The 72,089-nt window shown below is 40.6% G+C and overlaps 3 protein-coding genes and 1 long non-coding RNA gene across 4 annotated transcripts in view; 3 read left to right on the top strand and 1 right to left on the bottom strand.

Moving 5' to 3' along the window:
• The first annotated feature begins 16,417 nt into the window (after positions 1 to 16,417).
• On the top strand, positions 16,418 to 40,630 carry LOC136835167 (5-hydroxyisourate hydrolase). Its single transcript, XM_067098377.1, has 5 exons — positions 16,418 to 16,579; positions 19,962 to 20,110; positions 23,757 to 23,892; positions 25,787 to 27,648; positions 33,617 to 40,630. Exons 1-4 carry the CDS (start codon positions 16,484 to 16,486, stop codon positions 25,874 to 25,876), a joined length of 471 nt encoding a protein of 156 aa, XP_066954478.1. The 5' UTR covers positions 16,418 to 16,483; the 3' UTR covers positions 25,877 to 27,648; positions 33,617 to 40,630.
• LOC136835168 (uncharacterized) lies at positions 20,830 to 52,295 on the bottom strand. The gene is made up of 4 exons (XR_010852007.1): positions 52,189 to 52,295; positions 50,563 to 50,664; positions 50,200 to 50,335; positions 20,830 to 20,905 (listed from the first exon to the last, which is right to left on the bottom strand). It is a non-coding gene; the product is annotated as an uncharacterized lncRNA (long non-coding RNA).
• Positions 52,296 to 62,487: 10,192 nt separating this feature from the next.
• Positions 62,488 to 62,997, top strand: LOC136835794 (putative nuclease HARBI1). Its single transcript, XM_067099649.1, has one exon. The coding sequence runs from the start codon at positions 62,488 to 62,490 to the stop codon at positions 62,995 to 62,997; it is 510 nt and encodes a 169-aa protein (XP_066955750.1).
• Positions 62,998 to 71,276: 8,279 nt separating this feature from the next.
• LOC136835158 (sodium-dependent proline transporter-like) overlaps positions 71,277 to 72,089 on the top strand; it is an 18,898-nt gene continuing 18,085 nt past the window's right edge. Inside the window, exon 1 of the mRNA XM_067098368.1 lies at positions 71,277 to 71,377. The gene's annotated coding sequence lies outside the window, so the exon portion shown is untranslated. The remainder of the gene's footprint in view (positions 71,378 to 72,089) is intronic.

Here is a 72,089-nt window from a genome sequence, read left to right as displayed (position 1 = left end):
TTCGTAATATGTTTTACTGTATTGTGGACGCACCCTTAAGAATTTCAAATCTCTCTCTCTCTCTCTCTCCCTCCTAAAAGTTAAGCCAACATCTCATATCCATGAAAATGACCTAACAATAATTTTTGAAATCCACAGTAATTAAAAAACTGCTCCCTAACCTGACAACACATTATCCTGCCAACTTTCGTTTCTTTCCTAGATACTGACGTCACGGGAACTATGGTCACAGACCCCGCCAGCCCTTGAAATAAACTGTTAATTACAAAGCAACCTGAGGGTGTTCAGACTTTCAAAAGTTCCTTCGACACCGTCTCGACATTTTTATAATCAAATCGCAAAGGTCACGTGACAATTCCAGCTCCGGAACAATGGGATTAAGAAGCTGAATCTATCATCAAGGTTGAACGTTGCCAGTAATTTGGTTTGAAAATTATACAAAACATTGATTCATGCAGTAAACACATTCGCTCGCTCTCTCTCTCTCACGTTTGAAGGTAGTACTTTGTTTACCACGCATATCCACTCTCTCTATTTCAAAAGTAACACAATTAACTGTCCATTGTTTTATAGAAAAAATGAGGTAAAACCAAAACAATAACTGATCATAATGAAAATGGACATAGGATTCGTAAGTGATGAATAGTCTGAAAAGATTATTATGCAACAATGAATCAATAAATATATTGAGATCAAAAACTGATTGTAGTGTTTGTTCATTCCTTGTCAATTATTCAGTGCTTAATTAATTTCTTACCTTCAAATTAACTTCTTAAAAAGCAAATACCCCCTGGTACCAACAACAAGATTTATTCTTATTTACTTATCTATTTGTCTATTATTTACAACCCTATGTCGCTTTACTCCTAATTTTTAGTTTTCTGTAAAAGAAAACTACTGTGTCCGTCTTCAGATCTTAAAAATTACTGAGGCTAGCGGGCTACAAATTGGTACGTTCATCAGCCACAATCCAATCAACAAACGTACCAAATTCCAGCCCTCTAGCCACGGTAGTTTTTATTTTATTTAAGTTATAAAGTTTGCCATAATCGTGCTTCTGGCAACGATATAGGACAGGCCACCACCGGGCCGTGGTTAAAGTTTCATGGGCCGCGGCTCTTACAGCATTATACCGAGACCACCGAAAAATAGATAATAGCTATTCTCGGTGGCCTTCATTATACACTCTAAAGAAAACTCGATTGCGCCGAGGAAAGTTCGGTGCATTTTTTACTTGTTTTTATTAAACTTTCACATGGCCGCCATACAAAATGGAAACTTTTAATCAGTGATCATATCAACATCAACTAATAGGAATTCATGAACTCTTGTCTGTTCTTCACTGACTGTCTTCGGTTCTCACTGTCGTTGAAGTTTCCAGCACAGCCTTTGGACTGATCCATGACTGCCTTGATCTCGTCCAAAAACCTCGAAGAAGAAGAAGAAGAAGAAGAAGAAGAAGAAGAAGAAGAAGAAGAAGAAGAAGAAGAAGAAGAAGAAGAAGAAGAAGAAAAAACAAGCTAAAGGTTTCGGAGTAAACAATGCAGGGGCGGACACAATAGGTGCCAAATCTGGGACGGTTGGTTCCTTGGTCTTTAGGTCAGACGTGACGACGTATGTGCGGGGACAGGAGAGAGAGAGAGAGAGAGAGAGAGAGAGAGAGAGAGAGAGAGAGAGAGAGAGAGAGAGTAAAATCTAAGTTTACTTGCCCGCAGTTTGCAGTAAAATCTTATCACTTAACTGCATGCTTTATAAAATCATTCATCATTCTGATCATCCTTTATAGTCAGATCTTCCTAAACAACGCGATCCACCAGGTAGTATCAGACAAGCAGTGAACTCTCACGATGGACTGAGCTTCTTAATTTCGTGGTGAAATCATTGCAACTTAAAAAAAACATTAATACTAGGTGCAAATACACTTTTATGAAGTAGGCTTACGCGAGTTTAATTTTAGAGTTTTTATTGGTTAATTACATTTGGTTTTATTTGTTATTTATTTAATAATCAGTAGTTTATTCACTATTTCTGTTCTGCTTATTCACTATATATATATATATATATATATATATATATATATATATATATATATATATATATATATATATATATATATATATATATATATATATACATAAATTATATATATATAAAATATATATATTATATATATACACACATATAAATACATGAGAGAGAGAGAGAGAGAGAGAGAGAGAGAGAGAGAGAGAGAGAGAGAGAGAGACACGTGACTCAAATTTAGAAAGTTAATGAATCCATTTCTTAAAATAAAATCCACTTTGTAATATGACACATTTAATAAATTAAAGGTGAATTTCAGGGAAAGTTCGTTATCATGAAAGTGCCAATATCTACCAAATTGACCAGAACGTTGAAAAAAAAAAAAACATTAAAACCGACTGATGAATGATTTTTGATCTTCACCTGAAAATCTGAGTTTTGATTTTTTTATTTTCCATGCATAACTGGCATTGCTGAAACCTTAACTAATGACTCTCTAACGCAATAATAATATGCAGTAAATAACAATGAAATTCAACAAGCACAACTCGAAACGCTGTCTGGGCATTTGTCCTTAGAAAAAGCAAGAATATAGAATGTAAAATTTAGGCCAAATGCCAAGCATTGGGGACCTATGAGGTCATTCAGCACTGAGTCTGAAATTGACAGGAAAAAGGGTTTGAAAGGTGTAACAGGAGGAAAACTTCGCAGTTGTACTATGAATCAATAGCTAACGGAGGCTGGAAAGTCGGATGGAAGGAAGAGATTATGAACAGAGGTACAGTAAAGAACTTTAGGTGATGCCTACAGAGGTGCACTGACGGCACTACCACCTACGGAGAAGAAAAAAATCAAGAGAACATAATGCGGAAATAATAGCAGGGCGTCTCACAAGTGGAAAAACCCGTTTGGCATATGGATGCCTCCATACGCCATATGATCCAGTCCTTGAACGAGGGGATATGCAATCGACTGTAATGGATACGACACAATTCAGAAAGAATGCGAAGACTGCAGTGAAATCATAATATTATGGTCTACTCGCTTTACATAAAAATTATGGTGAAATTGTACGGGTTACATCATTATTCAGAAAGGATTTGAGGACTGCAGTGAAATCATAATACTATAATCTTTCACTTTATATGAAAATGATAATAAAATTGTAGAGGTTACATCACTATTCAGAAAGGATGTGAGGACTGCAGTGAAATCATAATACTATAATCTTTCACTTTATAGAAATATGATAATAAAATTGTAGAGGTTACATCACTATTCAGAAAGGATGTGAGGACTGCAGTGAAATTATAATGCTATAATCTTTCACTTTATATGAAAATGATAATAAAATTGTAGAGGTTACATCACTATTCAGAAAGGATGTGAAGGCTACAGTGAAATCATAATACTATAATCTTTCATTTTATATAAAAATGATAGTGGAATTTTAAAGGTTACATCACTATTCAAAAAGGATGTGAATACTACAGTGAAACCATAATACTATAATCTATTCACTTTATATAAAAATGATAGTGAAGGGATGTGAATACTACAATGAAATCACAATATAATCTATTCACTTTATATAAAAATGATAGTGAAATTGTAAAGGTTACATCACTATTCAGAAAGGATGTGAATACTACAGTGAAATCATAATACTATAATCTATTCACTTTAAATAAAAATGATAGTAAAATTGTAAAGGATACATCACTATTCAGAGGGGGATGTGAAGACTGCAATGAAACCATATTATAGTCTGTTAACTATATATATAGAAATGACAGTGAAATGTAAGTAGTATGACCTATTTCTCGAGTATGCACACTGAAATTCAAGGATCAAACCGGGGACCAGTTTCTGATTATTTACATTGTAAATACACGTTGACATTGGAGCTACAGTATTTACTGAATAGGAACATTGCAATAAGTTAACAGTTCGATACAATTTATGAGTCTGAAAATAACACAAGTTCTAGCCATATAAGAATTCTGAATATATGAATGAAAATAATTTTGATATAACTTAGCTTCAGAATTTAAAACATGCAGACAAGTTATTTCTTTGTGACCCAGTTTCCGGTTATCAAACTATAACGGGAAGTAACACGAGACAGTGTCTGTGTATAACAATGGCCACATGATGAAGTTGGAATAAAACGCAAGATATATTTAAGTTTTTGAATGATGCAAATGTTGCACATGTGTGTGTGCGTAATTAAAAATATACAAGCATACACTACATAAAAATACATACATCGTATTACCAGTAAAAGCAATGTAATTACCTTCTTTGTGTGTGTGTGTGTGTACGAGAGAGAGAGAGAGAGAGAGAGAGAGAGAGAGAGAGAGAGAGAGAGAGAGAGGAGAACATGATTGTCAAATTAACTCACATGCATTGCCATAAATAAATTAAAATCAAATTGAGAAAGTGCCTAATAAAAAAAAAACAAACACACATACTACACCGGGCACATATCTCCGCCAATGGCAAATAAAAAAAAAATCCTGTACAACATCCGGATCCATCTAAATCCATTAAACAGTCCCTATCCCATGGCCTAAAACCGCACCAAATTTCATTGAAGCCACCAACGACTTTTTCAGGTATCGTACAGACAGACGAAGAAACCCCCAACACACTCGGGTGAATGACTTCGATGGAGCAGGTAATAAACATTGTGTAGTTTTACGAATGACAGATAAATCTTGGATTTAATTTGCATAAACAAACAACAGTCGAAATAACCGTACCAAGAATGTTAGCAGTATTTAAAAATAACGAAAGCATGTGACTGGAAGATAAATCAATGGGAAGTTACCATATCAAAATATAAAATCCAGTAGTTTGGGTCGCACATATTTCAAATAAAAAGGGAAAGAGCAGGCCAGTTTCATATGCATTATCATCTCAGGACTTACAGAGGAAAGCCTCAACAGTTTTGTGCCATTTGAAATAGAAGAACGCACCAATGATACCTTGTGCAATTTCATGAAATTCAAATTCAAAGGACTTATCAAGAAAGCATGGCCAGTCTGATGTTCATTATAATTTACGGACTTTCCGGCAAAGCCTGGACAATGTGTCATTTTGAATCAAGGGACTTGACCAGAAAACGTGAGCAATTTAATGCCATTTAGACTCAAAGGCCTCTCCGTCTCCGATAAAAGACCCTTGAGCAATTTGAAGTCCATTATGGTTTAAGGACTTGCCAAGGAAACCTCGGGCAATTTAATCCTAATTATAGTATAAGAGCTTGCATTGAAAAGTCGGACAACTTCATGCCATTTCAAACATTAGAACATGCCAAGGAGAGTCAGGGCAGCTTAATTTCATTTATAATCAAAGAACTTGTCAAGAGAAGCCTAGGAATTTAATGTCATGCAGATCAAAAGGTTTGCCATGAAATGCTGGACAATACGAAGCCATTTCACATCTAAGAACTTGCCACGAGGAGTTCAGACAATTTAATGTCGTTTAGAACTTTAAAAAAAAAAAATGTCGAGAAACCACTGGAAAATTTACCAGTTGCCACTGCACAGTACTTTCCGGATAGGTTGAGGCCTTCATGAGGTAATTACCATCAGTGAGTCACCTCTTTGTAGTTCTGTACACGCTTTATCATTTTTTGTCTGAAATGTCTTTTTCGCTGGGTGTGTTTGTGGTGCCTTTTTTTTTTGGGGGGGGGAAGGGAACAACGCCTGTTGTGGAAGAAGTATTTGGTAAAACTGTTTACAAATCCGTAACTTTTAAGCGCCAAAGCACCAAGAACATACGTTTGGTAACAGTGTTTACTCCCATTTTAGATTATGGGTTTATGCATCTGTGAATGTCCACCTATTCCTCACAAAGAATGTTTACAAAGACTGTTCCACGATACCTGAATCTACTACAAGAGAGAGAGAGAGAGAGAGAGAGAGAGAGAGAGAGAGAGAGAGAGAGAGAGAGAGAGAGAGAATATCTTACACCCGATAGATATTTGTCGTGATGCCTAGAGCTAAAAAAATAAAAGGGTTCGAGATAAGGATTGGATAACATCTACAATACGTTAGCGGGTAACGACCCACGATTTAAAATATGCGGGTCAGCCGTTACGATGTGGTTTCAGACTTTTTTTTGTTTTTGTTTTAGCAGGCCTACATTGAATGGGAAGCGTTAGTATAGTTTTCTCTTATGGAACTTTTCCATTTCTTTCATTCTTTCTGGTTTCCACCTCCACTTCTTTACTCTTCATTATCGTTTATTTTATTCGACTTTAATATTCTTAAATGTGTAAAAAAAATATGAACTTTTTAAAATTCTCAACGGTCACTGAGACAATGACGTAAAGAAAAGGTACACTTTCTCCAACTATCTACCTATCTATCTATGTAACAGTCGCAAGTTACATAATGCAATACAAAGGAAGTTAGATACTGCACACACACACACACACTGAGAGAGAGAGAGAGAGAGAGAGAGAGAGAGAGAGAGAGAGAGAGACCTCCCACGTTCTCTATAAATAACGTCAGGGTTGGGAGGTCCCCCAAGGTGGAAGGCGGAGTATGGGAATTTCGTCCGACGCAGAGAGGTTCCCAAGGGAGAGTCGCTGGAAAAGAAAAACTTTTGTAGAAAACGATGGACAAATTTGAATTGAATGTGTTCACGGAAGTAAATCATTTTTCATCTAATTCTTTTTCTCTTTCCAGTGTTCATCTGGGTCATCCTTGATTTAGCTATTACAGACAGTAATTGCTGCCTTTTATTTTTGACATTGTAACTGAAGTAAATGTCAGAAAATACACACGTAAATTTCTGAAGGACTTTTATATACGAAGTTTGTGTATCTACAATACTTGTGTACATGCTCCATTCTGTAACTGAATACCAACCGTATAGAATTATTATTATTATTATGGACTCAATCTCCTTTACATGATAAGGAGTTAGCAATTAATGTTGTCTGCCTCCCCTTATTCGAAAATCGCTTAAGGTATGAGGTTGTTAATATACTGTATGTATGAACGTATATATATATATATATATATATATATATATATATATATATATATATATATATATATATATATATATATATATATATATATATATATATATATATATATATATATATATATGTATATATATATATATATATGTGGGAATGAGTGAGTGTGCGTGCATGTCCCTACCCAAGCCCACATCAACAAAGACTTCAAGACCTGCGACCAAGTAATGAAGGAAGCTATTGCAACAATATCGTGCTAACATCTCTTCCCCCACCCCCAGCTCTAACTATCTAAATTGTTATTTTTCTCAAAAAAAGGTTACCTTTAACCTCTTGAACAATGACCTCATCCCCTACTCTCTCTCACTCTCTCTCTCTTGTCAATAACCAAGGTGTTGTGGCTCCAGTTTTAATAGTCACATATCCTCTCTCTCTCTCTCTATTGTCAATAACCAAGATGTTGTGGCTCCAGTTTTAATAGCCACAAATCCTCTCTCTCTCTCTCTCTCTCTTCTCTCTCTCTCTCTCTCTTCTCTCTCTCTCTCTGTTTTCCCTATGGGCTGCTCAAATGGACAAGAGGCTGTGCTGTTACAAAGCCAATTTAATCTAAAAATAATAATCTCTATTTCTCTTCTACAGGGTGTTCAAAATGCAAAAATTCGTACTGCCATATGGCCAGGTTAATCTGACAACAGCAAATCCCTTTTTCCTTTCTCTTTGAACGCAAATGTGTGATAGTTTACATACCCTGTTACAACACACTCATCTACTGGCAATAATATACTGCAGCGAACTTTCCCTGTGCGTTGTAACTCATGAATATCTTCAAAGTATGAGAAGGAAATAAAAGAGTAACTACAAAAAATGTGCAACGTACATTCTTCAATTTTGCCTTTTTCCTTGGCATAGGAAGGCGATAAGTGATATGCAAACTGCTTAAATAAATTAATCGATAAATAAGTGAGAATACATAACAGGATGTATAAATGAAAAAATGCATAAGAGGATTACCAAATGATACTATAAAACCACAATGCCTTAAACAGAACTATCTGATAATCAAAGCGTGACCACAGTATCAACTAACAAACAAATTACATGCAAGATTTTATCGAATGATATTTCATGGACAGTTTCTAAACCATCGTTAGTCTTTTTAAGACATTTCTCATAATATTTATATTTCGTCATTTCAAACCCCACTCCTCCCCCCGCCACTATCTCCCCCTTTCCTTTGTCCATCCTTGTCTGCCCTTTGCATCCCACATGCCAACACTCGCTTGACCAATTTCAACGAGAATTCACTCATGAAAGATAACTTCTTGCGGCGTTGAAATCTCTTCGCGTACCAAGGCAACGCTACCAATCTCTTCAGTCCTTTTCTCCTCTTTTACCTTTTAAAGGAACCAGCCAATACGTGGTAGATATTCTTACACATTTTCATCCTGTCAGCTAAAATGACCTCGAATCCCAAGTCATTCATACTAAGAGTATGCGTTCCCAAACACCAGCATGTCTCACCCTGATACTGCATTCACTTGAATCCATATGTTTCAACAAACATCATACACACTACACGCTTCGTGGCTATCCTTACCTTTGTTAAGGGTTCCTATTATGCGAAGGAAATGGTCTTTCCCTTTTTCTTATTTTTTTTCTTGACCAGAACAGGGAAAGAGAGAGAAGGAGAGAGAAGAAAAAAAATGACAGGCGACTTCCTTTGGGGTGGAACTTTGTGCTTCAATGAAGTCGAGGTTAAATATCATAAACTTCTAATTCTTCTTCTGGCGTTACACGACGCACTGCGCGGTGGCATATCAGCTCTTTTCGATATCACATCACTCATAAGAAAAGCACGGGTACATCACTATCCTTGTAAGAATCATTAGCAAGTCGTAACCAATTTAAATGCAAGAGCAACACACACCCTCACGCCACCCGTCAGCCAAAACTGAAATTTACCTCTCGCCTCACTCTTTCTTATAGTTTACCTGTTGGTTGGATCATCGTACGAGATGCCAGTTACCAATTTTCTGAACCTTTATTTACAAATATTTACATACGCACTGTACTATTTTCCCGGATTCTAAAGTTCTTTACATTTTTAAAGAGCAACAAAATCGCTAAACAAAACTGGAAGTTACGATAACACACGGAGATAGACAATCATGAGTCACCTAAACGGACACAAAATTAGAACTCTCCCCGTAATGAGTTCTCTGCGTTGCCACATCTACTTTCGAAGTCACCTGCGGTGGTGCCAGACATTCTTGGAAACGTGCTTTTGATTTGGCCAGCGAAGACAATTTCTTTGGAAATCATGAAATTATAGTAAAGCAAGGTAAGAATTCCATGTACGGGTGAGTAAAAGGCTAGTTATCTAAAATCCACACACACACACACACGCACACACGATAACATAAAAAATAAATTTCTAAATGTATACATATTAGGGCAATTCACTTAAGAGCTAATGTATTATCAAAATACTTGCATATATAACCATTTCAGCAGGCATTAGTGAGCTACCGTGAAATCCTTGCTTATATTATGTCCAACAAAGTTTACACACACATATATATATATATATTATATATATTATATATATATATATATATATATATATATATATATATATATATATATATATAAATTTCTGACTCACGTCAGAACGAACCCAGGTCTTTCAGTTGAGGCAAGGGCGCTGCCCACTTAGGGCCATACAAGTCTAAAAGAAGTTGGAACCTGAGCAACTGCACCCAAGGAATTACCTGGGCAAGCTAACTGCTTGCATACCAGCTGAGTTTTCCCCAACTTTCCGACTCAGCAACGACCCAATTGACAGCATTTCATTCGGAAATTATCCCTTCTGAGTGAATAAGATAGAATATCAACACATCGTCACGTGTGGAACAGAATAAATTTTTTGACTCACGTCAGATCGAACCCAGGTCTTTCAGTTGAAAGGCAAGGGCGCTGCCCACAGGCCACACAAGTCTAAAAGAAGTTGGAACCTGAGAGCAATTGCACCTGGGATTACCTGGGCAAGCTAACTGCTTGCATACCAGCGACTTTTCTCCAACTTCCCGACTCAGCACGACCCAATTGACAGCATTTCATTCGTATTATCCTTCTGGAGTGAATAAGATAGAAATAATCGCCCTTGCCTTTCAACTGAACTGAAAGACTGGGGTTCAACCTGACGTAAGTCAGAAATTTATTTCTGTTCCAATACGTGATTGTGTGTTGGTTATTTCTATATATATATATATATATATATATATATATATATATATATATATATATATATATATATATATATATATATATATATATATATATATAGAGGAAAAGGATGGAAAACAGCCATCGAAGCATCACAAGTTTAATGGCCAAATTTTCGAGACTCTAAGTCTCATCATCAGGGCTGTAAATATGTGGGAGACACCAAAAGATTGCTCAAAGTCCGAATAGATTCCCATCTCGGAGTCAGCCACCGTACGGGATGCACTTTGAAAACCAAAGAATTCTCTAGTATAAGAGAACATACTAATAAATGTAGAACTTTATTTACAAATGATGATTTCCGTATCGTGGCCCAAGCACCCAATGACTATTCTCTCTATAGTTTGGAATCTTTTAACAATTAAGCATCTGGTGCCCTCGTTAAATAGTCAGGCCTCCTCCACTGTTTTGTTTATAGCCTAGTTGACGTCCGGCCTTCCAAGAGGAGAATGTCACTCAGTTCTTTTGCTTTCTAGGGATAGGTACTAGTCTTAGAATTCTCTTTACCTTTTATTTTTTATTTAACTTTTTTACCTTCTTTTAATACAGATTCTTTAGCGTTTTGTTAATTTTAACCTTTGTAATTGTCATTTTACTGAGTCTGTTTTTAATTTGTAAACTTTGTATATTTTACAGCCCTGATGATGAGACTTAAAGTCTCGAAAATTTGGCCATTAAACTTGTGATGCTTTGATGGCTGTTTTTCATCCTTTTCCTCATACATCATACACACACATATATATATATATATATATATATATATATATATATATATACATACATATATATATAATATATACAGTATATACGTACATAAATATATATATATATATATATATATATATATATATATATATATATATATATATATATATATATATATATATATATATATATATACTGTGTATATATATATATATATATATATATATATATATATATACTGTGTATATATATATATATATATATATATATATATATATATACTGTATATATATATATATATATATATATATATATATATATATATATATATATATATATAAAGCCATTTCCCAAACAAGGGGTAACTGCCAGAAAAAGAAAAAATCATCAACGCCACAGTCACACTTAAAACAGCGAAATCGTGGATGACACCCCTGCAGAAAACTTCCACAGCAAGCAATGAATCACCCTATACACACAGCGCCACTCATCTTTATCTTGCACACACTCTCTTGTTTCTCCATCTATAACATTTCAGGGTCTTCCTATTCTTCTTCCTTCCAGAGCTTTCGAACTGTCAACCCTCTCCACCAACCTAATACTAAGTACTACCCCATCTTCTTCATGGCCTGTTACGGGCTACTGAACAGCAAGAGCCCGTGCCAGCACAAAACTGGCTAAATCTAGATATATAGATAGAATCTGCATGACTGAACCATCTCAAAGCACACCAATCAACTCTTCCCCAAGTGCTAATCCTTTTACCAGTCCTGAGGATGTTGTGTAATTAGAACCTCAAAAGTTCAAGTGAAGATGCAATGCATTACTAGCCTAAAACAATTCAACCTGTATTTTGCTAAGTCAGTGATACTTTTAACTATTATTTTCATTTATTTACTTATTTCTTTTTTCTTTTCTAACAACTCATATCTTCTTTCTATATTTCCTGTAATCTTCCGTAAATTCTTTCAAATGAACGCCATATTCTTTGGAAGCTTGTTTCAAGTCAATGGCCCTTGTAGGCTTGTTCCATATGAATAGGAGTTTATCTTTTGAATAATAATAATAATAATAATAATAATAATAATAATAATAATAATAATAATAATAATAATAATAATAATAATAATCCTGTTCATCTCCACATTTCCCTTCAGTTCTTCTCACACCACAAATATGACATAAACATTACGTCTCTATACAGATTCCACTCTACTTTTTTCACATTCATCATTCACACTTCATGTCCATAAAGGAGAGTTGGCTCTCAAATCTTGGCTTCCATTGATATTTCATTCTTCCTCCCAATTGTATGCACGCATCCAGTTACCTTTCTTGGCTAAACCTGCTCTGTGACTTGCCTCTCTTCTCATCAAACCATAATGTAAAGGGAACCAGGATGTGTGTGTATATATATATATATATATATATATATATATATATATATATATATATATATATATATATATATATATATATATATATATATATATATATAAGGGTTACAGCTCCATATCCTGTGGTTAACTGTAAAAAAAATAAGTTCAAAAACAGAGATGAGATATCTAAAAATATATATATATATATATATATATATATATATATATATATATATATATATATATATATATATATATGCTTACAATCACTCTTACACCTGATTTTATATATCAAAGACTACCGGGGAAAATTGAAAACGGTTGCAAATCTTGACCCCTGTCGGCTTTATTGCCAACTAAGCCATCTTCAGGTGCTTTAATTAGTAATAAAACTGACAACAGTCAAGATTTAGAACCGTTTTCATTTTTTCACAATGGTGTTTGATATATATATATATATATATATATATATATATATATATATAATTAAAAGTGCTCTGTTTTAGTATTGCATTTGTATGAAGTATGTGTAAGAAGTTTACCTTGTATACACACACACACAAGTGTGTATATATATATATATATATATATATATATATATATATATATATATATATATATATATATATATATATATATATATATATATATATGCATGTGTACACAAGATAGCTTCTACACGTACTTCATACAAATGCATGACTGAAAACAGAGCACTTTTAATAAGCCCCTAAATTACTTCTTTCAGTCACATCTTCGGCAACTTTAGGACGTTTGATGTTGTTTTGATATCAACCGCAACTTCAATGAAGTCCTCGAAATGTCTTATATAATGTCCTAAATATCTTACACCATCGACTTTTGTTGGGGACGCGTCTTGTATTGAAAACCCCACCTAACTGATGATATCTCATTTACAACTGGGCGAGCTGTTGGTAAGGAATGCTAAGTCACCCCTCTGCCACTAAGCCACGGTACACCCTATTAATATGCCATTTTATATAACCATCTTGATCTCATGACTACGGTAGGTGCTACATACAGTGTGTTACGGGCTGCTCTATTAGCAAGAGACCGTGCTGGCATAAAGCCAGTTCAGTCAACAACAGCATACTTACAGTTCTTTGCCTAGAGCACTGTACAGTATGTTCCAATGATTATAGTTAGTATTAAAGTGCAACCGTGGGTGGGAAGCAGAATCCCACCAGCCCAAGAGATCTGACAGGGAAAGCAGCCCAGCACGGAAAAAGAAACTGGGAAGTAGGGAATATCTTACAAAATAAAAATAATATAAAAACTCGATATATAACAAATTAAAGCAAATAAGATACATAAAAGACAAACTTATATAAGCAAATAAGATACATAAAAGAAACTTATATAAGATTCGTGTTACACTGATAAAAAAATACCATGCTTTAACTGATTCTGCCGTTTTCTTTGTATTGACATATTTCTTTTTGGGTCTCTTTCCCTTTACCTGTCCAATTTTAATTTTATCATCCTTATTTTTCTACCTTTATTTAAGAGCTTATCGTTCGGACCAGCCTTACAGGGCAAAGAACTGTAACGTGATGTCTGGTTAAATCTGTTGAGTAGCAGTGGCCGAGTCTGCTTTCATTCCTACTGACTTCACGCAACCAAGGTGGGCACGCCAACTGATGCATCTGGATTTTGTTTACAAACATTCTTCTTCTTTTGATGCTGCTAGTGATAAGCACTGGCTGCCCCATCCCAATTTTGTGTTCAAAGATTAGGCTAGCCATGTGCTGGCATGGGCTCTTGCCTCTGCAGCTGTTCGAGAGAAACCATGTGAGTCGCTTGGTATAGGCCTAGAGGAGTAACGTTCTATGTTGAAGACTTATGCAGCAAGAGCAAACGTGGGAAATACAGCCGTATATTCACAGTTGCATATACTAATTTATGTTATTTTCCTTCTGTCAAAAGCTTGTTATATTACGGCAGCTGGTGAATTAGAAATATTGCATACAGCAAGTGACAGTTTACCAATAAGATCACAGGCCAAAAGCAGGTTCGTATTATGTAAGCCGTCTACTCGTTACGATAAATAAAAACGTTTATTTAACACAAGAGCATTTTATACTGCAAGCTTTTTTTCCAGATTTCTCGGGTTGAAACTTCATGCCGAAGAGCTGTAATAAATGTGCTCCGATATCTATTTATTCTCCGTGCCACTATTTGCAAATCCGATATTTTATTTTATTTTATGACTATTATTAAACAGATTGATTTATTAATTCCTTATCTGTCACTTCCGTTCCATTTTTGTTTTGAAGACTTTCAGGTATTGTTCCTGAGCAGAGAACTATTGAACCTTCTGCAAAGAACCAAGGCCCCGCTTAACTTGGTGTTCAAGGTAAGAGTTTGGATGTATTTTTAATGAAACTTCAAACTTTCCACATTATTACTACGTGAACTATTTAATAAGTTCACATTATAAACTGGGGATGTTAGTTTTAAGCAAAAATCTCGAGGTCAAAATCCTTTTTTATTTGTCATTTGATATTTGTCTATGTTAAACCGGATTCTCCTTCGTCCACAGTTGCAAATCAATCACCGAATTAATTACTGTCAGTAGATGCACGCGATCGTAACAGAACGACTGCTTCATGCCTTAAGTAGGCTAGGAAATCAAAACAAATGATGACCTAGCAAAATCATAGACTAATATATTAGGGCGTTCTTTGGGAGCTGGGGTGGGAGGCACTTGCCCTCTCAAGACACTCATGGCCCCCTCTGAGACTTGGTTTGCCCCCAGCCTTTGAAATAATAATATAATAATAATAATAATAATAATAATAATAATATGGGTGGGTGTGGCACACCTGTTTGCTGCTTTATTAACTCATATGGCTTCAAAATGCTCCAAAATGCGCACAAAATTTCCAAAAATTTCTCGGGGGGGGGTTACAGCGGCCCCCCTACCCCCAGCTCACAGGGCTTGCTTCGCTCGCCACCACACCCATATCATAAGTTTTAAACCTTTGCCACACCCACCCCCACCAAGGAAAAATCTGAAATGACGCCACTGCTAATATAATGCACAAAATGTTGAGTTCTTCTTTGAACACAACTTTTCCTGTCATGTTATTGTCCGGCCCATTTTCGAGTCATAAGCAAAACAGTATACATCTCAGTGGTCAAATATCGTTTTGTGAGAGATTTTAATGTGTATTTCTTTGTTCTTATACTCCACGTATAAACAAACATGAATAAGAATACAGCAAAAATTATTCGACATTTTCCTTCTACTCCAATGTTCAAAGGAAGCCACTGTTGTCTCACTAGCTGCATCATACAATTATTGTATTTGTTTCTGTTACAGTCTGGATACCAATAATCAGGTTACATAATAATTATGTAACCTGATTATTGGTATCCAGAGTAACAGAAACAAAGTTGCATTACGTCAAAGAACCACTTTAAATGACATTTATCAACTGAAATGAATCCAGTGTGTTCCTCTTGTCAAGTGGTTGACTTGGATATGACCCTTTGTTTTATTCTACTTTATTATCATATCAAGAAATACTAGAACCAGTTTCATGGACTGGCATCCATCCACCTGACACTGGGCACGTAAACCCAAAACTCCGTTAAATTAAACTGACTAATTTTCATTGATACAAGTAATCAATTTTGGAATATAATAAAATGAATGACTAAGAATTAACCCATGCACACAAAACTACAATTTAAACATTTCTGTATCATGCATAAAAAGCGGATTGATATATTTACGTTTTTATGTATCCTACATGCCATAGGATGGATGCCGATTGTGGAGATGTAAACCGCTAAGAATTAATATCTTAAACTTAAAGATGCTGATGAAAGAATGGTCTACTTGACTATATTTCAACCTCAATTATTTGCTATAGGCGCTGTTAAAAAAGCATTACTTTTCATTCCAAAGTATCAAACAAATACAAAATATATTTACATTTTGGTATGCGATGCTACGGTCATAGCGACTTGTTTACGTCTGAACTAACGTCACAGCCTCACAGGTAGCTAAGGGTATCTGGGTATTTAGGTAAGCTGCACCATCTTCACATTTCAGACAGGTAAAATGGCTTTTCACAACGACCGCTTAAGTGTCTTGACCCGTCACTTGCACTGCAACAAGGCAATGAAAAATGGAAAGGATTCATTTATACAGTTTGAGGTACAGGACTTGACCAAGGTCGTAAGTAGGCTTATGTAAAAGTAGTTTCAAGTTTGGCTTTTTCGATAGGCCTACTCGTGGGGTAGGTTGTCAATCGTGCCAATCATTTCGTGTCGATGTGGAAAATGTATTTAATTTATGGTTAATAGAGGGTTAAGTCAAATTATTGAATTGAACCTAATATGACGTAAAACTGAAGGGTGGGATACTGCAAGTACGCTTGCTGAGACCTAGGTTAAAGTGGTTTTTGAGTGAAATATAAGTGTAGGCCCAACACACGTGAAGATGCTGTGGTAAAATGACGTAGATTATGTGCAAATACGAATGTGTTGATTCAAGTAGATTGGGTGAGGGCCCGAACTATTCAAGTTATTGGAGTGTAACCCTAGAAAGTTTTTGGGTTTACATTTTTGCTTGCTGCTCATGAAATTTTGATTAATTGGGAAGGCTATACAACAAAATTGAGGTAATGCTGTGTTAAAATCGAGGCTCTTACTGATGACTGTGCTGTTATTTAACGATAAAATCCAATCTTTCTCACTAGGCATAATGAGTCTCAACATTTGGTAATTCAGTCTGAACTTACAGGAAAGTAAAGTACATTGAAAATATTTGATTTTATCAGTGAATCTAGATATGGCTTACTTTATCCATTAATTATAGAAACAATATATTCTTTGGTTATAACATTAAATTTCAATCAAACATTAGGCCTACATATATGTCAGATTATGCTGATGGAACCTGACTTGCGGGATCAGGTGTTAGCCTATGTCCCATAGTGTCTGAATATGCAACAGATAATGTGAGATGCATAGTGTCGCTGGTGGCATGACATTTTGCCTATAATTATTGCATGTTAAACTTTTTTTCTGTATGTTTACGCATTATTTGAAGTAGAATATCAAACCATGTGATTGTGCAAGCATTGACCACTGCATCGTTTTAACATGCCTTAGCCTTGACGTCCACATTAGAATTACCTCTGTGACCTTAACCTAACCTAGCGTTCTGTAATTGAACCCAATGCTACAGGTGTTCCTAAGCGTATAGCCATCATCTACTGTGTAGGAAACAAAGTAAAACAATACAAGAACAGAAAATATCAATCCTTACCTTACTCAAAGTCTGTAAGTAATGCCATTTTATGTAAATGGCATGATAGCTCTTTACTGTCTTCTGTAATATTAAATGTGCCTATGTATCAGAAAAGTGAGAGGCAAATTACTTGGGCGACTTACAAGTCATAGGATAGGTATATCTGTGTTGGCTGAGTAATTTGAAATGATGAACAATAGACAGTGAGGTCTTGAGTGGTTAATCAAAACACTGCTATTGTTTAATTTAAAAAATGATGCATAAACTGGAGCAGGGTTCATATGACCAGTGCATTTGTGACTCTTTAAATCTGAAGATTCCATGATCCAGTTTGGTGACTCGAGATTCTTTTTTACTTTGGAGACGGAGAGGCAGTTTACTATTTAGCAAGATACATAACATTTAATGTATGAAGCAAATGTAAATTTTTCAGAACTACAGCATTCATTCACTGTCACACTCCCCTAAACCTGGGAGAAGACATACCGAGAATCCAATGGAGGCCGAGGGGGTTGGCCCATGGGTAGTTGCCCCTCAGTCAAACCTGTTGCGCATTCCCAGGTATCAGCAGACCGCCACTGGAAAGGTGTCTTGACAGAAGAAAAGTGTTATGCAAGTGAAGGAGGTGGCTGTTCGTCCTGCCGATTCTCCTAGACAATGGTCCCTGTCATACTCCCCTAAACCTGGGAGAAGACATACCAGTCCAAGGGAGCCTGGAGGGGTTTTGCCCATGGGTAGTTGCCCCCCAAAAGTAGAGCCTGTTGACAGTTCCCAGGCTTTGACTGAGAGCCATTGGAAAGGCGTCTCAGTGGATGTGTCAGTTGTCGTCTGACTCTCAAGACTCCAGCCCGGACTTGGAAGCACTGCAATCGCTTTCAAGATTCGTCTCGTCCATTGAAGAGGCATCCAGGCGATACTGGCCGCTCTTCTCCGATGCCCGATTAGTGGTTTAAGGAGCCAGGCGGAGTCCTCAACCTTCCTGCAGCACATGGGACAGTCCGGAGTATTACTCTCCTGAGCCTGCTTCTGAGCACCCAGCACCAGCTCCCGAATGCCCAGTGCCAACTCTTCAGTATCAATCTCCTGCTTAGAGTGCCAAACGCCCGTTTCCAACCATGGGTCTCATAGCTTATGCAGCTCTCCTTCAATATTTGCGGGAGAGCTTTCCTACCCCTTTTTTGGCTCCAGCTAGCCCTGGTTTCGCCTACCTCAACCTTCCTGATGAGGAGCCATCCAGATGATAGACTTAGGCTCCCCACAATGGTGCTTTCCTTGCCTTCTAGGAAGGCACTCGAGATTGAAGTCTGGTTTTCAGCTAAGAAGGAGCAAGGTAAGGCTTCCTTCGTCTTTCCTCCCTTGCGCTTAATCCGTAGGAGGTTTTTTTCTTATGCAACCAGGGAAGCTCCTTCTTCCCAACACTCACCGTTTTCGTCAGTGAAAATTGTTTTTCGTCGGCAGAACTTGACCTTGTCAAAGACCTCTTGAGTTGTTTGACGCTTTCAGTTTCTTGGACTGGGTGGTGAGAGCGCTAGCCAAGAAGACTGAAGATTGCAATGATTTAGTTGGAGACTTCACCTCAGACTGGCTAGGAGTCCTTTCTCGTGCAGACAAGATCATCAGGGATGGCTCTCTTGAACTTGCGGCTCTTTTCTCTTTGGGGATTTTTAAGAAAAGAGCTTTTTGGTACTCCTATTCCACTAAAGGAGTCACTCAGGTCCAGAAGTCGACTTAGGATCTTCTGGCACATTCTTCCAAACGCCCCAAGGATTCGTCTGCGTTTGTTCCTAAGACGGTCTCTCCTCTCCAGCAACATCCCTTTTGTGGGAGTAAGCCCAAGTCCAGTCTAGGACCTGCTACAATGTCCTCTTCTTGGCCAGAACTATCAAGAGGAGCTCAAGTCCTTGCCCGAGAATGCAACAAAGCTGCAGAGAAAAAAAAAAAAAGATTTATTGGGATGGCAGAGTGTGGTCTGGATATGCACAATCGATCCTTTGTCTTTTGGATTAGCAAGTTGGTGGGGCTGGAAAGCTGCTGCACTCAACTGGTCTGTTTATGATTAATAGGTTTTAATCAACAAATGCATATGTAGGGCAAAAGTTTGTATCTTAGAGTTAAAGATTATTCAAAACTTTCATGATCAGTTTTTAAGAGTATATTTTACTGTTGAAGAAAAATTGTATAGTTTACAGGCTTGCAATGTTGTTTATGCTTAGCACTCTGCTGTGACAAATGTTTCATGCTTATCTTGACAATAAAGTTAGTTTTCAAATATTTTACCTTACAGGAAGTGTTCAAGAGAAGATCACAGGTAGATATGGCAGGTAATCCAATCACATGTCACGTGCTAGACACAGCAACAGGGAAGCCAGCATCATCCATGAAGCTTTCACTGCATAAGCAGACTGATGCTGGATGGGAAGAATTGGTTAGTAAGTAAGTAAAATACATTGATTTGCACTTTATTCACTGCCAACTTTTCCCAACTAGTAAATGGTGTATGTATTGTATTATTCAATGCACTGTGGATATTTCAGTGGAGGAGGTGCTGTATAGGCTAGGTATTTTGTCTTGGTAAATTACTTGGATGCATGATGGGTGCGTGTTAATATAGCAAGGTAAATAAGGTATTGTAGCTGTATTATCTTGAGAAGTATAAAAAATAATACTACTATACTACATTTCATCACAAATTTTAAAGCAGATCAAAACCTAAGATTATGGTGCACATTTACTGGTGATTACAAAATTTTTGTATGAAGTCTGCTAGTTTAGGGTGGAAAGTATTAAAAATTTTATCAGTGGATGAGTGGCGTGTACACATGGTTGCTGTTTTGCAGGAAGTGAATGAGTTTACTGGCAATGCCTTCATTTTACTTCTACCTTCAGTGATGCATCATTTTTTTTATTTATTAAGCACAGTACTAATCATTCAGCAGTGCTGGTATAAGTTTGCATGTGGATTTGGAGTCTCATTTTTTCTATATTTAGATGGCTTGATGGATTAGATTTTGAATGAAGGACAAAAACAAGAGCTGATAAAGTCAAGATTGTTCAGTCAGGTGGTAGAGGACAATTTAAAGAAGACGAAATTGAAAAGCAGGAAATAGTGCAGCAGGGATTGCAATAATTCTGTGAAGAATCATTCTACTTACCACTAAACGTGTCCTTGCATTGTCATCATTATTGAGAATAGAGTAAGTCCCTTTTTGTGGATTAAATCTTGGTATACTGTTAAAAATACATAAGAAAATAGTTGTATTCTCATCTTCAAAGAAGGTGAATATTTTTCTTTCTTATTTTTATCAAAATCTGCATATGTTCAGGGTGGAAAAAACTGTAAGCTTGCTAAACAAACATTTGCAGGGTAAACTGCCTTTCATTGAATATTACCCCCAAGTGAAGAGATGTTTGGTGAAGTGAAGAAAAGTAGAAATATAGCAAAAAAATATTTATAATTACTTTCCATTGATAAATTCAGTGTTTTGCAGCCATTTAAAATTTTTTATACTTAAAGGTGTACTACTTCCATAGCCTTGCTACTTCATTGTGCCATTTACTTCATCCAGTCATTTTCTAGGATAACTCAAGTGCAAATACTGTAAATACAAATTCATGTCTAGTCGCCTGAAATCTTACAGCTAGTACCACAGATATTTTAATGTTGAATATTGGGGCTGGGCATGTTGCATAATGACTTTATCCTAGGCTTCTGCCCCTCAGTAGTTTTAGTCATCACCACTACATCATCATAAAATTCTTATGTCAGCTTTCCTCTTTGGGGAGTTAGAAGTGAAATGAGCTCTCTCCACCCTCCTTTGTATGAACACTACATCATTTGATATAATATATAGTTGTACTGTATATGGTTTAATTTCCTGCTGTAAAGATTTAATTTTTTTACATTTACCCGAGTCGTTTGACATTTGGAGAAGTAATTTTGAAGATACTATATCTTTGTTGCCTCATAAATGGATTTGGTTGAGCATCACTGTAAAGTCACTGCTTTCTGCTTAGCCTGTTTGTATTGCTTTAAGCATTTCTTTCAAGAGCATGTCACTGCTGTTTTCCCTTATGGGAATGTCATTGTTTATAATAACTATATACATAGTGTGTGGAAATTAAATTCCAAATTTCATTCCTATGATGAATCTTTCATACTAATCACTTCTAAAATAAGGAGCTTTTCTCTGTTTCTAGAACCATTTAATCAGTTTCCCATAAACAGAAGCCAGTTGATGCAGTTCATATACTTTGTTTAAAATGGCCAAGTTGTGTTATGAGTCTATCAATAATTCTGTCTCATCATAAAAGCTTAGTATTTTAGAACTAATTTTAATGATTCATTATATCCAAACCATTGATTTACATTGCTTAACCAGGAGTAGTAAGTTAATTATGCCCTCAACTTATGTTCACTTATATAATCTATTATATTAATTTCCTTGGCTCCCTTTCTGTCACTGTCTGTCTGTGTGTCCCAAGGCTTCTGGGGCTAAAGAAGGCTTCACATGATCCTGGAGTCTTTAAGACTTCAAGAATACGTTATAATCCAATGCGCATTTCTCCAAAAATGCTTCAGGAGCTGAAGACGGCTTCAAAGCATCTTGGAGTCATGAAGACGTCTTCAAGAAGACATTATAATCCAATGGGCGTTTCTCCAGGAGTCCTTCAGGAGGTGGAAGAACTCTAGGCGGAATGATTCCAAAGACAGATTCTAGATTTCTCCATAAAACATTTGTCTGAATGTACACTTCAAGATTTGCCAGGCTGCAGCAGAAGGAGACGAAGACAGCAGGATTCTTGAAGATTTCTTCAGGAAGCCGTGATAATCTAGTGGGTGTATATCCAGGAGTTCTTCAGGATCTGAAGATGGCTTCACAGGATCCTGGAGTCATGAAGACATCTTCAAGAAGACGTTATAATCCAATGGACGGTTCTCAAACTGAAGAAGGCTTCACATGATCCTAGTGTCTTTAAGACTTCAAGAATACGCTATAATACAATGGGCATTTCTCGGGGAATGCTTCAGGAGCTGAAGATGGCTTCTAAGGATCCAGGAGCTGTGAAGATGTCTTCAAGAAGACGTTATAATCCAACGGGTGTTTCTACAGAAGTCCTTCAGGAGGTGGAAGAATTTCGGCAGAATGATTCCGAAGTCATATTCTGGATTTCTCCATGAAACGTTTGTTTGAATGCACACTTCAAGATTTGCCAGGCTGCAGCAGAGGGAGATGAAGACAGCAGGACTCTTGAAGAGGACCTCAGGAAGCTGTAAGTCGTGATAATCCAGTGGGTGTTTATCCAGTTCCTCAGGATCTGAAGACAGCTTCACAAGATCCTGGAGTCGTTAAGATGTCTTCAAGAAGACATTATAATCCAATGGGTGGTTCTCCAACTGAAGAAGACTTCACATGATCCTGGAGTCTTTAATCAGGAGCTGAAGACAACTTCAAAGGATCCTGGAGTAGTGAAGACGTCTTATATCTAGTACATTAATTTCCTTGGCTGCCTTTGTCTCTGTCTGTCTGGTATGGATATGGAGATGGGTATGGGTATGTGTATGGAATGGATATGGGTGCAAGTATGGATATGGGTAAGGGCATCGGTATCGATTTGGGTATGAGTATGGTACGGATATGGGTATGGTATGAAACAGGCACGTGTATCGGGATGTGTATGGTTATACATATGGGTATGGATATGGGTATGGTATAGAAATGTTTATGGGTAAGGATATGTTACAGATATGGGTATGGTATTGGTATGGGTATGGGTATAGGTATGAGAATGGGTATCGTATGGATATGGGTATCGGTATGGATATGGGTACGGGCATGGTACAGATATCAGAACTAGTAAATGCAAGCGGTAGTGAGCATCTGCTAGTCTATTGTATTAAATTCCTTGGCTGCCTTTCTGTGTGTGTGTGTGTGTGTGTGTGTGTGTGTGTGTGTGTGTGTGTGTGTGTGTGTGTGTGTGTGTGTGTGTGTGTGTGTGTGTGTGTGTAGAAAGTAATGAAAATATAGTATCATAATCAGGTGTATGATCCAACAAGACCTCATAGTTCTGTATCTTTCAGGGTTACAAACGGTGATGGGCGTGCTGGTCAGTTCCTGAGCCAGGAGGCTTTTACCAAAGGAATATACAAGATGCACTTTGATACTGCAGATTACTTTAAACAGCAGAATACAAAGGGTTTCTACCCATATGTAGAGGTGATTTTAGTATTTTATGTTGTGGGTGGTAGGTCATGTGATCCCTTGGTTTTACAGACTGAATCAGGCAAAGACAGGCAAAATCTGGAAGATGGGCAATAAATAGTCCGTAAAACCTAACTTAATTATGTTTTGCCAATCATTTTCGGCTTTACTTCATAATCACCCTAGCGAAGTAACACAGCATCTTAAGCCAATGTCAAATGAAAGAGGAATACATAACTTATCAACATCAGTTTTATGTCCAGGTACCAGTTTCTTGATCCAGTATGTCTCCAAGATATAAAAAATTTGCCATCTTCAAGGTCTCCCCCTCTGCCATAACATATCTTATCCCTTCCTCTTTTTTCCCTCTTTTCTCTTATTGTTTTTGTAGTTTCTGCCATTATTTTGATAATAAAAGACTCTTGCAGATACTTCATTTTTTTGTAGCCTCTGCCTTTGTTGTGAAAACAATATTGGTCTCTTGTTGATACTTTTTATTTGTTGTAGCCTTTGCCATTATTGTGACAACAATACAGGAATTGTTCTGATCCTTGACAGACACCTGGAGTCTTTACTTTTTGTAACCTTTGCCATTATCATTATCATGACAACAATACAGGATTTTTCCTGATCCTTGATAGGCACCTATAGTCCTTACATGAACCTGTCATTCTATTCTGTCATCTTGTTTACTATAATAGAATAACTTGCTAATGATTTATTTATCTACCTTCTGCTTTTCAAAATTCCCAAGAATTACTTCTTGGTACTCATGTCAAATACCTTCTCAAGATCTAGTTATAGAGTATTCTCTTTTTTCATGTGATATTTTTCCTGTAGTTGCCTCATTATAAAAAGAGCACCTCTTGTTGATTTCCACAGCAAGAACCCAAACCATCAATTGTTAGATTAAACTATTTTTCCTCAAACTTTCTTTCAGCACCTCACACTAGCACAAGCATGCACCAGCAGTTTTCCTGTTCTGTATGTTTCATGGTTTAGTGTATCCCCTTTTCCTTTGTATATAGTGTTGTAATACAGCAATCTCTTCCTTAATATCTCATCCTGTCTCTTCCTGTGCTATTCATTATACAGTATATTCTGGTCAGCTCTTCAATGAATGGTTCTTTACTTGCCTTGAACAAAACACATTTTGCCTGATAAAATTTCATGAAGCACACTACTGCAGCTTTCATTTCATTCTTTCTCTTTTTAAACTTCAATTTTGCCATTTTCATCATTTGTTTACTTGCTACATTTTATATTTTTCTGCTTTCTAGTCCTTCATATTCTAAAGATCTTTCATCTTTGCACTCCTTTGCTCAAATGAGACTGCCCTCCACAAATGGTTTATGGCCCTTCTCTTTTCCCAAGTTTTCTTCTAGAAAACTTGGGATTTCATCTCTCTTTCTTGCTGATGTCAAAGCACCAACTTCTGGGCTTTATATGCCTTCCAGTGGTTTCCTTTGTTCACATATACTGTAATTCTAATTTTGCTAGCATTACTATTCATAACCATCTCAGATTTGATTTCTCAATTCCCATTTCCTCTCTCTTTCACTGTTAACTTAGCCCTTTGCAACCTTACTAATGCAGGAATAACTGTCTAGTTATAAAGCCCTAGATTATAGGAACCTTGAAATTCATGGGCTTCACGTTCTTAGGTTTGACCAGAGTGAAATTTTCGTAAAGTCAATGGAATATTTTTTGGAGCTTTGTGGCCATTTACATAAACTGAGAGATGACTTGCATAGATTAGAAATTTAGAAAAATCAGTAGGCCATAATTACATAAACTAAATACACATAACAGTCTTGTTTTACCATGAAAATACAGTACTGTATACAAAAATTAATTATAAGTGATAACTATTAAAAATAACTTTTCTGTTGTGCTTTTGATTTTGCAGATTGTCTTTGAAATCGAGCAGCCAGCTGAGCATTACCATATACCCCTTCTCTTAAGTCCCTATGGCTACAGTACCTACAGGGGTAGCTGAAGAGTTGGTTATATTTTTGAAATAGTTGTCAATGTTTCCTTTTAGGTAAAAACTGTTTTGCTTTGAGGAAACATAACTTGTATGTTCTGTTGAATAATTCTGCTTCAAAGTTAAATGTTTTTTATTTTCATAATAACTGCTTTGAGGTGATATGATGATCCCTTTTTTTTACTGTTAAAAGATGACTAGTTGATGACATGATTGTAATCCAGTTTTATTTTTATAATTATATACTGTATTTTTATAATGTACAGTATGATGTATTTTGCATGTACTCTACTGAATTAACATTTGCATCTGAAATAATCTTGTGAAGAGAATTCAGGCTGCTTGGTTGAACATTTCAAATATGATTTTTCTTTAGCATTTGGGAAAGCATTTAATGTGCATGTTTGTAATACAAAAAAGTGTTGTAGGGTTAGTTAAATATTATAGAAAATATGTTTGTATCTCTAATCTGCTGTGATGTATATGTGGTCTTCATACGATAACTCATGATCTCTAGAATCTCATCGGGAATCTCAACAGGTAAACTTTATACAGTATTATAGATGGTATATTATTCATACAGTATTTCAAAACAATTCCATTAGGAGAAAATATTGGTATGTATTAGAAAACATAACCAGAGTACACTGAATTATTAACTGAAAGAAATAAGGATAAAAGGTTGTTCTATTTTTTCAGTGAAATATAAACATAAGATTTTTATAATAAAATAAAGTTTTATATATACTTACCAAGTAACTACATGGCTATTACTTTCTAACTATCATGGCAGCTTAAAATTTGAAATTCGCGGTAACGTTCTATTGTTTTGGTGTAGGTAACTCGACCCTGCCCACTTTCAAGGAAGAATAGGTACAACAAAGCTGAAGAGCTCAATTCGTTTGTGCCCTATGTCCATGAGAGGGAGGAGGGAGGGCTCCGATCATGTAGTTACTTGATAAATATTTTATAAATATTTCGCTGTTAAGCCCTCGAACATTTAGGGATAGTAGTATCAGCCTGATCAAGACAGGAAATTGCTTTGTCCCGCTAGGGCGTCGTCAGTTCAAACCCCAACATCCGTTGGAGAAAAGGAATAGGTAGCATTTAGCCATTTTCCCCTATAGGAGAAATTTCCATATTCAACTTTAGAATAGGTGGTCTAAAGTCCTTTTCCTTTCTACCTGTCTCTTCGTAGGCGAATGTTTTTAACAGAGCATAGGGCCTAAAGGCATGACTGTAGGCCTGTTTGACCCAGGCGGTTGGGGAACTACAGAGAGAAACTGGCGCCGTCTCGAGCAGGCGTCTGGAAGGTGGCCCTGTCCCGCCTTTGTCTATTATTTTATTAGTGAATGGTGGAGCAAAACACACATCCGAACTTCAGCACGTCCGTTGTAAATCGCGCCCAGCGCTTCGTCATTAGGTATAGTCCGTGTGCTGTTCGAACCCGTCCATTCTTTTAACCTCTTTTCTGTATGTTCACATTTTTCTTTGTTTCTTCCTTCAGCCACACTTAGGGTATATGTGTTTCTGAAGTCTAGATTAAGCCTAATTATTTATTGTGAGCTTCAACCCCGTTATTCCAGTAAAATACACAAGTTTAGGGGTAAGCAAAATCAGGTTAAATCTCGATGCTTTTTTGTATGCCTGGCGTCCGATGTTGGAAGAACCGTTGCGTTTAAAATCAAATTCATCTCAAATATTCTTTGTTAAGGTTAATAGCCCTTAACTGGCGACCTTTGGCTAATTAACGGCTGTCTTTGAGGCTAACTTTTGGCTTCAGAGTGGCGGTTGCGTGTAATCTTGGTTTTGCAGGGCCGTGAAAACTACGTAAAATTGAATAATACATGCATGACCTCTGCGTAACAACTTACAGAATCTAAAAGTACGAAAGAATCTGGAAAAATTCGTTATTAATTCCAAATAAAAGTCAGATATCGAACTCCATTTCATTCTTCAAACAAGGAACCAGGGCATAATAATAAGCAGTAAAAGAATAGTTATAGCCAACAAGTGTAGTGAAATTAGCTGTAGGTAAGAGAGTGGACTCGAGGCAGGCGTCATAATTTATAACGTTTAAAAGACAAGGACATTCCGTGTTAGGATGCGTGAATCAATCCGTTCAAATAACGAATTCAAAGGCGAATGTGAGCCGGTTTCATGTACACAAAGTAATTTAGAAATCGGCGATGGTATTTCCGATCGTTGTTGTTTGCATATAGCGGGAATCATTCAAAAAAAAAAAAAAAACGTGTCAGTGAAGTAGCAAGCGAACTGAAATAGTAATAATTTTACAATAAAGTACCGTTCAACAACGTAAATTTCGCCCAGAGCAGGCTAGCATTTCTCTTTTCATTCTTTTGTTTAATGTCGAATTTGAAATCCGGTAACAAAAGACAAAGTTGTTTGGTAATTTAGTTTTCCATCCGTACGTAAACTATGCATGATTGGTATATTTAAGTAAAATCTGGATACCTGCATTTGTTCGTTGTTTTTGAATTTTGTTTGAAAAAGAAAATACCATATCTTAGTTCCTCCGCCCGTGTTCGTATGGTTGTTTTGAAATTATTCGAACTGTTTGTGGCTTGCACCCATTTGGTGTTCACGCGCTTGAGGTTGTTTTTTGAAATTGAGCCCTACTTGGGACCTTGACATGCATCTCAAAGACGTTGTGTGACCAGACTCTGCCGAGCCACTCTTGGGTCATATATTTTTTCCTTTAAATGGTGACCCACCTCCTAATATCTTAGCTAGGAAAAAACCAAAGATAATTTAGGCAGGGAAAGATGGAGGCCTTAGTTAGGAGTACCATAACAAGTTCCCTACAGAATACCTGCTATAAAAATCATATAAAGAGGAATTTAAAATTTTACGATAAACTTTTTGTAGCGTCGGCTCCCAGGAAAATTAAGATAATAAAGTAATCCTAAGGAAGCAAGGCAATAGCACATCTATATCATTATTAAGATCCATGCCATTGTGCATGTATAAAATCTTTGTTTACATGTTCTCCAAGCAGCAAAGAAATTCGCTGATTGAAATCTCTCTCTCTCTCTCTCTCTCTCTCTCTCTCTCTCTCTCTCTCTCTCTCTCTCTCCTCTCTCTCTCTCTCTAAATCGTTCAAGTAAGCATTCTAACCTAAGTGTACATGACCCTCTTCAAAGAAAGAACGGCCAACACTAGGCTAATTAATTCGAATACAATAAGCCAAATAAAAAACACCTCTGTCCCCACAATAGATGAGACAAGTTAAGAGTAATTCTGATACAGTGATAAACTGGGGTCACAGTGAGGCCTGCTATCAGGCCCGAAACAAACAGTAGTTTTCACCCTCTGAAAAAGAAGGGGCCAGCACTGGGGCGGTACTAGGACCAGCCACTCACGAGATCTTTAAAGAAAAAAAAAAAAAAAAAAAAAAGCCCAAATTCACTTTATTCCACAGTGCCAATAATTTGCAGCACTGTCATCATAGATAGCTTACTTCTCTATCTCTCTCTCTCTCTCTCTCTCTTTTACCTTCCCTTTCTCTCTCATTCGATTGTTGCACTCTGCAGAGGTGTAGAGTGCCTTTCCTCCCATATAGCCTAGTTGGACTCCAGTAGAGGTCCCTAACACATTAGCACCATAAGTGCCACTAAAAAAAACAAAGGGAACACAGAAGAAAGTTCTTCTGGAACCTAACCTGCACCAGTGCCCACAAAGGGATACTGAGTGCCACCGTGTGAAGCCTGTACAGCACACCCAAACTTCAGTGCCACCTTTTGAAAGGGTGCCACGTCATTGAAGAGACACTTCCATCGCTGCCCAGAAATGCGCCCAGTCGACCCGGTTAGACGCCCTTCCCCACCAAGAACCATGGCAGCAGAGCATTATAAAACCTTCCTGGGGCTGGGGGCGGCAGGTCTCACCCGGCTTTCGAACTTACCCTGGGTTAGGAGCAAGTGGGCGACTTGGCCAAGCGGGGAGAAAGACTACGAGCAGAGGGAGTATGAGCCGAGCAGAGGGAAGTATGAAGAAAGAGCCGAGAAGGGTGTATGGCGGCGAGCAAGGCAATATGAAGAGGAAAGAGAAGAAAGAAGGAGACAGCATGGGTTAGCCTGCAAGGGAAACTGAGTTAGCCCTAAAGGAGAAGGAGCTCGAGCTTGAGAGAGCGAAAATGGAAGAGAATACCGAGCTATGGCTGGCCATCAAGCCTCCAGTCTACACCTGCCATCAAGCGCTCAATTTCGAGCATCAATTCCCTAGTCCCCAAGTGGACTGAGGCGAGCCAAAGCTGGCTGGAGGAGATCGAGGCTCTTTTAAATAACTACAGCACCACGGAGGCAGGAGAAGAGCCCTTAATACTAGCCAAGCATATGGAGGGGAAAAGCCAGGGCGCTTGGCTCACTGGAGAAGAGCCAGAGAGGCAACATGGCGGAAGTTCGTAGAGTCATTACCAAGGCCCTCACGAGATAACCCCCAGAAAAATGGAGACAGCGGTTCCGGGTCTTGCCACGGAGTCGGCTGGTCTTGGACGAATGGGCATGTCGCGAAGCCCAGTCCGGTGCGCTAGTTCGACTCCTTGGCCTGCACGGCGTTTGAGGATCTTTTCAATCGGACCATAGAAGACCTTTTCCAATGTGCCAGGGCCCCTTGCAGTATATCTTAGATAAACAGCCCTCCACACTTATGGAAACTTGTGCTGGCTGATTCGTGTGAAACTTTCAATCGTCGCGCAGCACCTCTCCAGAAGCGAATCATCCTCCGACCTGCCTCACCGAACTCCACTCGCCCGAAGAATGGACTGCCCTAGCAAGACCCTGTGCAGCTATTGCAGAAGGAGGGCCATGCTGAAGCTGAGTGCTGACTACAAACTTCGGCACTAATAAGCAGGCTAACCCTACCAGCCAGAACTCGGCTCGATTCATCCGCTCAGCCCTCTCCTCCAACAGTTACTGCAGGCCACGAGCCCATCCAAAGGCCCGTGCAGATCTGTGGGGCTGCTAGCCACTACAATGCTGGATCTCGGCCTGTCACATCATGTCCCCCCACCAAATTTGTCAACCTAATCAGCACTTCATTTTCTGCTTTGCTGGTCCGCACCGGATCCCTTTACCCGAGACTGAAACCAGTTCATCTCGGTGGCCCCTCTTCAGAGCACTAGCCTGCCAGTGACCCTTCGGTCACAGTAGACCTCGACAGACATTAGCCTGATCACTGGGGCCCAAGTGGCGATGCCGTGGTTGTGAAAGAAAGCCGGTGAAATGAAGTGGATAGAGGGCCACCATTACCGTTCCCTACGGTCCAACTCCAGGTAATGACTTGCACCAGGGCACGAACCCCACCGCAAGCGTGGTAAGGTGAAATTGCCCGGTGGCCTTCTTGTTAGGTGGGGATCTTCTCTGCGGAGCCGTCACCAGCGCCACTCCACAGCAGCGTTACCTCCTACCCGGAGGCCCCATCTAACACTCTCAATAGTGACAAGCCCTCCACCTTCCGCCCACCAAAGTGGTCATGGAAGGAGCACCACTGCTCTTTCAGGCCTAGCCCTCCAATCGCGAAGGGCTGGCCCCCTAGAGTCCTCCCCCCTCCCGAAGAAGAGATTCCAGGAGGAGCAGTACCGCTGCAGGGCGTGCCCAGCGGGCAGACCCTCCACAAGTGGGAGGCTGCCCAAGCAAGCAGCATGCGGGCCTTGAACAAAACTCTAGGAGGCTCGATCTCCGCTGGGGCAGGAATCTCTGCCGCGGCCAACACAAGTCGTCCAGCGGTGTGCACCTCCGGACCCTCATCAGGCATGCCTGACCCAACTGCTGCCAGTACCACTTGCGAGCACTGAGCAGTGCCAGACTCCGTCCATACGGACGTTGAGCTACAAGTGGAAAGGCCCCCATGCCGGGTCTAAAATCATGGCGAATCCTCCTCCGGGAAATTTAGGATTCCCATGCAGCTGATCATTCGACTGGAGAGCCTCCAGCACCCGAACCTTCTTCTTTGCAAATTTGACTCCAGGGGATGAACCCTGGAGGATTGAAATAAGTACCCCTTCCTTGGAAGACCAGGAACTAGCATCCTCGGACGCAGAAGTCGAGAGATCGCTCGCTCGGTTGTCGCGGCAGCTGGAGTGGGGAGTCCTCCGGCTTTGCAGTTGCCTGACTTAGCTCCTTCAGCCCTTCGGCCTGTCGATCGGTGCTTTCATCACCTGCTAGGCCAGCTACTGATGAGGCCTTGGAGGAACCGAAGAAGAAGAAGGGGCAGAGAGAGGCCCAGTAGTTGCCCGAGCTATCGGCTCCCCCCTGGCACTAGTGCCCTCTACGGCACAGTGCCCCTAACATCTAAAGTGATCCTGGCCCCTTGCCCAGAAGGTAGCCAGTGTGATCTCTTCCTTTTATTTGTACCTAGCCTAGGCGCCTGGCAAAGTGCGGTACATCAATTTAGTAACTTGTTCTTCCACTTACCCACGAAGGCAGTAATCATGTAAGTAGCTAACTAATTTCAGTAATCTTACCTATTGTGAAACGAGCCACGATGCTCGTGACACGCGTAACCCCTAAGACCTCAGTGAGCCTTACATTTATCATCCTTAGTAGACCCTCATGAATTAACTAGTAACTATTAATTGTATTAAAAATAAACCATGTTGTAATTTAGTTAGAATATTAACTCAACATGTTGTGCTACTGAGTCGGGTTAGGATAGGTTAGGCGAGAGATATCATAGAATGTACCATAGGCTGGGTCTAAAACACATCATGATTGTAGAGGTAGCCTATAATAACCGTAGGCACCTTCTGGTACTATTAAATTAGGTTAGTAGTGATTATAGCTCTATCCTATCTAGGGTTAGGTAGTTCTGTAGCTAGGTAGGCTAGCCAGGACTAATCTGCTCAGGGAAGGAAGTAACCTCTGGGGCGAACAGCTTGCAAGTATGAACCTTCACGCTTGAAAAGGTAGTGAAGGCCCTCTTAAAGGGGAGCTTTTATAAATATTTCGTTGTTCGCCCTCGACATTTAGGGATAGTATCAGCCTGATCAAGACAGGAAATTGCTTTGCCCCACGCTAGGGCGTCGTCAGTTCCAAACTTTAACATCCGTTGGAGAAAGTCAATAGGTAGCATTGTATTTTCCCTATAGGAGAATTTCATATTCAACTTTAGAGCCAGTGGTCTAAAGTCTTTTTTCCTTTCTACCTGTCTCGTGGCGAATGTTTTAACAGAGCATAGACGCCTAAGGCATGACTGTAGGCCTGTTTTGACCCAGGCGGTCGGGAACTACAGAGAGAAACTAGCCGCCGTCTCGAGCAGACGTCTGGAAGGTGGCCCTGTCCCCGCCTTTGTCTATTATTTTATTAGTGAATGGTGGAGCAAAAACACACGAACTGTACGTCCGTTGTAAATCTGGCGTAGCGGCTTAAGTCATTAAGGTATAGTCCGTGTGCTGTTCGAACCGTCCATTCTTTTAACCTCTTTCTGTATTTCATTTTTTCTTTGTTTTCTTCCTTCAGCCACCACTTAGGGTATATGTGTTCACGAAGTCTAGATTAAAGCCTAATTATTATATTGTGAGCTTCAACCCGTTATTCCAGTAAATACTAGGATTTATTGTTAAGCAAATCAGGTTAAATCTCGATGCTTTGTATGCCTACGCGTCAATGTTTGGAAGAACGTTGCGTTTAAAAATCAAGTTCATCTCAAATATTCTTTGTTAAGGTTAATAGCATAACTGGCGACCTTTTGGCTAATTAGCGGCTGTCTTTGAAATTTTTTTTGGCTTCAAAGTGGCAGGTTGCGTGTAATCTTGGTTTGCAGGGCCGTGAAAACTACGTAAATTGAATAATACGCATGATCAACCAAGACCCTCTGCGTAACAGTATATATAAACTTTTATTATAAAAATGTCATTTTATATAAGCCCTTACCAAGTAACTCATAGCTGAATCCCACATTGACAGGAGGTGGGATGCATGGACATATACTACCAAAAACACTCAGTAATGGAGATGAATTTGAAATAAAATGGCTAGCACTGGTGGAATGCTTGTGTAAACCTGGTGAGAGCTACGGGAAGATACTGCCTCTGGTTGGAGCTCGTCTCGACCTGTAGCAATGTGGCAGTAAAGCCGAGGGTTGTCCCTACATCAGTGGGAGCTTTGCAGCTGACGAGTACTCCAAGGGCTGCCAAAGCCTTACAGAAAAAAAACAAGTGCCCTAGCTCTGGGCACAGTACAATGATATTAACCACAAAATTCTGTGACCCACACATTACCAAAAGCAAAACCATCACCCATCCATCAAAAACAATGACTGGTGGGTACTTCAGGTACATGGTACTGACTCCCAAAAAACTCAACAACCTTTATCAGGATGAAGAGGTAGAGGAATAGAAGGAATACCCCTATCCTTCGTCCCCCAATACCATGCCAGCCGTGGCTAAAGGACCTAAAGCACTGTAATTCCTGTATAATGTCTCCACATCACATATATAGTGAGAAGTGAACACTGATTTGCATTTCCAATACAGTAAACCCCGTATCCATTGGTCTCACTGTCCATTGCGGATTTCTCTGGAGCATTATATGCTGTACACATTATTGTGGAAATTCTACATTCAGCGGTATTTTTACTGAGAAATATTCACTAATTACTGTATTTTCATGACCAAATGCACTTTTTGTGATAAAACTATTAAAATACACAGGCATAAGCATTTATAGAGTTCTTTTTTGTGTTTAAATTATCAAAATAGGCAGCTCTAAGTGTTTTTAGAGGGGTTTTAAGTATTCGTGGGTTTCAGCTATTCACGGGGGGTGCGGTACGCATCCCCTGTGAATATGGGGGTTTACTGTATGTTGATTGAAGAATCATGGAGAGCAATAAGTTCTGCTTAAAAGCCAATGAAGTGACAACTGCTCTTATTTCATGAGCTTTAACTTTGAAAATAGGAAGGACATCCTCTTGAATTTCTGAATGCAACTCGGATATTATGCTCCTCAAAAAAAAGGCCAAGGCATTCTTGGACAATGGACATCAGGGGTTTTTGACCGAACACCATAAGTCATGAGAGGGACCTCTGATCCCTTTGGTCCTTTCAGTATAGTGCTTCAATGCTGTTACAGGGCAAAGAGCTCTCTCTGGGTCTGCTGGTCCAAGGATATCCACGAATAAGTTCTTGATAGTGAACGAATGGGGCCAGGGATTGGACGAGGTCTCATTCTTCGCCAAGAATCCAAGAATGAACGAGCAGACCGCATCTCCCTGCGAAAAGCCAACTGTTTTTATCAAAGGCCTGCAATTCACTAATCCTCTTTGCTGTACACAAGGCAACCAAAAAGAGGGCTTTCCTAGTTAAATTTCTCAGAGATGATGAGTGAAGGGGCTCAGATGGAGGACCTGAGAGCCATTAGAGAACCACATCCAGGTTCCAGGCAACTGACATTGACTTCTCTTGCTTCGAGCCATTAGAGAACCACATCCAGGTTCCAGGCAACTGACACTGACTTCTCTTGCTTCGAAGTGTCCAGAGACTTAATTAGGTCACTTACGTCTTGGTTTGTGAGACGAATCCAATCCTCTATGTCTAAACATGGAGTTTAGCATAGCTCTATAACCTCTGATGATGGAGGGAGCCAAGTCTTGAGAAGACCTCAGGAACATAAAAAAAAATCAGCAATTTGGGCTACAGAGGTTTTAGTAGAAGAGACATCATGTGTTCGGCAGCAGCTGTGAAAGACTGCCCACTTTGCCTGGTAGACATAAGCTGCAGAAGCAATTGTTAAGTGCAGACGTCAGTCTTCCGCTACTCTTAAAAAGCCCTTAGCTCTGACAAGTTCCCTGACAGTCTGAAGCCTGTCAGAGCGAGAGCGGATAAGCCTTGGTGGAATCAATGGAAATGAGGCTGCTTGAGGAAGCTTTGTTTCTGAGGCAGGAGTCTGGGAAGTCTATCAGGAGGCTAAGAAGGTCCAGGAACCACTCCTTTTGCGACAAAAACGGAGCTACAAGTGATCGACATTTGCTGTGGGATACGAACTTGGTTAGGACTTCTCTCACCATGCTGATCGGCGGGAAAGTGTACACGTCCAGGTTCGACCAGTCCTGGAGCATGGCATCCATTGCGTATGCCAGAGGGTCTGGGGCTGGTGAACAGTGTAAGGGGAGGCAATGGTACCTCAACGCTGAAAACAGGTCTGTCGGCGGCTTTCTCCACCATTTCCACAGGTACCAGTGCACACCTGTGGATTCAGTGTCGACTCGGTAGGTAGAACCTGTCTGCAGTGACTTAACTCATCCGCAAGAACGTTTAATTTGCCCTGGATGAAACGAGTCATGATTCTGGTGCAATTGTTCTGTGCCCAGGGGAGAAGATCCTTGGCCACTCTTCATCAAGGGAGAGGTTCTTGATATAGGCCAATGCAGCTGCATTGTCTGAATGGACTGTGACTGTCTTGTTGGATGTTACTGTCACAAAATGCTGAAGGGCCAAATGAACAGTCTTTAGCTCCCTTACGTTGATGTGTAGCTTTTTCTTGTCTAGAGACCACATCCCGGAGAATTTTATGTTGTATAAAAGAGGTCCCTAACCCAGATCCGATGCGTCTGAGTACAAGGTTCGGCTGGGGCTCTGAGGATGCAGTGATTTTCCTATTGGAATTCTTTCTTCTACGAGCCACCACCAAAGGTCCTTCTTGGTTTGGGAGTGATGGGGAAAATGAAGGATTCTGGAAGAGTCTTCCTGTGACAACTGGACTTTAAGAAGAATTGCAAGACTCTTGTGTGTAGTCTTCCTAAAGGCACGAACTTCTCGATGGATGAGAGGGTGCCCAGCAGACTCATCCACTCATTGGCCGAGCAGAATGGGCGAGATAGGAAGTTTTTTACTTTCTGGAGGCAGGATTGGATACTTTTGTGGGATGGGAAAGCCCAAAAACTCAGAGAATCGATCCTCATCCCCAAATGAAGAATCGATTGAGTCAGGGCTAACTGCAATTTCCGTGCACTGATTAAGAGGGTCAATTCTTGGGCAAGGAGAAGAGTCTTCTGAAGGTCCTCTGTGCATCTTGCTCTTGATGGGGAAAGTAGAAGCCAGTTGTCCAAATCCAGACATATGTTGATACTCATGAGATGGAGCCATTTCACCAGAGGGGCGAGAACACCGGTGAATACTTATAGAGCTGTACAGAAGCCGAAGCACAGAGCCCGAAACTGAAACACTGCCCTGGAACACGAACCTCAGATACTTCCTGGAGTTGGGATGTACTTGAACATAGAAGTACCGTACGCATCCTGCATGTCGATTGTCACCATCCAATCTCCCTGGTGAATGGCTGACAGGACTGACTGCTTTGTTTCCATCTTGAACTTGGTAGCCTGAAGTTCAGTGCGCTGACGTCCAGGACAGGTCTCCAACCTCCCGATGACTCAGGGACGACAAACAGTCAGTTGTAATAACCTTCTGTGCTTGTGTCTTTGACCACCTCTACAGCTCTCTTCCTGAGCAGAGACGAGACCTCTTCCGACAGGGCCAGAAACCTCTCCGAGCCTACTGAGTAGGCTGTTAAACTGATGGGTGAGGACACTAAAGGAGGTTTTTCCCTGAACGGGATGGAATAGCCCTCCTTGAGACTTTGATTACCCAGGTTCTGCATTCTGGCTTCCATTTGTCCCAAAAAATGGAAGCCTGGCTCCCTGAGGGACACGGAGGACAGGATCTCACTTACGAGGGCTGGTCTGAGGACAACTTCTTAGTTAGTCGGGCTGACTGCAAGTTTTGTGTGTATGTTGAGGTGAAACAGCTCTGCTGCCTCGAAAGGACTGCTGTTGCAGCGGGGAGACTGTTCTCGCACTGAACAAGGCCGAAGTACCACGACCTGACTCCTTGGAACGCTTGGTAGATTGCGCTAGCAGTTCTTGAGTCGACTTCTTCTGCAAGTCTGATGTGACGGGTTCTACTGTAGCTTGAGGGAACAATGCGAACTGATCCAAAGGTGCAAACAAAAGAACCAACGCTTGGGAGGGAGTGACGCCTTTTGTAGTGAACATGCACCACAGTTCTCTCTTTTTGAGAACTCCCATGGAAAATAAGGCAGCCAGCTCTTAGGAGCAATCCCTGATCACCTTATCTGCACGAGAGAACTCTTAGCCAGTCCAATGAGAAGTTCTCTTGAAGAGCGCTGTAGCCCTCAATCTTCTTAGCCAAGGCCCCCATGGTCCAGGCTAAGAAACTGAAAACCTCGAAGACCTTCTTTGCAACAAGCAAGAGGGGGAGCACTAAAAACAGCCTTACCAAGATCCCTCTTCTCTGCTAGCCAACCATCAATACTGGATAAAGCCTTCCTAGACGATGAAGAAAGGACCATCTTTGGTAGACTGGCAGCCTCTGCAGGCTGTCTCATCATAAAGGCTGAACTCAGGGATGTTGGGGCCGCAGAAGAGGAAGTATTTCAGGAGAATTAGGTTGCTCCTGTTTGATGACTTCTCCATCCGACAAAATAGAGGAAGGAGCTAAGCCTGGAGGATCCTGTATCACTGAAGGCTGCTTCTGCAGAAATCTGAAAATGCTATCCAAACAGCATTGGATAGGTTTCAATGAAAGACACATAACAGCCAGGAGTGGAACTGAACATTTGGCTACTGGTGCCGAGTGGACAGGAGGGTGCACCGACACAGGTGGACGCGTGGATACAGGGGAACAATCGTATACAAGTAAGCACTCAGACACAGGTGAGCACTCGGACAATTGGCTCTTGGACACTGGGAGCTCGGACATCACTGGGCGTTTGGATACTATACGATCAGACACTAGACTCTCAGACACTGGGTGCTCAGACACTGGGCACTTTGACACTGAGCGCTTGGACACTGGGCGTTCAGACACTGTGCTCAGAAACTGGAAACTCGGAACTGGGCTCCTGGAGACTGCTGGGGGCTCGGACAGCTTCTTCGAGGAGGAAGACTGCTTCAGTGCCAAATACCGGCACTCCATTACTGAAGGTTCATGAGATTCACAATCAGGATTGTCCCAAAAACTGCAGGAAGAGAAGCGGACTGCGCTCATGTTCCCTGGACAGCTTACATGGAAGCGGAGAAGCACGCTCAGCAGAGATGGAACATGCCTTTTCAACAGCCTAGAAACAGTCAAAAAGCACATAGTACGCCCTCTGTCTGCACTGGAGTCCGAGTCACTGGACAGCAGAGCATGCACATCCGTATGGACGCCTTTCCAATGGCTGTCCACCAAGTCCTGGGATTTACGAACAACAGGCTCGGCTGAGGAGGCAACTCCCCGTGGGCAAAATCCTCCGACCTCCCTTGGACCTCTGGTTTGCCTCCTGCCTGGTTAAGGGGAGTTTGACAGGGACCTTTGTCTAGGAGTATCGGTGGAATGAGTAGTCACCTCCTCCACTGACACTGCACTTGCACCGACACTAATTACACTCATTTAGTCCATCAGGGCCTTAACAGAAGACCCAATTTGGGCTATGGTGTTCACTAAAAGAGCAAACTTCAGGTCTATCCTGGCTTCGAGGCTAGCAATGGCATTGGGTTCGGAAGAATGGGTGGAGCCAGGTAATGGAGTAGCTGGAAAAGTCGGAGGGTTGGTAATGGGGGGAAAAAGCAGTCACAGGCATAGAAGGAACAGGTATGCATTATTAGCAATATCTGATTTCAGATTAGAAACATGGCTGGCTAAACCCCTAGCTTCAGCTCTAGCAGCCACCTTTCTCTGCCTGTCTCTCTGAAGTTTGGCAAGGTGAGCATCCAAAACTTTCCACTTTCCTTGATCCCAATCTTTACATTCTTCACATTTAAAACCAAAAGAACGAATCTGCCCTCTGCAATGGCAACACATAGTGTGTGAGTCATATTTAGCTGAAGTTAGTCTGGTATTACAGCCTTTGCTGCAATACCTGATACTAGACAAACTAGAATCAGACATAATAAGTCACAATCAGTCAATTAAACCGTCTAAATCGAGAACTAGCTAAGCTAATGATGATTAGCACGCTAACAAACCCAAGGAATACTTCACCAAATAAGGCAAAAGCCACAACCATCCAGTGAAATTTCAAACAAGCTTTTCAGCTGTGTTGTACCTATTCTTCCCTGAAAGTGGGAGGGGTCTAGTTACCTACAACAAAACAATCCAGCATTACTGCGAATTTCAAATTTTAATTTGCCATGATAGAAACTAATAGCTATGTAGTTACTTGGTAAGTTACTTATAGTTTTATAAGTTCATATTACACAGGATAACACCTTAAGTTTACATTACCTTTGTATTGCTGTATTCTCAACTGGCTACAAGTCATAAAGAAAATACGGGGAGAAAGGAATTTACAGTCTTGTTTTTTATTTATGTAAAAACAAGACATTGTGCTAGTTTCTTCCTAGTTTACTTGCAATTAGCCTAATAGCATTTTTACTGCTGACAAAGATGATCAGATTTTATCAAAACAGGTGGGACAAACTTAAACAGTATTTAATGTTAGATTTTTCTTGGGGACAATTCAGTCTTTTCAACAGTGTGCAAGTGTATCCATTCATCCATTTGGTGTACTACGTTTTAGTCCCTAATATCCCATCTATCCCTTTAGATCTACTTCCACTTGGCCATCCAACTTGACTTTTTCTCCCTACACAGGTAATAAGTAAAAATTCATTATTGCAATATTTGATTAGACTCTGAAATATGCATTGCTTTTAAGTGCTTGTTTTACAATGGTGATGGTTACCTTTTGACACTGCATTATAAAACTATTTTTCATATTAAATATCTTAATAAAATCTATGAAAGTTTCAAGTTTTTCTTTTGAAACTGAATCCTTTCTTTGCTTACTTGTTTTAACAACTACAAATTTCTGTGAAGAAATTATTTTAGCCATGAAAATGATGAATGAAATGGATGAAAGATATTTGCTACCTAACAGATCTTAAAAAAAAGAAACAAGTAAAAATTTCCATGGTGGGATGGAAGGTTGTTGCTTTACAAATTTTAAATTAGTATTTTGTCAGGCTTATTTTGCTAGCAATGTATTTCTTTATCTGACAGTGAATATCCATAACATCCACTGTTCTTGTTAGTTAAGTTTGTCTGATTCAAGGTGAACTTTACTTAAGAGTGGATTTGCCAATGATAAATCTCTTAAAAATTCAATGCAGACAATTATTCTGGTGGTCAGCATCTCATTTATTATCAATTTAATATCAAGATTATTTAAAGAAACTTTGAAGAGGCGAAGGATTGATTTATGTGTATCTCTAAACACTTGGGTATGAAATGAAGACATTACCAATATGATTATGATTCATGTTTGCATAACCTTTCCCTAAATTTATCTCAACTATTATTGACATGGAGACACCACACTAATTTTAAAATCCTAATTTTTACAGCAGTGTCTCAATAGTAAGAAAACAGCAAATGAGCGCACAATGCTATACACTCTTTGTGGAATACTGTATTTATGAATTATTCATGAAAATGTCTTGGTTAACTCAATTTGGCTTTGGCCATTACTCAAACTTTATGAATACCCAAGGCAAAGGAATCCTTAATTTTCTTATGATTTAATAGTTACTTAGCCTTTGCAAAACATCCTTTGAAGCCAATAATAATCATTGCAAGTGAAGTAGCAACCTTCCAATTGCAGTTGCAATTCTTCAGAATGCACCAAGTTTCCAACAGGGAAAGCAGCCCAGTGTGGAAAAAGAAGTAGAGAATAAACTATATAAGAATCAGCGAATGAAAATAAGTGAGATAAATGAACTACAAGTAAATCAGAAACATGAGCTTACTCAAAAGAAACAACTGTACTTGATTTAAACTCCTTAAAAGACATTGCTTTTGTCTCTCTCAATCTGACCAGGAAACCATCATTCTGTGCTGGTTAAAACATTAAGTAAGATGAACAATGGAGAATCTAAAAGGGTGGGTTAATACCAGTGGTTCTCTTAAGGCTTGTGTCAAATGTGTTTCAATAAGCAGAGTTAGTGGCCCAGTAGACTAAGCCCTAGCTAGCCAACTTCCAACAGCTTTGGTGAAGAAGTTAGGCCTAAGCTATTTAGGTTATTGTCTGTAAACCCACTGAAATAAAAAATTAGGCTAACAGTCTTACTGTTTTATCATCTTGGTTTTATGCAGTAGCACCTTACCCTATCGGACTAATATACTTGCCAAACATTGTTATGATGGGCTTTTGTTAAATACCTTTCCAGGCTTAATAAATTTTGTAGACTGAACTCTTCAATTGAATGAAGTGTTAAAACCAGTTTATTTTCAAAGAAAAATTGCATTAGACTGAACTCTTCAACAGAATGAAGTGTTAAAACCAGTTTATTTTCAAAGAAAAATTACATGGAACTACTGTTAAATGTGGGATATCTTGAACAGTCACGTACTGGGTATTTGTTTCTTAGAGGCCTGACCCATGAAGGATCTGGTATGTTGAGAGGCTAGTGTTTTTATTTACTGACACTGCAAGAGCATCTGTTATTTCTTCCTAACCTACATATTTGTGGAATGCAAACACAATAAGCCTTTACTTCAACCTGACTTGCAACAGGATGTATTTACTTGATACATTTCATTGCCACTGTATAGATGATACAGTATAGATGATGCAGTATAGATGAATACAGTGAAAGATAATTATCTACTTCCTTGAATTCGAAGGTTCATATGCTAATGATTAGTGCTCTGTTATCAGAACACAATGGGAATGGATGCTAGAATACAAATCCAATCGAGAAGGTTTTGTTCTAGAAGAACAATCCCTGCTAAGTAAAGATTTTTAGGCTATGGAAAATGTCTCGATCCTTAACTCCAAGTAATGTTCTGTATTTTTTGGAAAACTATACATTATGGTAATTCTTATCCATATCAGTCTATACATGCTCTTGTGAACAGGACAGAGTGAACAACATCTGTACATTTACATTACCCTTCACTGGAGTAAGAATGTAGGTAACATTACTTGAGAATGAGTGATGGTAAAAACTAACATCATGCAGAATAAATACTGTAACTAATGCTAACAGTATTCAAGTCCGAAAGTCAATCTGGTGTGACATCACTTCATTAGCTGTGCCTGCCACTACCCTGAGGAAGACTAGCCTTATGGCAAGAAAGGCTGCAATACTCTGGCCTTCTGTCTGTCTTCAGCATGGTAGTTGTTCTAATAGCAGCACAGGCATGTCAAGTTCATGCAAACCCTGATAATGTGAATTGCTAAAGTGGCCTTAGTTTTTAAACTTGTACTTTAAACCTGTACTTCATATGAAGTTCAGACCAGAGCACCTGGTTCTTCAGTGAGGTAATTTTCCACTGACAGTACTACCCATCCATCTACTTCATCCTTGTTTAATGGTTAATGATGATACTGTTCCACCACTTGTGACCCAGTCACAGTTCACCATGCTGTAGCCTTGTTCAACCAGGTATGTTGAAATTGTTTTAGCTCAAGGGCCATTGTTTATAGAGTGTAAATTGTGAAAGGTTGAACATGAACCCACTGGGGATGAGAGCATGGTCATTTTCAGAATGAGTCTGGTATATAAGCTGCTTTCTATCTTCCACTCTAAGAGTAACCAGCATTGTCTAACCACTGCTGTGACTATGCTTACTATAATCTATCCATCAACTAAAAGTGACTGTCTTGAGGTATCTTTGTGAGTCTTAAACATAACAGCAAGGAGTTCAGTTTTCATCCCTTCTTCCACAATAGGGATGGTATTGGTCAACACTAACTGGCATTCTCACAGCCAACTCTCAAAGTACTGTTGGGGCCCAATGTCACTAAACTACAGGATCTAAATAAGCTTGAGTCTTAATGTTCTTGGCATGTTCAGCAGATATTGTAATCAGTTACTAGCTCTAGATTGACAAGATGTTGCTTTCTTTCTTATTATGGCAACCACTCAGTATGTGAGGGGATTTTTTGTTTCTGCCGACCATTGTCACAGTACCACTGCAGCTATCTCGGTGTGTATTGGGCAAAAAAAAAGTATCAATGACTTGTGATAGGTGTTGTTTCTCTGGCTTCCAAGTGGGTATCATAAACTGTGTTGGGTACTGCTGTTCCCATATTTTATCTGCTATACAGTACCACCATTTACAGTACCATTGATGTTATTGGTTATTGTGGCAAAACTGATTATAGTACTGCATCAGTATTGATGATAATGGTCTGCCATGTGTTTCAGCTGTGTGCTCACATTATTTATAATGAATGTCACATAGCTGCTATGCATGCACTGATAGTATCGATCAACATATTTGTAAAAAGTCACCACATCGGCGCCAGGATAGTGTTTGGTAGCGCCATTAATTAAGTCTCCGCTGAGCTTGTTTTTCTTTGGTGACTTCCCATTTTCTTCAAGCTCAATTGGTCTCACACCTAAAACGTGCCAGGTTCGCATTTTAATCATTTTACTTTATGGTATTTATTTACTCTGAATGTCACACATTGTGTATCACATGTTTCTTCATTCCCACAGGCATCAAGACTGTATCCATGTGTAGCTCTGTATGTTTTGTATTATGAAATTTGTACTCGTTCACTGCATATTATTGTTATTGTTTGAACGACCTCAGGTCACAGTCAATTCCATTGTCTCTCACGTTGATCGTCAGTCGACTTATATTATCAACTTCTGCACCTGGATCTGTAATAGTAGCAGTAACTTTTACCTGCTCGTTCTTTGACACCTTACAGTGGTGACCCCGGGTATCCCGGAGCCATTGCGCGGACTCACCGCGCGACTCAGTCTTGGCTCCAGGATTTCTCCCAAAGCCACTCTTAAGCGGCCTAAACACGGCGCGCTGTAACCAGCGTTTGGCGTGCTGACTCTCAGCGTACCCCCACCAGCGTCACCTGCGGAACCACGGCGCACGGTGCGTACTGGCCGCAAGTACCCCACTCCGGTAAGGGTCAAAGGCGCGAGCATGGCGCGGATATCCCTCCTTCATGCAGTTAAGCGGACCGCGGACTCAGTTTACCCCACCTCCCATCACAGCGCCCGCCCCCGCGCCGAGGCCCTCCGCGGCGCTCACACCAGGCGCCCCCGAACACAGCGGCGGGCCCAGCACAATCAGCGAGCCGCCCTCGTAATGCTGCCGCGTTTGCGGGGAACCCATCGATGTGGCTGCGGGGTGGAAACCACTTCAGAATCGCAGACCTCACGGGACGAAATCTACAGGCGACACAGTGCTCAACGCCCTTCGGAGGAACGTGTACCAGAAAACTCATCTCGCGGTACCGAAACACACACCTCATACAGCACCACAAAAGTTCCTCCTCAAAAGCTTGCTCCCTGCCCCCATCGCCAGGCGGCCTGCCCGTGCTACTCGACCTTGCCAATAATCCACGCCCGACCTCCCAATCCAGAAGGCTTGCAGGGCATGGTCGTAGATCTCCTGTCAATACCAGACTTGGGTGGCACAAATGGCGGCAGGAGATAAACTTCATCTGAAATCTGCCGCAACTCCTCCGGTCGCAGCCAGATCGCTCACCCCTACACCATGCCTGTCGGGGACTTCTCCGCCAGAGGCGGCACAGCACCTCACAGACTCCGTCAAGGCTTCACCTTGGCTAAACCAGCCACACGACCGGTCGGCTCCGTCAGCCTGAAGAGGGGCGTAGAGCAACCCGTCCAACGCCATCACCAACAGACGTCCACCGAACCACAGCAGGCGGAGGTCCCGGGCTTCATAAGCTACCTGAAAGTGGTTGGGAAAGGGCGCTCCAGAGCTGCCTGCCGCCCCTGCTCGTTCAACCCGTTCAAAAAGGTGGTGGCGGCCAACAGAGACAGGCACCATGGCAGCCCGAAGAACCGGGCCTCAAAACGGTAGGTTTTGCGTCATGACACCGTCTCGGCAAGGATGATGCTGGTCGACACAGGAGCCTTCGTGGTCTTCCCAGCATCCAGAGGACGCGGCAGACACCAGACCCGGCGCTTTCCTGACTGGCCGCCGCGGCAGAACCCCATCCTCTCCTACGGCACCTGGGCTCCTGTGAGTCTCCATCACAGCCAGAAGTTACTCCCTGGGACTTCGCCGTCGCGGCCGGGAACCCCACTCCTGGGGCGTTTTCTAGCGCCTTGACCGGCTGCTAGTCGACGTGGTATAGCGCCTCCTCGATACCGACTCCTGCGGTCTCTCCGTTAACGGCCGGGACCCAGACCCACCATCAGCGCGTCGCCCCCCACCAGTATGCACACCTACTGTCGGGTTCCCTGAGGTATTCAAGCCCAAGCTTCGCCAAGTCCCGGGGCCCCAGCCAGAAGCGGCATATACCACCCATATAGTGACTAAAGGGCCCCCGACACATCGCAGTTCATGGAAGGCTTCCCCCTCAAGCGCCTTCAGGAGGCGAAAAAAAACGTGTCGCGGAGATGGAACAGATGGGCATCTGCAGGAAGGCCACCAGTCCATGGGCCTCCCCCTCCACATGGTGCAGCAAACCAGGACGGCTCCTGGAGACCCTCGGCGACTACAGGCGTCAACATTGCAACAGAGCCGACCACCACCCCTCTACCCAACATGTGCAAGACCTCGGCCTCCTTTCAGGGGCCAAATATTCACTAAATTGGACCTTCTTAAATCTTATTTCAGGTACCTGTTGCCGAAGGAGGACATACCAAAGCCAGCCATCATCATGCCCTTCCCGGGTCCCTACGTGTTCGCCTTCTCACCTTCGGGCTGAGGCGCGGGGCCACCCTTCCAGCGGCTCATGGACAGCATCCTGGGGACCCTAAAATTCTACGTCTGCTCGTCTGTGACATTCTCATATTTTCCAGGTCTCTGGCTTGAACACCAGAGACATCAAAGCAGTCCTCAAGCGCCTCCAAGCGGCCTCGTCGTCCGTTCCCGACAAGTGTACCTTGGCGGCGTCAGAAAGCAGAATTCCTGGGTCCGCGAGGTGTCTCCGACAGGCGTCCGCCCTCTTACATCAGTGGCGGCCGTGAGCCAAGTTTCGACACCCACCTCCATCAGGGCCGTCCAGGAGTTCCTTGGGATGGTAAACTTCTACAGGCAGTTCATCCCGGATCGCGCACACCACGGCCCCCCCCGCGGAAGTCTAAAAGGTCAAGTCCCTGTCTTGGGGACCCAGCCAGCAGCAGGCCTTGCTTTTCCCTGAATGAGCCGCCCTCCCGCCAAGGCAACCGCCCCTTGGCTGCACCAGGCTCCCCCTCCCAGCTGACGACAGGCGCCAGTAACGTTGCCTGCGGTGCTGTTCTGGCAATCCATGTGGCGCCCCCCCAGCCCATCGCCTTCTTCAGCAAGAAGTTCAGTCCGCGAGACGCTACAGCACAGCCGAGCAGGGAACTCTGCGCGCGATGTACGCGCCAGTTCGGCACTTCAAGTTCCTCCTGGAGGGCGCCCTTCACAATCTTCACAGACCACCAGCCACTGGTTCCGCCTTCACGAAGCAGGGGCGCATGGTCTTCAGACAGCAGCGCCACCTCTCAGCCAGCCGAATTTACCTGTTCCATCAGGTACCTCGGCAGAAAAATCCGTAGCAGACGCCCTCTCCAGAGTCGAGTTGAGCGCAGTGCGGCAAAGGTGTAGATTACCAGGACCTTGCCAGAGAACAGGCCGCTGACCAGAAACCCCAGCATGCCGCACCGCCATCACATCCCCCTCAAGTGGCGGGACGTGACCCTGCGCCCGGAGGCCCCAGCCTGCTCTGTGACATCAGCACAGGCCAGCCCGCCCTTTGGTTCCAGCCTCACGCCGCGCCAGGTATTACGACATCATTCACGGCCTCTCACCCTCCGGCAGGACCAGCCAAACTGCTTTCAAAAAGTTCGTCTGCACGGGGTGCAAAGGGACATACAGCCTGGGCAAAACAGTGCCTGCAGTGCCAGACCAGTAAAGTGGGTGCGTCACCGCATGATCGGGGTAGTAAAGCGAGTTCCCACAGCCAGGCGCCCGGCGGCCCACATCACATCGGCGTCGTCGGGCCTTCCCCATCAGGCGGATCAGATACCTCCTGACGGTGGTAGACCGTTCGGCGAGGTGGCCGAAGCCACACCCATGCAAGAAGCCACCGCCAGCGGCGTGCGCTGAGCCCTGCTCTCCAGTTGGGTTGCGCTTGGCGTCCCGGACCACATCACAACCGACAGGGGCCCTTTCCTCTCCGAGTTGTGGTCTGCCTGGCTCAACTGCTGGGAACCACGCACCACACCACCACAGCGTACAACCCAGCGACCAGCGGCCTGGTTGAAACGGTTCCACAGGTCTTAAAGTCATCCCTCGCGGCCCGCTGCACGCCGAGGACTGAAACATCAGCTGCCGTGGGTCCTCCTCGGGTTGAGACCGCCCCCAGAGCCCGGCGGCACCCCATCGCAGTTGAACAAACTGGAGAACCCCTCGTAGTGCCGGGAGAGCTCGTGGCCGGATGAGCGCCACTCCCCATCACTGCAGAGGCTCGCGGCGTGGCGGCAAGTTCGCCCCCTTGCAGGCGCTCATACATCGACCAGCAACCACCTTCATGCCGCCACAGCTGTCATCGCCACCCACGTCTTCGTCAAGTCGCGCCGTCCGTCCACCACTAACTAAGCCCTACAGGGGACCCCTTCCGGCGTGCTGGGCGGAACAGCAAAGCGTTCCAGCTGGCACTCCCAGGCAAACGACTGGGTCTCCATGGAAGCCGGCTAAAAGCCCGCCTTCCTGTCGAGAAGTCCCGGCAGCTGAGCGAGCACCCCTTCCACCCAAGCGCCTCCTTCGCCCTCACCCCCCATGGCGCGTACGCCCCAGGAAGGAACCGCCCAAACAGCAGCCTCACAGGCGGGAGGCCTCAGTTATCTTCAAAGCCGCGGCGCCCTTCAGCGTCCCAGCAGATACAGGGGATTAATCAGGCGTCCCTTGTCTTGGGGAAGTATTTGTAAAGTCACCACATCGCGCCAGGATAGTGTTTGTGGCGCCATTAATTAAGTCTCCGCTGAGCTTGTTTTCTTTAGTGACTTCCCATTTTCTTCAAGCTCAATTAGTCACGCCTAAAGCGTGCCAGGTCACGCATTTTAATCATTTTACTTTATGGTATTTATCTGAATGTCACATTGTTATATACATGTTTCTTCATTCACAGGCATCAAGACTGTATCCATATTTGTAGCTCTGTATGTTTGTATTGTAATTTGTACTCGTTCTGCATATTATTGTTTATTGTTTCGACCTCCAGGTCACAGTCAATTCCATTGTCTCTCACGGCCCGGCGTCAGTCTTGCAATATAAACTGCCTGGATCTGTAATAAAGTAGCAGTAACTTTTACCTGCTCGTTTCTTTGACACCTTACATATTCTGTTTGACAGTATTACTTTGTCATGCTACTATTGATAGCATCAATGTTGTGTTCCACTGAGAGTATTGGCATGTCTTGCTCTCACTAATGGTCTCTGTGTTATGCTGCTGTTTTCAGCACTTGTCTGCCTTGTTCCAAGAGTTGAAATCTATGTGCCATATTACCATAGGAAGTTTCTTTGTCACTGCTGTTGATTATATTGTCAAACTAGGCTAATACCATTTACTGCATCGCATTTTCTTTATCATTCAAGATTACTGTCTGCCATGCCCCAGTAATATCTCTGTACTTTGCTTCTACTTCTACAGATGACTCGGTATCTACTGTAGGGCAACCAACCATGTTTCAAATATCTCCCATGAACATAAAATTGATCAACATTTTTGGATGTGTTTGTTTTGGAAAGTTTACTACATGATTCAGTTGGCCTTGTGCAAGGATGATTCATTATGCATTATGATACTAGCAGGTGCAGTCTAAACACAATCAGTTTGCAAGTACCTCAGCATCATCTAGCCTTGATCTGAGATTTATCAATAATGCCCTCACCTTGACTTGGCCTTAAAACTTCAAAATTCTTACATAACAAGATCACATAATGGCAACAGTAGGCTTGTTGTTGGTCACTGCAATACCAGACTTATCTCAGAGCAAATGAAGCTATAATGGGGACGACATGTTGTCACAACCACCACCTTTAGGTCAATACTGTATCATAAGTACCCCTGAAACTTCTGGCAGTTGTAATAATACTAATAAAGGGTCACAAGGGTACCACTTGGCAAGGGATTTAACCATGGAAAAATCTTCCATTCTAGGAGATCAAGAACAAGCAAAATAGGGTGTGCACAAACCGTAAGGTAATCTCAGCCGTGTACATAATTTGGCATAAATTTTGCCAAAGGCTAACAACCTATGAATGCACGCACAATCTTCAGATCTTCTCAAGAAAGAATATTAATAATAATGAAATAACCATTGATGCATTCAACCTAATGCACTAAAAACATTTCTATTCAAAGTTGAATTTCATAAGCCATCTACTTGTATTAAAGACTCACCTTTACAAATGACATTCTTGATCTGGCCACTTCACTAGGGATTGCAGTATCCCAAGAGGAGTGTGAGATTACATCATGTTACGGTAGCCTCCTTCACTTGCAGTGTATTTTTACCATTTCCTCTTGGGTCTCCAAGCTTTAAAATTAAGCTACCTCATTAGGTCATGACAACATAAAATCAAGACACTACCCTCATCAAGGTTATGCAAAGTCTTTTATGTTCCGACAAAACACTTTAATCAATTTAAAATTTTTATGAGAATATAATGATAAAAAACTTTTCTTTTCAATAATCAGTCATGTTCTGCTACCTCTGAGTGATATTCATGGCATAAAGAAATCTAACGAAAAATTGTACTGTACCTTAAAAATCTCTTCAAAAGACACCTACATGGCAACATTGATGCTGAATGCACACGAGGTCATCCATTTACCAGCTCTCAGACTAATCATTCCAGTCAAAGCCTGAAATAATAGTGATCTTAATTTTTAACTTACAATAATATTCTACTTGTACTCAAAATATAGCATACACAAGCGAGGAAAAGCTAATTAACCCATACTTTAATGTCCTTCCTATATGCCTTAAATCTTGTAAGTATATAGTGCCTTAAATCTTGTAAGTTAAATAATATGACTGTTTGAAATATTTGTAAAGCCAACAGATTAAGAAGTTGAATGTAAAAACAAACAAAAGTTGGTGAATTTCTCAAATGATCTTGGTAAATTTCTCAAATTATGTCCCCTGTAGGATACCGCACTAGGCTATATATACCCTCTTCTAGGTAGAACTATGAGGTTGCTCTGCATCGAGTATTACCTTGGAAATCAACTCTTCCTACAGTAATTTGGTTTTCGTCACGGGGGGGTCAGGGGGGCGGAGTCCCCTGGCTAAGTAACAAAGGCTGCTAGGTTAGGTTAGGTTAGGGTATGTTAGGTTAGTATAGATCCTTTTATAATAGGTTGCCTTAGCCAATCCCTTCTTGAACATATGGCTCCCTAATGACTTGCGCATGCTCGGAACCATTCCATAACAACAACATAGCAGTCCGGTCTTTCTCCCAGTGATTTCCCCCACCCAAAACCCCGAATCCCCAAAGGGTCCCCAACTATGCTGGGTAGATATGAGATTTATAATAATTGACCAACAATAAACACCACGACCTTCTTCATCAGCAACACTAAAAGTACAGGAATACTCAATTTCCAAGGTAATAGTCTGTGTGGTGTTATCATGTACTTTAACCCTTCTCTATATTACTCTGTCAAACATTTTTATTAATAAATGATATCTGCTTGCAAAGTTCTTCTGTATAATTACCATATATAAATACAGTTCCTCATTGGACAGGTGGGTATTGTTCCCAGCTAGCACTCTGCTGGGCCCGCGTTTGATTCTCCAACCGGCCAAAGAAGAATTAGAGAAATTTATTTCTGCTGATAGAAATTCATTTCTCGTTATAATGTGGTTCGGATTCCACAATAAGCTGTAGGTCCCGTTGCTAGGTAACCAATTGGTTCTTAGCCATGCAAAATAAATCTAATCCTTCGGGCCAGCCCTCTCTAGAAGAGCTGTTAATCAGCCCAGTGGTCTGGTTAAACTAAGGTATACTTATCATATATGAAGACAGCTGCTAGCTTCCTACATGAACATAAAGTGACAAAGTAAACTAAACTACCTGCACTAACAGTAAAACTAGCAGGTTTAACTAAGGTTTTACGTTTGACCTAAAGCCTGCTCTGGGATTACGAAATCTGGCTGTGTAATGCTGGTTTAATCTAAGGAACAAGTTAGGTTAGGTCATTCTATTTAAGCCTGCTAGGCTACTGGCATAACAGCATTTTTTTTTCTTTTACAGAGCAAAGGCCAATGTCACTTTCCTATAAATCCGTGTTATAATAACGTGAAGTTTCGGTATCTGAAAACCTAATTATTTTGTTTAGCTTATCCAAAAAATTACATTTTAAAGAAAATCTGAGGGTGCTCACCTGCCTGGCAAACACAAATAACGATGAATACGTTTGAATCCTTTCAGTCTAGTTAGCCTAGCGTATTTCTTTTTTTCATCAAACCACATCTTTAAATACAAATATAAGGTGAATGTCCAGAAGAACTCCGCATGCATAAAGTACCAAAATTAAAAAGTAAATGTAATATTTTCATATTTAAAGCGTTTTAGACCACTTCTTATGATGAGAAACACCCACAATTTTGCCATATTAGCTATGGAGGGTTGGGGACAGGTATTACTCTAACCTTATGTCAAAAATCGAAAATCATTCGATGGGGAACTAGTTTTCTGAGAACCATTACACTCTTCTGAAACATTACAGTAAAAAACCTCATTTTCGACCAACTCCTACTGGATGTAAACAAACGACTTAGAAAATTTTCGAGGATGCCGATTAGATAATCATTAATATCTCGGATATGGTGAATCTCCTCAAAAAGTGTTCAGAGACAAAGTTTTATTATTTTATATTGTGAAAATTATAGTGTGACCTATTTTCTTATATCTCACCGCGGAGTTGTTCTGGACATTGACCAAATATAATTTTAGCCGTCCATTTTGTTACTTCATTTTAATGTATGTTTATCACTCACACAAATGAAACTAGACTTTAGGCTACAAGGATCGTAGCACAAGTTTCACTGAGTTTCCATTGACTACTAGGAAACTGTAAACAAATATCTAGAAGAGAGAGAGAGAGAGAGAGAGTTATAAAAATTCATATCACATTAAACGACCAAATGATTTCAGCAATTTCAAACTAAAAGTAAGAATATTTCTACCTAATTCGCTATCTGTTCTGACTGGATCTCTCTAACCTAACGTCATTTTCCTGTAATTGCGTCTTAAGGGTGTGAAATGTGAACGATATCATGCTTTTCAGTACTTCAGTGATTGCTTAAAGTATGTACGGTACCATTGAAGATATCTTTCAATTTATCTGTTTTATAGCTAAATTAAATTTAGGCCCGTTACCCCCAATATGTACCTAAACTAAATTAGTGTACTATTTAAATAATTCACAATGAAATGGAATTCTTTTAAATGCAGTCACCTAAACTATCACTGCAGCATCACATTATCCAATTACATGTTAATTACAAACGTCCAGGGGCGTCATTTATGGGGGCAACTGCTCCCCCCAACAAGACCCACGTACCTCGCAAAAATTAACCCACCCCGATGCCTTAACAAGTGCCCCCTCACCCAAAGTAGTAACAGCAACTGGTTTTCCATTATTCCTACCGAAATTCAAATGTGTCATCACATCAAGTTATATCTATCTATTTTATAAGCTTCAAAAAGCACATAAAATAGCTCAAAATAACAAAAAACCCCGAGCTGATTAGGTTCGCTTCGCTCGCCAATTCGTCTTTGCTCCTCCCCCCGCCCCATATCAAAAATCTGAAATGACGGCCCTGCAAACGTCAGATAAACAGAAATCTCAGATGCAGCAACAAGCTTGTGATGGATATATGATTTCATAATGACCACAGTAACACTTACAAAAGTAACATTTATTCATTCAAGTATGGTACATTCAGACGACATTTGTTATCGACCATGTGAGACCAAAGTAAATAGAAATAAAAATCTGCCAGATCATAGCGCAACCTGAAACTATTACGCATCATAAATCCATAAGATTTAAACAGAGAACCATAGCTCATGTTGCCAGAATAAATGGACTATTCGTATACATATGCCAAAACAGTTAATAATCATATTAAGGTATCGGCTTGTTCCGACAAGCATCTACCTGTATAACAAAAAAAAAACACTAAGGCACTGAAGGGCAATTTGGTCAAGAAAACTGTGAACTTTAACAGGAAAACAACAATGGCCGCTCCTAATGAGCCATCTGAGGGCGGATAGGAAGGCCTTCAACTTAAACGAAAAGTGTAACAATTTTAGGTTGAAGAATAATGGAGTTTTCGTTTTCTTTAGTGTCTGTTGGTGGCAATAAAGAAAACGAAGTTTCAGAATTTTAATGGTTAACCTTCCTAGACATGTTCTTTTGTCTGGGACCAAACGGCAATAATTATGTCAAAAACATTGTAATTTAATGTAAAGAAAAGGAATCAGCACAGAATATTGAATAGATAAACTGTTTAAATTTATTATTTTCCTTAAATAACTCGCTGGTCTTTATCAGAGAAAAGAAATAACAATTCGCCTCGATCGTGTGCATGGGCAAGTTCGATTTATATACCTTTTTGCTTACAAGGACTTTTATTAACAAATACACCTTTCTGATACCAGCATAGATTAGCTTGAAAGACAGAATGTTGAGTTAATATCCAGGCGAGATGAAGAGGCGTTCTATTTGTGAAAGAAAATACCGCGAAGTAGAGTGTAAAATTGAGCAAACGACTCCCTTCCCTGTTATCTTCAGTTTTTCCCTTTATATTCTTTAACTCTCTAACGCCGGCCCCGCCCCACGTCCTAAGCCTTTTAAGGTTAAGTACATTGGTCTTTCCTTCATAGTAATTTTTCCGATAAGTACACACATTAGGGATATCCCAAAATTTGTAAAAAGAATGCAATAAAAACCCCAAAGGGTTTTTACGGTTTTGCAAATACTGCATTCATTCCTCGTTTCATCATGTATTTTGTTGTAAGAAAAAAGTATCCGAAATAAGCGTAATGCTAAGTTACTGTTGACAGATGAGAATGGTAGTGAAATGAGAACTGTACTAATTTCTTTCTCCAAAGTTTTTTTTTTTCGTAATGGAAGTTAAGGCCTTTTTGGAGACTAACACGAGCAAAAATTTTTACTCTCTCTCTCTCTCTCTCTCTCTCTCTCTCTCTCTCTCTCTCTCTCTCTCTCTCTCTCTCTCTCTCTCTCTCTCTCCCCATTCTCCTAGAATTGCGTCATAGGGCATGAAAACTTTATATTCATGCTCTTACATTACGTCAATAATTGCTTAAAATATGTACCTTCGAAGTTCATGCTCATAGTGCACCACATGGTACTCGTTGATAATTATGAAAAGTTAGGAGAAGAAAGAAATATAAGATCTCTTTCTAACTCGCCAAATTAAATTTTTGGCCCGTTTCCCCCAGTAAACTAAATTAAAAACATTTTTTAATGAATTAAGATTAAGTGAAATGGATTTCTTAATTGCAGTCGTCTAAATCATTACTGCAGCATCAAACTATCCAATTACATGCTAATTACAAATTTTATCAATAAACAGTAACCTCAGATACCATAACAAGGATGTTATGTAGATATGATTTCATAATGATAATAATAAAACTTACAAAAGTAACCTATATCCTATAAATTATAGTATTGCACACTACGTTAGTCATCGGCAATCTGATCCTAAAGTAAAAAACACATATACTCATAAAACAAAAATTCTAAATTTAGATTCTATTGAAACACAGATCTGCAAACGAGTCATGCAAGTTACGTGTTCTGTGATTTAACTTTACTTTTCTGTCGTCGATGAAAAAAAAAAAAAACGCGCAAGAGAATTAGCCAAGATCAACTTCCTAGGTATATAATAATTGGATTTAACTAAAAGTAAGGTTAGAGTTATTAGGGGCTTCCTTGTTCATGAAAGTGGACACATTCTCTGCTATTGATGAGCAATGAATACTTCGCGATTTAGTTTGCAGAATGTAAAGTTACAACACTGATTGCTCGAAATCACACTGATTCTAGGAGAATTAATTACGTTAATGCATACTTGTTATGTTTTTGCTTAATCACTCACAGATCTGTTCTATAACTATGAATTCTATCTATGCAGAACTGTGTTGACAAAATAGATTTTACACTCAGGGCAAAGGGGTTTCATCGTTATGACATGAACTTAACGATAAACTGTTGACAGACAAAGATGATTGAAATGAGCACTTTTTTTTAAGTTGATTTTTTTCCTTTAAGTTTTTGTTTAGGTAATGGAAGTCAAAGCCTCTTGGGGACTAAGTAACATGAACAAAAGCTTGACTCTCTCTCTTTTTTTTTCTCTCTCTCTCTCTCCATTTCTTAGAATTAAGTCACAGGGCATGAACAACCTATTCGTGCTCTTTCAGTACATTTTAAGAGGTTAGAAGAAGATGACAGACTTCTTTCTTATATGCAATTCGTGAAATTATATATCCAGGTCAGTCTGCCTCCGGCAACCGCAGGGGTAAGACGTGTTCTCATGACTGCCTAGTATCCGAGGAAAGTAGCCCGTGAGGTTTTTCAAATCTTTCCTCGATTCTGGGTCTTCGGCATCGTTCTGGCCTCTTATTTCCAGTGCCAGCATAGCTAGCTTATGTGTCACCCTTCTTTGTGGCAAAACTTCAAGAAAGTAGTAAATAACATGATTCAAAATGAAGATTAAGATACAAGACAATAGTCCTAAACCGCATGACAGAGCCAAGTAGACGGCTCAAGTTATGGCAGTGTATAGGCGCCATCCAGGCTAGAGTCAAAGAGTAATCCACGCCAACACAGCATTTCTTGTCAATGTTCACGAAGATGACTCAGAAAGATTCTTAATTCAGAGAACAGGACAGTTTTTGCAAATGAAAGAGTTTGAGGTAATAGACCCCAGAATATAATTCCATAGAAAACTATAGTAGCAAAATACCTAGACATACAACGGTAGAATACGGAGAAGACGACCTTAAAGACAGTATCGAGAGGAAAAACAGATGGGCTGCAGTGGATGAGGTGATAAAAATCCAAAACAATTCCCACACCATGAAAATAAAGTTTGAAACACCGAAGATGGCAAAGAGAGCCATAGAAAGAGGATTATTTGTAAGCCTACCAATACATTCCAAGTGAACACATTGAAGAGGATATATTTGTAAATTTGTCATTTTGCTACAGATGCTACTCTTATGAGCATCTGCTTAAGAATGCCCTAAAGATAATAACTATAAAATATTCTCTGAATGTTCATCACATGATCATACATACAGAGAATGTAAAGAAAATACGAAAAATGTGTTAACTGCAATCAACAACATAGAACTTTAGCAGCGAAATGCCCAGTGAAAGGCCCTAACAAAAGAAAAATTCAGAGATCAAAGCAAACAGAAATGCAACATCCACTACAAGCAACCGTACAAGTTACGCCAAAGTGACAGCCACTAATACAGGAAATTGCAAGGCTAATGCAAATAACATCCAAAATAACATAAGTAGAATACAAGAAGAGACAAGAATCACGATAATAACAAATTTAGCAATAAAACTGGGGCTGCACCAAGAAGGATTCTACCCTCAGTAATAAACAGCATATTAGCAGATAACAATTTACCTACAATACACTTCTCTAAAGAAACAATAAACATGATAGCAAGCACCATGGGAAAGGAATAAACGACAAGAAAACCATACAAGCAAAGCAGAAGATTTACAAGCAACTCAGGATATACAACAAGATATGCAAGACTGCACACAATATGAAGAAAACACAGCAGAGAGCTCAGAAGACGACTCATCAGAAGAAGACTTTACACTCCGGAATTGAGCCCAGTTCGGACTCGAACTCACCAATCCATCCCTCCCAGGACGCATAAGTAATTTGCAAGAAACGCAGCATCAATTAACAGAAGAAATACAAGCCTCACTACCAAGCTTCTCAGGTTTCTCAACTCTCCCATCTTACAAAATCCACAGGGATCAACTTCAGCATCAAAAGTACTACGCCAGTAGCCATAACACCAGAAAACGGAAAAGTGAAAGAAAAAGAACAAAATTACTAGACCACTGTAACTCGAATGGACCCAACTCTACGAAAGAATTAAAATAATTCAGCACAACGTCAAATCCTGGAAAACAAAGAAATTTGAATTATACAATATATATAGAGAAAGAAGACCCTGACATAATATTAATCAATGAACATGGTATGAAACGAAATGAAACTCTGAAAATGTTTGGATATAATACATATACGCAAAACTTTTGCTGATGAACCCTTTGCAGGAAATTGCAATAGCAATCAAGAGTAATATTAGACATAAGATAATAGATGATTTCCAAGACGACTTTTTTAGCAGTCCAAATTCAAACTAACAAAGGACCAGTAGTGATCGCCACAGCTTATAAGCCGCCAAGAAGACATTATTTCCCACTTCCGGATGTCATGAAGTTAATGAACAGGAGAGAACCAACCTACCTCATTGCCGATCTAAATGCCAGACACCAAATATTTGGATATAGGCAATCTAATTACACAGGACAAGAAATAGTCAGATTAATAAATAAAAAATATATCATACATTTAGGACCTGGTTCGATACCTTTGTAGCAAATAACAGAAAAGGAAAGCCAGATATAATATTGGGAAATAATAAAATTCACCTCAATATTGCCGTTCTAAGAGCACCAACAACCTCCTCCGATCCTATACCAATGGTAATTACACTGTCAACCAATCCAATAATGATTCCATCATAGAAATACCAAATATAATAAGAGCAAGTTGGGAAGCTTCAAAAATGAAATAGAAGAAAGAATAAGTAGACAACTAACAATAAATTCAAAGTGAAATAAATAACAAAAGAAATAGTAGATGGCGAGCTTGAAGAATGGTACAAAAATATAGAGGAAGCAATAAAAATCATATACCCATAACTAAATACACACACTTCCACATCCTATTAGTAGTGATAAGTTGAAATTGATACAATGGCACTACAACAACATCAAACACAGTACTTATAACAGGGTGGAACAACATATTAATGAGAAGATATGTGTCATTACAAGAACAGTTAGTACAAGAAAACTCAAGATTATATCATCAAAATCAGGAAGACCTAATAAAAAACACAGAAATGCAGTACAATAACTTCAAAACAATTTTGGAACTCCGTTGCAAGACTGATGGGAAGCAAAACTAATACTTCGCCATACATAAAGCATGGGAATGAGAAAATATATGATGACAAAGAGAAGGAAGTACTGCACAAGGCCTACTGGCAGGAAATATTCCAGATAACGCAGGAGGATAACCAAAATTTCGACAACCAACATGAGACAATAGTCAATGAATTCATTGAACAACATAGAAACAAGCAAATCCGCATCATGCAGCTGATATTAGCAGACTCAATGAAGACTGCCCATTAACAAGAAAAAATAGAGTTATGGGAAATCAAAATAATAATTAAAAATTTTAAACACAAAGCACCAGGAAAGAGTGGAATTAACAAGGTCATAATTCAAAATTTACCAGACATTGCACTCGAAAAATTAAGAGAAATATACAACTGGGCCCTCTCAATGGGATATTTTCCAATTATATTCAAGAATGCAATAATGATTTTGATACCCAAACCAGGAAAAGATACTAGTCAGGTAGAAATTATAGACCAATATCATTACTAGAGGTACCGGGCAAAATATTTGAAAAAATAATTAACAACAGATTAGTGTTGTTCCTAGAAGGTAATCAGCTACACAATAATAATCAATATGGATTTAGAAAGGAAGAGGGACCCAGATTGCAATAGCAACAATATATGAGAGTATTGCATTATCACAAAGAAGAAGGTACCTATGTAACCTAGTATGTAGAGATATAACAAAGGCATTTGACAAAGTATGGATACAAGGACTTCAATACAAAATATTACATCTCAACCTTCCAGACATTTTTGAGAAAATACTATGCAACTTCATCAAGATCGAACAGCAGCAATCAAGTCACAAAATTACATAGGGAATCCATTCCCGTTACAAAGTGGAGTCCACAAGGATCTGTACTCAGTCCAACACTATTCATATTATATACATCAGATATGACTTCACCACCAGAGTACTGTACTGATGTCTGCTTTGCAGATGATATAACTCAAATAATTATACACCCAGAAAAACGCACTCGAAGAAGGGATCCAACTTTGAAAAGACAAGTAGCACAAAAAACAACGAACCAAATTGAAAGAATAAATCAGTTTGAAAAGAAGTGGAAGATAAAGACAAATAAATCTAAATTCCAACTAGTATCAGTGTCTGCTTACAAACCTGCACAAATAATGTTAGACCAACAACCGATGAATTTTAGTAAAAGCACAAGAATACTAGGAATGCAATTCGGACAAAGAGGAATATCAAGACACGTGAGAGAAAGGCTAAGAATAGCAAGAACACAAAATACAAAGCTAAAACGATTTAGGAATATGAACACAAATACCAAAATCCATTTTCTACAAAAGCCTAATCAGACCAATAATGGAATATCCACCAATACCCACGTGTTTAGCATCGACTTCAATATAAGTGCATTTACAAAAAATTCCAAAATAAGATACTAAGGTCCGCAGTGAAACAATCAAGAAGATGACGGTCTGAATATAGAACAAATACACAAAAAAATACAAAGTAGAACCAATTAATCAAAGATTATACAGACTGGCAACCAACATATGGAGCAAACTAGATCAGTACAACAGTGAATTAACAGAAGAATCCGTAGCAGAAAGAGAGAAACCACCCAAACAACATAGACCACAGATGGTGGAGAAAGAGTATCTTCATATCTTCATCGTGATGAACCTCAACCATTATATTATTAAGAAAAGCCTTGTGAAAAAGTAATATTTAAAATTTACTAAGTAGGTATCATGCAAAATCATTATGATAATTAACATCAGGTTAAAATGAGAAATTGGAACTAATTTTTTTATTTTATTTTATGTTTTAAATATGATTATACTAATAAGAAATAAAATTCAAAATATGCAATATGTAAAATTTACTATGTTGTTATAATGTAAAATTATTATTGTATTGTGTTAATATTAGAAAAAGTGTACCCTTACCTAAATAAAATTGTGGATAAACCACACTTGACATTACTCTTACTAATATTTCACTTTCTAAACTATTCCCTACCATGGTTAGCTAGCTAACTGCCCTCACCCTTCTTTCACCCATCTTACCTATCGGCTAAAAAAAAAAAAAAAAATCCAGGCCCGTTACCCCCAATAAGCACCTAAAGAAAGTTAGAGAACATTTTAATAAATTAACATGTGAAATGCAATCATTATATGCAGCCACTCAAATTATTACAGCAGCATCAAGTCATTTAGTTACCCGCTAATTACAAACGTTGGTCAGTAAACAATAACCTCAGATACCAAGACGATGATCACAAAAACACTTACAAAAGTAATATTTATCCTTGGCTGCATAGTATGGTTACATGCAGCCTATATAAGTCATCGGTAATCTGATCCTAACGAAAGAAATAAATCTGCTTTATAACAGCACAATCTGAAATTATGACACACAAGATTTAAACCGAGAACCTCAGCTCATGCTAGGCCTATGCATAGAGTCTTGAATAACTATATTATATATTTTCATATTGCTAATAATCATATCGATGTATCCACTTGTTCATACAAAAGTATCGACAACAAAAACAGCTCTGACTAGAGGAAAAATCACCCCAGAAAACGGTGAGGGCCACATACACTGAACGATTGTATGAACGACTGTCTAAATGATTGTCTGAATCTTTCGCAAAAACATTGGGCGGTATTCATAAAGAAAAGGATATGCTTATACTTGCAAAATATGAAGGAAATCCTTCTACTTGTATTCATAAAAATTTCAAGCAAAAGCTTCTACTTTTAGAGCAAAAGCATATCCTTATAATCACATAAAAGTAAATGGTTATACATAAAGAAGACCTTTTACTTCATATAAAGAGCATATGCTTCGAAAAAGCTGAGTCTGGTCGGTAGCAGACTGCAGTTCAAAGAGAAAGGTTGTTCTGTCTGATTCTCAGCACGATGGCAGATTTTGTGGATGTGAGGCATGTTAAACAATACATGCCCCATTTACCCACACTTGATCGTGATTTCAAGATGTTATTCCGTTTTGAAGAACAAAATGTACAGTGGCTTGCGGACAGATTTTTAGGCACCAATGAAGAAACTCGGGGAGGCGCCTTGTCATCTTTCCATAGAATGAAGATATGTTTGCGTTACCTCAGTGATCCTGGCTATCAAAAAGGTATCGGTCAAGAACTTGGTGTTAGCCAAGCAACGGTATCACGGACTGTGAATACAGTAGTTGATAGCATAATTGCTCATGCGAATGAATGGATAGTTTCCAACTACCAACAGAGAAATAGTAGAGGTAAAACAGTTATGGCAAAGGAAGTATAAGTTTCCGACAGCTATTGGTGTCATCGATTGTACGCACGTGGGGATACTGAAACCAAAGCTGCATGGAGATGATTACATTAATCGAAAAGGCAAGTCTACTCTGAATGTTCAAACCACTTGTGATGCCAAAGAAATGTTCACTAGTGTTGATGTTAGTTGGCCTGGATCCGTGCACGACTCAAGGATATGGAGAAATTCACAAGTGTGTTTACAATTAAGAACTAAAGCTAATGCTTTGCTACTTGGTGATGACGGATATGGGATAGAGCCATGTCTCATGACTCCATATCGAAATCCTACATCCCCTGCTGAGGTAAAATATAACAAGCTTTTCAAAAAAGAGAGAGTAATAATTGAACGATGCTTTGGCCAACTGAAACGTCGATTTCCTATCTTACAATACGTTTGTCGCGTGAAGTTGGAAAATGTACCGAAAATAATCGTTAGCTGTGTCGTGCTCCATAACATTGCAAAAACTTTAGGTGATCCTGACTTCGAGCCAGCTGAAGAGATACCAGAAGAAGATGAAGAAAACCATGACAACAATCGTGATGACAACAATCGTGATGAACTAGCTCTTCGCCAACAGGGACAGGAAATCAGGAACAACTTGAGCATTGTAATATACAACTTTAATAATTAAAAATAATGTTACAACTTACAAGGCATTTCTTAACCAAAATCACTATTTATGAAATTAATGAAGTCACATTTTTGGAAAATGAAATAACATTTCTGTTTAAACTAAAAAAAAATTAACTCAAATAACAGTTTTTTCTGTTTAAACTAAAAAAAAACAACTCAAACAACAGTTTTGTTCTGTTTAAACTAAAAAAACAACTCAAATAACAGTTTTTTCTGTTTAAACTAAAAAAAATTAACTCAAATAACACCTTTTGATGAAGTTTTATTTTTACAACATAAAATACGTTTTGATTTCCGTCAGAAATAGTTTTTGGTGTTGATTTCTCAGGCTGCTGCATCATTTCCAACTTCTTTCGTAGTATTGTTGTTTGCACTACACTCGTTTTATACTGCTGCAAAGTACTAAGCGTTGGAGTTCTTTAGTTGTCATTTTCTAGTTTCATCTGTTTCATACTTCTCTGTCACTAATTTCTTCTTTGGCGGCAATGGTTGAACATCAGTGAGACTACTACATGACTGCTCATGAGTTGCTTCACTCCTTCGCTGTAGGGTGGTTCATTTCTTCTAAGCGCTCCCGAAACACGAGTCAACCTTTTACTTCTGCTTGGAGGATATCCTCGCAAAAAGGTAATCATTATGAATATGGAAAGAAAGATTTGCTTATACTTCTACCTTTGCTTCAGAGAATTACCTTGTACTTCTACCTTATGCTTACAAGGATATCCTTCATTTTTATGAATACCTCCCATTGTGTATGGGCTTGTCTGAATGCAAAAGTGGGCGGAGTTTCATGGTCTGAACGATCTCGGCTGGAATCTGTCACGACCACGTTGCTGGCTTGCGATTTATGTCTGTTATACACAGGTTGTGCAATGTATATGTTTGTCTGCCGATATCTTTAGTATCTCAGCAACCCTTGACGTGTAAAGATATATTGTGTAGGCCTAGACTTTCACAGAATGAATACTACATTTGCGGATAGGGAATTCTAGGTAGAATTCATAGAGCATAGGCGTATCTTTCTTTTCGATGGCAGGAGACACTAAAGATAATAATTTTAAGTAAGTTTCCTCGTCCATACGTAATTAATTAAACCAGTCTCCTGGTTCTAGAGGAAGTTCCTTGAGCAAAGAGTTGTGAGAAAGTTCATATCTCTTAGTCAACCACTGTTTCACCCGTTTTCTTTTCTATCTTTTAGGCTTTTCTAATTCTGCCACAACGTAGGCGGAAGCAACAGCTCTTAACGCTATCGCTCAAATCTCTTCTAGTGATGATGCCATGTCTTCCCCGAGACAAAATCTCTGTTCAGACTGAAATCGGTGAGGAGATCGTTCATACTGTCTGAATAGTGTGTGTGTGTGTCCATAACGACAGTCGTTGGGTGTATGGGGTCCTTAACTCTTAAAGTGATAAATGGAAAGTTGACGTTTTCTTTAATATCTATTGTAGATTCTAAAGAAAACTGTAATTTTAATATTTTATTGGGTAACTTTGCTAGAGCTGTCCTTTTGGCTTTCCGGTAGGCCTTCAACTAAATGACAATATTTACGTGAAATACAGAGTAATTTAATGTATAGAAAACAATTAGTCAAGACAATTGAATACAGAAACAGTCACAGTTAACCGTTTTCTTTAAATAACTCGCTGGTCCTTGTCGAAAAAGAGAAATAAAATACCATTAGATATCGTTGATGTGCTTGAGCAAGCTCTGTTTGTAGACCCATTTGCCTATGATATGGAATTTTATCAGCAGAGTCGCCTTTCAAATACTAACATAGCTTAGTTTAAGAGACACAATATATATTTGTTGCCAAGACGAGAGGGAAGGGTGTTGTATTTGATAAAGTTGTAAAGTCACCACATCGGCGCCAGGATAGTGTTTCGCGACGCCATTATCAAGTCTCCGCTGAGCTTGTTTTCTTTGGTGACTTCCCATTTTCTTCAAACTCAATTAGTCACGCCTAAACGTGCCAGGTCACGCATTTTAATCATTTTTACTTTATGCGTATTTATACAAATGTCACACATTGTGTATCATGTTTCTTCATTCACAGGCATCAAGACTGTATCCATATTGTAGCTCTGTATGTTTTGTATTGTAATTTGTACTCGTTCACTGCATATTATTGTTTATTGTTTCGACCTCAGGTCACAGTCAATTCCATTGTCTCTCGCGGGCGGCGTCAGTCGGGCGCTATATCAGCTGCCTGGATCTGTAATAAAGTAGCAGTAACTTTTTACCTGCTCGTTTTCTTTGACACCTTACAGTGGTGACGGAGTATCCCGGAGCCATTAGCGGACTCACACGGCGACTTAGTCTCGGCTCTAGGATTTCTCCAAAACACTCTTAGCGGCTAAACACTGGCGCTGTAACCAGCGTTTGGCGTGCTGACTCTCGTCGGCGTACCCCACCAGCGTACTAGCGGAACCACGGCGCACGAAAGTGCGTGCATTCGACCATGAGTACCACTCCAGTAAAGGGTCAAGGCGGCATGGACGGATATCCCCTCCTTCATGCAGTTAAACGGACCCCGCGGACTCGGAGGTTTACCTACCTCCCATCACACCGGCGCCCGCCCCGCATCGAGGCCCTCCGCACTCACACCGCCCGAACTACCACGGCCGGGCAACACAATCGCGGCTGCCCTCACCCGTAAGCTGCCGCCGTTCGCAGAGGGGGAACCCATCGATGTGACTGCGCTGGGTGGAGAGCCATCACTTCAGAATCGCTGACCTGACGGACGAAATCCTACAGGCCGACACAGTGCTCAACGCCCTTCCGGAGGACGTGTACAGAAAACTCATCTCGCGAGTACGAAACACACACCTCACATACAGCACCACAAAAAGTTCCTCCTCGGCTTGCTCCCTGCCCATCGCGGTGGGCGCCGTGCTATCGACCTTGCCATAAACCCATGCCACGACCTCAATTCAAGAGGCGGCAGGGCATGGTTGTAGATCTCCTGTCACTACCAGACTTGGGTGGCACAAAGAAGTGGCAGAGATAAGCTTCACATGGGAAATCTACCTTCGCCAACTCCTCCCCGGTACGCAACCAGATCGCTCACCCCTACACCCATGCCTGTCGAGGACCTCATAGAGACGGCGCAACACCTCACAGACTCCGTCAAGGCTTCACAGCGGCTAAAACCGGCCACACAGCCGGTCAGCTCCATCCAGCCTGAAGAGGACGTGAGAGCAGCCCGTCAACGCCATCGCCAACAGACGTCCACGAACCACAGCAGATGGAGGTCCCCGGCTTCTGTCGCTACCACAAGTGATTCGGAAAGGGCGGCAAACTGCCTGCCGCCCTGCTCGTTCGCCCGTTCAAAAACGGGGTGGCGGCGGCCAGCAGGACAGGCCGCCATGGCAGCCGAAGAACCCAGGGCCTCAAAAACAGTAGGTTTTTACGTCCAGCGACACCGTCTCCGGCAGGATGATGCTGGTCGACACAGGGGGCTTTAAATCGGTCTTCCCAGCATCCAGAGAGGACCGCAACCAGACACCAGACCCGGCCGCTTTCCTGACGGGCCGCCAACGGAACCCCATCCTCCCTACGGCACCAGGCCCCTGTCGATCTCCATCCTTGGCCAGAGTTACTCCTGGGACTTCATCGTGGACGTAGGGAACCCCACTCCTGGGGGCCGATTTTCTGGCGCACTTCAGCCTGCTAGTCGACGTGGGGCGTAAGCGCCTCCTCGATACCGACTCCTGCCGGTCTCTCCGTTAACGGCGGGACCCAGACCCACCATCAGCGCCGCCGCCCCACCAGTATGCACACCTACTGTCGGAGTTCCCTGAGGTATTTAAGCCCGAGCCGCCAAGTCCCCGGGCCCCAGCCAAGTTCCCGACACCCACCTCCATCAAGGCCGTCCAGAGTTCCTTGGGATGGTAAACTTACAGGCGGTTCATCCCCGGGATCGCGCACACCACGGCCCCTGACGGAAGTCCTAAAGGCCAACCGAAGTCCCTGTCTTGGGGACCCAGCCAGCAGCAGGCCTTTTCCTGACGAAGGCCGCCCTCACCAAGGCAACCGCCTTGGCACCAGGATCCCAAGGCCCCCTCCAGCTGACGACAGACGCCAGTAACGTCGCCTGCGGTGCTGTTCTGGAGCAAATCATCAACGGCGCCCCAGCCCATCGCCTTCTTCAGCAAAGTTCAGTCCCGCAGAGACCCGCTTACAGCACCTTCGACAGGGGAACTCTGCGCGCGATGTACCGCGCAGTTCGGCACTTCAAGTTCCTCCTGGAGGACGCCCTTCACAATCTTCACAGACCACCAGCCACTGGTTCACACCTTCACGAAGCAGGGGACGCATGGTGTTCCAGACAGGCAGCGCCACCTCTCAGCCATAGCTGAATTTACCTGTTCCGTCAGGTACCTCCCGGCAAGAAAAATCCCGTAGCAGACGCCCTCTCCAGAGTTGAGTTGAGCGCAGTGCAGCTTGGTGTAGATTACCAGGACCTTGCCAGAGAACAGGCCGCTGACCCAGAAACCCCAGCATACCGCACCGCCATCACATCCCTCAAGTGGCGGGACGTGACCCTCACCCGAAAGGCCCCAGCCTGCTCTGTGACATCAGCACAGGTCAGCCCCGCCCTTTGGTTCCAGCCTCACGCCCGCCGGGTACCGACATAACCCACGGCCTCTCACACCCTCCGGCAGGACCACGGCCAAACTGCTTTCAAAAAGTTTGTCTGGCACGGGTGCAAAAGGACGCCACAGCCTGGGCAAAACAGTGCCTGCAGTGCCAGACCAGTAGGTGGGTCGTCACACGCAGATCGGGTGGGCGGTTCCACAGCCAGGCGCCGCCGGCCACATCCACATCGACGTCGTCGGGCCCCTTCCCCATCAGGCAGATCCAGATACCTCCTGACGGTGGTAGACCGTTCGACGGTGGCCCGGCCACACCCATGCAAGAAGCCACCGCCAGCGCGTGCGCCCGAGGCCCTGCTCTCCAGTTGGGTTAGCCGCTTCGGCGCCCGGACCACATTACAACCGACAGGGGCCGCTTTCCTCTCCGAGTTGTGGTCTGCCCTGGCTCAACTGCTGGGAACCACACCACACCACCACAGCGTACAACCCAGCGGCCAACGGCCTGGTCGAACAGTTCCACAGGTCCCTAAAGTCATCCTCATGGCCCGCTGCACCGCTGAGGACTGGAAACATCAGCTGCCGTGGGTCCTCCTCGGGTTGAGGACCGCCCCAGAGCTGATGGCACCCCATCCGCAGCTGAACAAACCTATGGGGAACCCCTCGTGGTGCCGGGAGAGCTTGTGACGGATGAACGCCACTCCCCATCACTGCAGAGGCTCCGCGACGTGGCCGGCAAGTTCGCCCCTTGCAGGCGCTCATACGGGGGGAGTATTTGTAAAGTCACCACATCGGCGCCAGGATAGTGTTTTGTGGGCGCCATTAATTAAGTCTCCGCTGAGCTTGTTTTCTTTGGTGACTTCCATTTTCTTCAAGCTCAATTAGTCACGCCTAAAACGTGCCAGGTCACGCATTTTAATCATTTTTACTTTATGCGTATTTATACAAATGTCACACATTGTGTATCACATGTTTCTTCATTCACAGGCATCAAGACTGTATCCATATTGTAGCTCTGTAAGTTTTGTATTGTAATTTGTACTCGTTCACTGCATATTATTGTTTATTGTTTCGACCTCAGGTCACAGTCAATTCCATTGTCTCTCGCGGGCCGGCGTCAGTCGGCCGCTATATAGGCTGCCTGGATCTGTAATAAAGTAGCAGTAACTTTTACCTGCTCGTTTCTTTGACACCTTACAAAGTAAACATTGCAAAGAAAAGTGTATAATTCAGCAGACGACTCCCTTACCCCTTATTTTCTGTTTCCCTTCATATTCATAAACACTCAAACGCCCACCCCTTCTTTAATCCTAAGCTTTTTACAGATGAGTATCTTCCTATTTCATTTATAGCAATTTTTCTGATAAATACACACACTAGATATGTCCCAAAATTCGCAAAAAGAAAGTGATAAAAACAGCATAGGTTTTTTATGGATTTCACAAGACCTTTCTTGGAAGTACAGCGTTCGTACCTCGTTTTATAATATATTTTTCAGTAAGGCAAAAAAGGCGTACTTTTTCACACAACACACACACACACACCAAAAACTCTTAAATACGGATTCTACTGGAACACAGATCTTGCAGACCAAGTCGTGATTTGAATCTATTTTTGTTTCTGAGAGCTCCCCACACCTCAAAAATAAAAAAGGCACGAGAGAATTAGCCAAGACCGACTTCCTCATTATACAGTTTTTTGAATTTAACTAAAATTAAGATTATAGTCATTAGGGGCTTCTGTGTTGCTGAAATTAAACACACTCTCCGCTACAGGTCAACAATGAAAACTTAGCGATTCAGTTTGCAGAATGTGAAGTTCCAATATACTGATTGCTCTCAAACATAGGACTGCTTAGAAAATTAATTGCGTTTAATGTATAGGCCTACTTGTGATGTTTTTTATTACCAAAAGTGTATAATCGATTTTATTTCTTTGTCATGTTGCTAAATTCTATCATATTTGCTCTATGGTCAAATTTACAACTTATTCTGTTTTGTGCAAAACAGAATAGTCAGAACACACGCTTTGAACTGATGTCCAAAAACTTACGCACCTTGTTGGGCAAATGTCAGCTGTGACAGACCAGAAAATAAACATTCATAACACAAATTTTAATTAAACTATCGAGCCAAACACTGACATCACGAGTACCCGGTGTAAGCTAATATCTGGCTCCCGGGACAGCATGGGACACTAAAGAAATGTACGACTGTTTTTTCTTGACGCTCAGTGGAACAGTAGCCTACCCTTTGCCACACATTTATAAAAAAGGATATCAAAGCCACCTTACAATCGAGAGAAAATAGGTATAAGAATACTAGAGTTTGCAGTAACTGCTTTTGACCCACTCAAACAAATGAGGAGCAAGTGAAGCTGTCTTTCAAATGTATGAGCAGTATTTTTAACATGGTTACATAACGCTTAAATGTAGTTATTAACTCAGAGCGTTGGTGAGAATTTTCATTAAGTAAAACACCTGGTCCTCTTTTGGACATGGTATTGCCTTTTTGGACGAGGAAAGCTCTCTAAAAGGCGTCTGAAGCAGCCTGAACACTCTAGACAGTGACAAAGGAGAAAGGTTCATGACGTAGTTCACCAACAACACTTGAATAAGCGTTTCTCATCCATATGAAACATGCTATGCCCATCTGATACCAATGCAAAATTTAGAAATATCTTTATTTCAAAGATGGAATATTTTAAAAATCCCATAAAGGAGATACTAATATATTTAAAAATGAGTCATAAATGAGGAGAATTTTAAGCTGAATCGGAACCTCTGTTTACGTCCTGGTAAGTGACGCCAACGATGTTGGTTGCGCCATAGACATCACAGACCGATGATTCTCGAGTCAGAGGCTGTAATAGCTACTAGAAACCACTTGAAAACCTCGCTGTAGGATTTTATACATATTTTTTATTAATATTGGTAATTAACCAGAAAACGAGAGAGAGGGTTAATGACTACAATTTAGCGTTATGTAGCCGCGTTAAAAATGCTGATCATACATTTGAAAGACATCTGCACTTGCCCTTCATATGATTGAGTAAAAAGCAGTTACTGCAAACTCTAGTATTTTTATGCCTATTTTCTCTCCATTGTAAGGTGACCCTGATATACCTTTTATAAACGTGCGGTAAAAGGGTGTTGTTCCACTCAGTGACAAGAAAAAAAGTCTTACATTTCTTTACTGTCCCGGGCGGCCGCAGGAGCCAGGTCATTAGACGTCAGTGTTTGGCTCGATAGTTTAATTAATTAGACTATAGAGCCTAACGCTGACGTCACGAGGCACCCAGTGTAAGCTAATGACCATCGAGCCTTATACTGACGTCCCGAGGCACTAAAGAAATGTTGGAATTTTTTCTCGACTTTATATAGGAGCTAGTGAAAATGTCTTTCAAATGTATGATAAATATTTTTAACACGGCTACATAACGCTGACACGTAGTCATTAACTCAGAACGCTGGAGAGAATTTTCATTAAGTAAAACACTGATCCTTTTTTGAAACGCTGCATTTTTGGACGATGTAATCTCTCCAAAACGCGTTTGAACAACCTGAATACCCTAAAAATTGTCAAGGTTAAGTTCTTATCATCATCACAATAATTGTGATGCAAAAATTTTATTTCTTGGTGGTATTATAAGCAAAGTCCAATTTGATGTTTTATCAGCAGATAAAACAAACTCAGTATGGTAAATTCTCAGACGGATAAAAAATGTCCGTCATGTCTTCAGTTAAGCTTGAACATAGTACTTTCGTTCATCATCTAGAATAGGAGGTAAGAATACCGTGTTCTCGTGTATTTAGCGAGAAAGTTCCTGATGTAGGTCAAATAATCTCTCATTCATAAGAAAGTGATGGGAGAAACGGAAAGAGAGAGAGAGAGAGAGAGAGAGAGAGAGAGAGAGAGAGAGAGAGACATCAGCGTGCAGCAAAAGATATATTCTCTTCAAGGATTCACAGTCATCTTCAGTTAGTCTCGTTGCGGAGGAAGGTTAATTTAGCATAAGGCAAGAAGATGCCGTTCCAAGATCCTCCACCTCATCTTCATTAGATTTAAGTTATACTGACCAGAAATAAGGTGCTTATTTTACGAATAATCTGATAATAATCAATGCTATATAGTTTCACCTGCGTCTGTATGTGGGTGACTATACGACCACGTTAAAGGATACCTTAAAGATGTATGAACGGATATTGATGAGCGAGTGAGAGATGGAAGTATCCACTTGCTTAAATTCAAGCGGACATTGATGGTGATGGTTTGAAGATTGAAAACGTGTCGTCATAAAAACCCTCTCGCTCATTTTAATTGTTCTAACGAGTAGAAATTAAAAGAAACCTACTCAATCGTAATTAGAAACAATAGCCATGAAATCATTGGCTCGAATTCGTATATATCCTGCCGAGTGAAATAGGAGAGCTATACTCTCCATTGTTTGTTTTTTTATTTAATTGGTGTTGGCAAACGAATTTCAAGTTGTTTTGTG

Source organism: Macrobrachium rosenbergii, chromosome 55 (genome assembly GCF_040412425.1).
Source record: "Macrobrachium rosenbergii isolate ZJJX-2024 chromosome 55, ASM4041242v1, whole genome shotgun sequence".
Taxonomy (NCBI): Eukaryota; Metazoa; Arthropoda; class Malacostraca; order Decapoda; family Palaemonidae; genus Macrobrachium; species Macrobrachium rosenbergii.
The sequence above is the reverse complement of the archived record's forward strand: the minus strand, read 5'-3'. Positions and strand labels throughout refer to the sequence as shown.

Excerpts from the sequence above, each read along its gene's own strand:
- LOC136835167 (XM_067098377.1), top strand. The coding sequence starts at position 16,484 with ATGGCTTTTCACAACGACCGCTTAAGTGTCTTGACCCGTCACTTGCAC. Across the intron at positions 16,580-19,961 it reads ATTCATTTATACAGTTTGAG|GAAGTGTTCAAGAGAAGATC; the intron begins GTACAGGACTTG and ends TTTACCTTACAG. Across the intron at positions 23,893-25,786 it reads GTTTCTACCCATATGTAGAG|ATTGTCTTTGAAATCGAGCA; the intron begins GTGATTTTAGTA and ends TTGATTTTGCAG.
- LOC136835794 (XM_067099649.1), top strand. The coding sequence starts at position 62,488 with ATGTTCACTAGTGTTGATGTTAGTTGGCCTGGATCCGTGCACGACTCA.